Source organism: Coturnix japonica, chromosome 10, assembly GCF_054131305.1.
Source record: "Coturnix japonica strain WE chromosome 10, WE-NBRP24, whole genome shotgun sequence".
Classification (NCBI taxonomy): Eukaryota; Metazoa; Chordata; class Aves; order Galliformes; family Phasianidae; genus Coturnix; species Coturnix japonica.
This window is the reverse complement of record NC_140672.1, coordinates 9,933,195-10,001,732: the sequence shown is the minus strand read 5'-3', so window position 1 is coordinate 10,001,732 and position 68,538 is coordinate 9,933,195. Positions and strand designations below refer to the sequence as shown.

Here is a 68,538-nt window from a genome sequence, read left to right as displayed (position 1 = left end):
CGGATCTTCCACTGGTAAGCTCTCTCCAACGTGACACTGACTGCCACAAGGAAACAGCCACCTCTGGCCTCCTAAATAGGTCTCAGAGTCTTATTGCTCACAGGATGTGAGCTTGCAGCCAAAACAAGAGAAGGGTTCGGACAAAGGTCTCTCTCAGCGTCCGAACAGCAGCAGTCTGATGTAGCGATCTTTCAGCTCCCTGAACTCACGCAGCGCTATGGAGTGGGCGTCCGGGTCCTCCTCCAGGTGCTGGAAGAGGTTGAGCGGCTTGGCGGATCGGAAGGACTGCGGCAGGACAATCGTGCTGTGCACCGACTTGCTGCCAAGGAAGAAGTGGTTCAGGCATTTCTCATCCAGGCAGAAGCGCAGGTACCGCAGGAGATTCTCCATCCGATTCAGGAAATACTTCCTGCGCCACTTCTTCAAAGGGATGATGGCCAAAGTGTGGAGGACAAGAGTCTTGATGACATAGGTGGAAAAGCCCATGCCCACTAAGATGCTGGCAAGCAACGTCAGGCAGTGCAGGTGGGAGCTGTCCTGTCCGGTACTCCTGGCCGTGTGCTGGAAGAACTTCTTTTCTGCCACAGCGCAGCTCTGTGGCCATGTTGTGCTGGGTGTAAAGCCGGCGTCTGTGTTCTGGCTGGTCAGGTAGATGTCCGAGTATTCTTGCTGCACCCCGAACAGCAGCTCGACGAGGACTTTTTCCCCGCTGGAGGCTTCTGTCAGCTGGAGCTTGCAGGAGCGTCTGGAAGGCAGCACCTTCAGGCTGTAGGCGTGCGCGTGGTGGGTGGTCTTCCAGATTGCTGCCACCTGTGCGGTGAACCAGGTGACAGTTCTCTCCACATCCAGGTAGGAGTCAGTGCAGAGAGTCTGTAGCAGGCTGGGGTCCTGATTTTGGCTCAGCTCTTCCTCATGGTGGTGGAGGAAGCACAGCACATTCCCCAGCTGCTTCTCCCTTTGGCACATGCACTGAAGCTCCACGCGGACGCGGGAGTTCCTTGCCAGCCCGTGCCCTTCATCTCCCAGCTCCAGGAGGAAGGTGTGCCCGGGGGGAGGCTCTATGGGCACGAGCAGGCAGTACACATTGTCCCACTCCCGGGGACTCCAGCCTTCAAAGGCACTGCCCACCCCAATGGCGGGCTGCAGCACCGGGAAGAAGCTGTTGGACCAGATGAATCTGAAGGTCTGCACGAGCTGGTCCATCAGCTCCTCCACTATAGGGCACCTGGTGGCCCTTCCTTCCACCTTTTCCAGGGCACGCCTTGTGAGAAATTTTGTCAGTGCTGAATCTTTGAAGTCTTCTTCCTCGTCATCCTCCTCTTCTTCCTGTTCCTCCTTTTCCACCAATTCCACCTGCTCCTGCTGTTCTACCTGCTCCTGCTGTCCGCCCTGTTCCACCTGCTCCTCCTGCACCTGCTGTTCCTCCTGTTCCACCTGTTCCTCCTGCACCCGTTCCTGTTCCTCCTGCACCTGCTGTTCCTCCTGTTCCACCTGTTCCTCTTCCTCCTGCACCTGCTGTTCCACCTGTTCCTCCTGATGTTCCTCCTGTTCAACCTCTTCCACCTCTTCCTCTTCCTCTTGCTCCGCCCCCGATGCCTCCTCCTCGCCACTGGAGCTGTCATTTTCACTGCTGCTTTCATCATGCTGGCTCATTTGTATGGACTGCACCATGTTCCAAAGGAGCAACAGAATCAGCCCCACATTGAACCAGATCTTCCAGTAATCCAGCAGAGCAAAGAGCAGAGATGACATGTCCACCCAGCTCTGCTGCTCATTCCTCTGCTCAATCTCGTGCTGCGGAGGTATCATGTGCTTTTGCAGATCAACCTCGCGCCGCTGCACGTTCTCGAGCATGAGCACATCAGTATTGACACTGACACTTAGCGCCCGCACCAACAATGCGAGAACAAACACCAAAGCCATGATCTGCAAGAGATGGGAGAGAGGGGCTCAGTGGGGCTGGGAGGGAGCGGGGCCAGGAGCCGCATGGCCCTGTGCTCAGGTAGGAGCAGTGGGTACGAGGGAGCTGGGTGGCAGCAGGGACCGAGGCCAGTGCTGGCAGGGACAGTTCCAAGCACTGCCCGTGGTGCTCCCACAGGGGCCGGTGTTTGCACCACATCCCTCGTCCAGCCCGACCTTCCCCTGCTGCTGCACTCACCATTGGCCCAGGTCAAAAATGCAGCAGCGCTGCCTGCCTGTGGCCCTAAACCCATCCCCTGCGTTGTGATGCAATGCATTCCTGCTGATGTCACAAATGGGCTGCCCGACTCCACCCTTCTCAGCTGCCCAGGGTGGGCACATGGCCACTGAGCCACGGCACTGCCTCAATTTGGAGGCATATCTCTGGACAGAGCTCCTGGGGACGCTCTTTACTAAGCAGGTGGGAGCTGCCCGGGCCTTTCTTTAAAATAAAATGGGGTGGTATTTCCCATGGATGCTGTGCTCCTCATGTGCCACCCCACAGGTTATGTTCCAAACACACTGTCCCTGGAAAATCATTTGGACAGAAAAGGAAAATCAAAACTACTGCTCCTGAGGAAACATAAGAATTTGCAGCATACGCAGAAACTCATTTTAGTGCTGAAATGCCACAGAGGGAACAAAGCTGAAGATCAGTGCCGGTCATGTCAAAGTCTCAGCACCTGACATCACACAGCCCTTTGCTGATTGCTCCCTCAGCCACCGGTGGTCTGAACGTCCTCTGAGCAAAAGGCCAGATGGCTCGATCCAAGCAGCTCAAAGGGGCTCTAACAATGATGATTAGGATGCCCACATGTGCAGCAGCCTCTTCAGCTGCATGGGCTCTGGCTCCTTTGGGTGAGCTTATGCTGTAGAGAAAACAGCAGGAGCAACTGCTGTCTACCCCATGTTGCAAAATCACATGTGCACGAGGCAGGAATATTTCTCAAAGGCCAACAGAGAAAGGCTTGGCTGGGAGCCTGTGGGTGTTGAACCAAGGCAGCCCTGCAGGCACAAAGTGGTCTGGTAGGTAAGGAGACAGCCCTGTAGGACAGGAGCGTGATGGCAGCTGTCAGACCAGCTGTGCTTCACCTGCATACCTTGCTGCCTGCAGCACAAGGCTCCCAGCCATGGCTGTATTGACTTCTGGGAGGTAAGGCCAGAGTCACCTCCTGAAGCCAGGGGAGATCCCAGATCAACAGGGTTGGAAGTCATTTGAACCTCACGAGATCCCCTAGACCAAATCCCCTGCTACAGCAGGTTCCCTAGTGTAGGTTTCTCCACAGAAGATAATCGCTCTTCTTCTCTGTTTCCGGTAACAAGGATATCAATAAATATTATTAACCAACAGAAGCTGTGTAACCCAGTGAAACAGGACCTAATCTTTCCTGAATCCGAATTCAGCATTCAGATTTCTGTACTTCACCAGTCTCTGGGTGTCTGTTGTTTCCTGCATTTGGCGGAGCCTTGCAGCCGGAGCTCCAGGCTGGTGCCTTCCAGTGCCAAGCAGTGCAACTACAATGGGGGGCAAGTGGGAAGCCAGTCATCATGGTAACACTGGAGCACTTCTGACATCCTCCTCTCCAGATCCTCCTCTCAGGCATGTTAAACTTGACTCTGTGCTTATCTCAGGTCACTGTGCTTAGCGAAGGCCTTTACCAAAACAGTGTTGGAAATGTCAGTGAAGCAGCTCCTCAAACTGTTTGTATCCTGTTCCCCTTCTGCAATCTGGTCAGCCTCCACATGTGAGGCTTTGCTGCTGCTGCTCAGAGAATCACCAATGTGGGTTCCTCTGTAGGCAAACCAGTCAAAGCCCCTTGCATTATGCATCTATCCAGTGCACCCTCAATAATTTTGCACATGACAGCAAGTTGTTAGGAAGTGCTGATCTGCCTTAGGGTAAACAGGCCCCACAGAGAGACCAGGACAGGCTGATCAATAGGCTGGGGCCAATGGGATGAGGTTCAACAAGAGCAAGTGCTGGGGTCACCACCCCTGAGTGAAAAATCTTACATGCTTGGAAGAGGCAGAACACAGCAAAGACCCATTCCATCTTTATTCTTGCAATCTGAGCTGTATTTTTCCTTATTGAAGAATCCACCTTTGCTGGATTAGGACTTTTCCTGAAGTCATTCTCTGAACTGCATAAAGGATGAGCCAATGTCTAAATCCATACTGCTAGCGCAGGAAAAGCAGCAGTGCTAAATAAACACGGGAATATATTTCCACAGGCTGGAAATTCTGGGCAAAATCAGTGGATAGAAAACTAAAAAAGGTGAGACTAAAAAGGAAGGGAAATAAAAACATTCCATCCAAAAATGACATTTCACTGTCACCATTACTAGAGATATATTCTTGGGTGCTCTGCTTTATATATGAATCTTACTTTGATGTTAAAAGAATATCATAAAGGCAAGTATGAGACTCGGCTACCAACTAAGAGATTTCTTTGGCATTCGCCCACCAGGATCCGGCTCTGTCTGCATTCAGAGGCTGCAAGGCAGAGAACATGCAATGGTCCAGCCAGGGAAATCCCCCCGAGCACAGTGCCTCATGGACAGCCTCCCGTTCCACTCCTGCACGCTCCAGGCCCTGCAGGCACCCCCCAGAGTAAATGAATGAGCTCAGGAAGCCAGTGTGATGGTGGCAAGGCTGGGTGGTTGGTTAACAAGTGCAGGCAGAAACTGGCAGCACTGCCCACTGACTCTGTCAGTGTCTCTTTGCTAAGTCCTTTGTTGTCAGTTTCTCTCATCCGCTTGTGGATGGACTCCTGTTCTGGGATTAAGAGGTATGAAGCCAAGCGGCATGTTGCATTTCATTCTTAAGGAGCATTTGTTGGGGTGAAAGCAGCAGAAGCAGAGATCCAGGCACCCTCTGTGCAGCCAGAACTGAGCTCCAAACCTGTAGGGCCATCCCCAACCTTGGGACTCTGGAAGCACTCAGCTGGCCACTGTCTTCTCCCCTCCCCATCCACATTAATGACTCCAGCAAGAAGCTGCTCCTCCCTGATCTCGCTAAACATCAAGTCATGACTCGGGGAACAAAAGAACCACAAGGAACACTTCAAAACTTCGAACAAAAGATGAAAGCTCCAACAAGGTCAACCCAACCAGGTGTTGCTGTTTACCATGATGGCCTCATAATCCTCCAGATGAAAGGGGCCCTTTGCCACCCTTCAGGCAGTGAGACAGGGAGAGCAGCCGACATGATAAAAATGCTGTGATACATCCCTTTCATCAGCACTCCAAACAGTAAGTACGCAAAAATTATGGTTTGCATACAGCAATTTCTCTTTGCTTACACCATGCATTTCACTTAACTACAACCTATCCCACCGGGCAAACACATACAGAAATCCAGGAGCGCATTCACTGACTCCCATTTAAAGCTTGATTCAAACCAAAGAATGATCATTTAAAAGAGAGATGAAGGTTTCCAGCAAATGAAACTCACCATAGCAAATAAGGGGCCAAATACTGTCGTGAACACAACACAAAATCATGGGTGCTCTGATCTATTATTTTGGTGTTTCCTTGCTTGAAACCCTATAGGCAATCAGCACTGCATGGCAATGCTCCTATAACACAAAGCCTCTTCCTTTCATCTTTGCGGTGCCACCAGCGATGGAATTAGATGATCATTGTGGTACTGTTCAGCCCCAGCCATCCTATGAGTCTATGATGATGATTCTGTGATTCTCTAACTGCTCCTCAGTGATGCTGCAGCAATGCAGCATCCCAAAGATCAGCATGGAAAGGAGCAGTGAGAGCACAGCAAAAAACCTCCAGGTAACAGCAGGGACAGGAAATGCTGAATGGGACTCTCTCTTCTAAATGGTCCGAGACAATAGCTGTTAGAAGGCTTAGCACCAGGTCAGGTTTGATAGGAGGAACTGCAGCTCACTATCATATGAAATTTCTCCTCGTTCTGGTTGCAAATTGCTGGAAGGCAATTCATCTTATCTACCACCTGCTTTCAGCTATACCTTGGCAAGTCCCTGTCCATGTGGGATTGCTCTGTCCTTGCTACCTGCAGGCAGAACCCAGAGATATGTTCCATCTGCACAGGTAATAATCAGGTGGCAGGAGATGTGCAAGCCTCATCCACCTTTAGCACAAGGATTTACAAATCCTTCAGGAGCCCATGGACACAGAAGGGCAGAAAGTGCCATTTTTAACAGCAAACCTGTGCCAACCTCCCACTGATCACAGAGTTCTGTAGTATGTTGGGGTGCTAAGTTGTCTTTGCGAGGATTTATGAGTGCATACAGTAGTTCTGAGTAGATGGAGTGTTCTAGAATAGCTGAGTTAGGCCTGTAGGTTAAGAGTTAGTGGGCTGCGGGTTTAGGTAGGTGTGTGTATAGGTTCTCTTGCGTGCATTGGGTTTTGCGTAGCGGGTGTACGTGTCTGCGCAGGATTTAGGATGGCATATAAGGTGTGTGACAGAGCAATATATTGAGAGAAGACATGATGGCATCCATGTTTGTGTCTCTCTCCCCGGGACAGTTGAAGTCCTGGGATAAGTCAGGTTAATTGGCGAATACGTCAGTAGTACCTCTCAGATTACTTTCAAGAAGCTGAATTTTTTACCTAATCCTCTCTCTAAAGTGGATTTTTCATCTCTCTTATTTACTGATAAACTTCCAGGGCTAAGCATCTACAGCACAAAACAGACCTGTGTAGTTCATCACCACGCTATATTTTTGGTCCAACATGATGAAAAAATGGAGCAGACATTTAGAAAGATGACAAGAAGATCCAGAGCAGAGCAGTTATAGTCACTGATGATTATATCAAAATATTGTTGAAGGAATATTAAAACCCCTGCTTCAGGGTATAAAATAATATATACATTTTTGTCAAACAGGTGGACAGAGTAATATATGTTTGTCCACTGTGCTGCATTTATATACCCTTCTGAAAGGTCTATCATTTTTATATATGTAAAGGTATATTATTTCTATATAATACTGCTATCGATGGACATGAGATCTGGTCCTAATGAACTATACAGGCCTTTATGCACCATTTGTATTCGTAAAGCATCTACCAGGATACGACCCCAAACAGGACACCCAGGGCAACACCAGCAGTATTTGGTTAAGAGCACATGAAAAGAAGCATATTGCAACAATAATCAGACAGCGATTTATGTCACCCATCATACAATCATGAAATGGCCGGGGTTGCAAAGGTCCACAGTGCTCATCCAGTCCCAACCCCCTGCTGTGTGCAGGGTCACCAACCAGAAGCCCAGGCTGCCCAGAGCCACATCCAGCCTGGCCTTGAATGCCTGCAGGGATGGGGCATCCACAGCCTCCTTGGGCAACCCGTTCCAGTGCGTCACCAGCCTCTGAGTGAAAAACTTCCTCCTAAGATCCAACCTAAACTTTCCCTGTCTGAATTTAAAGCCATTCCCCCTTGTCCTATCACTGCCCACCCTCACAATGTCATGGTTTTGTACATTTTTCTATTGGTATTCCACATCATAACATCATATAGAGCACAGAGAACAACTACATGTCCCAGAGGGTCTCACAGTCAGAGAGGGAAACACATCACGGAAGTGATGCTGTCTCTCTCTCAAACTGCCTGGTAGCGAGTCTGGGTGTGCTTCCAAGCCGTGGCACCTTCAGTTTCAAAGTAGGCTTCTCGGTCTTCGGAAAACCTCTCTCTCTCTTTCCCTTTTATTTTACTTGGCTTATTAGCCTCAATTTCCATTAGATTGTAATTAGTAAAATAGTAAGTTTTCCTCCTTAGATCGTTGCCACTTCTCTGTTTGTTTCCTTGAGTCCAGCTCCCATCTCCCTACCCCTTTCTTATTTTCCCTTCCTATACGCTGGGAGCCAGGGGGAACAGGAGCCTACTGCCCCTCCCCGTCACAGACATAGATTGATCTAGATAACACCGTGACACAGCAATTCCTCCTCTGTATACGCTCCCTTGAAGTACTGCAAGGCCACAACGAGATCTCCCCAGAGCCTTCTCTAAGCTAAACAAGCCCAGTTCCCTCAACCATTTCTCACAGGAGAGCTGCTCCAGCACCCTGACCATCTTAGTGGCCTCTATATTCTTTCAATATACGTACACACGATGGCGAGATTGTGACACAACAGGATATATAGTTTATAAGAGTTTATTAAAAGTTGTTGTTGTTTAGGGAAATGGGGAAGGGAAGTCGGGTGATAGAAAAGAGATAGGAAATAAAAGCAAAGAGTCTTTGTAGAAAGCAAGAGAGAATTAGTCACCACTGGGTTTCCAGCATGACTCGTAGTTCAGATGTTGATCTTCAGTAGAGATGGTTGTCAGAGGGAGCAGGGAAGCATCTGTTTGCATCTTGCCTTCACAAGATACAATGGTTCCATCCCCAGATCTCCCATACCAAGATGGAGTCATTTGGTCACAGGCCGGATCTTCCACTGGTAAGCTCTCTCCAACGTGACACTGACTGCCACAAGGAAACAGCCACCTCTGGCCTCCTAAATAGGTCTCAGAGTCTTATTGCTCACAGGATGTGAGCTTGCAGCCAAAACAAGAGAAGGGTTCGGACAAAGGTCTCTCTCAGCGTCCGAACAGCAGCAGTCTGATGTAGCGATCTTTCAGCTCCCTGAACTCACGCAGCGCTATGGAGTGGGCGTCCGGGTCCTCCTCCAGGTGCTGGAAGAGGTTGAGCGGCTTGGCGGATCGGAAGGACTGCGGCAGGACAATCGTGCTGTGCACCGACTTGCTGCCAAGGAAGAAGTGGTTCAGGCATTTCTCATCCAGGCAGAAGCGCAGGTACCGCAGGAGATTCTCCATCCGATTCAGGAAATACTTCCTGCGCCACTTCTTCAAAGGGATGATGGCCAAAGTGTGGAGGACAAGAGTCTTGATGACATAGGTGGAAAAGCCCATGCCCACTAAGATGCTGGCAAGCAACGTCAGGCAGTGCAGGTGGGAGCTGTCCTGTCCGGTACTCCTGGCCGTGTGCTGGAAGAACTTCTTTTCTGCCACAGCGCAGCTCTGTGGCCATGTTGTGCTGGGTGTAAAGCCGGCGTCTGTGTTCTGGCTGGTCAGGTAGATGTCCGAGTATTCTTGCTGCACCCCGAACAGCAGCTCGACGAGGACTTTTTCCCCGCTGGAGGCTTCTGTCAGCTGGAGCTTGCAGGAGCGTCTGGAAGGCAGCACCTTCAGGCTGTAGGCGTGCGCGTGGTGGGTGGTCTTCCAGATTGCTGCCACCTGTGCGGTGAACCAGGTGACAGTTCTCTCCACATCCAGGTAGGAGTCAGTGCAGAGAGTCTGTAGCAGGCTGGGGTCCTGATTTTGGCTCAGCTCTTCCTCATGGTGGTGGAGGAAGCACAGCACATTCCCCAGCTGCTTCTCCCTTTGGCACATGCACTGAAGCTCCACGCGGACGCGGGAGTTCCTTGCCAGCCCGTGCCCTTCATCTCCCAGCTCCAGGAGGAAGGTGTGCCCGGGGGGAGGCTCTATGGGCACGAGCAGGCAGTACACATTGTCCCACTCCCGGGGACTCCAGCCTTCAAAGGCACTGCCCACCCCAATGGCGGGCTGCAGCACCGGGAAGAAGCTGTTGGACCAGATGAATCTGAAGGTCTGCACGAGCTGGTCCATCAGCTCCTCCACTATAGGGCACCTGGTGGCCCTTCCTTCCACCTTTTCCAGGGCACGCCTTGTGAGAAATTTTGTCAGTGCTGAATCTTTGAAGTCTTCTTCCTCGTCATCCTCCTCTTCTTCCTGTTCCTCCTTTTCCACCAATTCCACCTGCTCCTGCTGTTCTACCTGCTCCTGCTGTCCGCCCTGTTCCACCTGCTCCTCCTGCACCTGCTGTTCCTCCTGTTCCACCTGTTCCTCCTGCACCCGTTCCTGTTCCTCCTGCACCTGCTGTTCCTCCTGTTCCACCTGTTCCTCTTCCTCCTGCACCTGCTGTTCCACCTGTTCCTCCTGATGTTCCTCCTGTTCAACCTCTTCCACCTCTTCCTCTTCCTCTTGCTCCGCCCCCGATGCCTCCTCCTCGCCACTGGAGCTGTCATTTTCACTGCTGCTTTCATCATGCTGGCTCATTTGTATGGACTGCACCATGTTCCAAAGGAGCAACAGAATCAGCCCCACATTGAACCAGATCTTCCAGTAATCCAGCAGAGCAAAGAGCAGAGATGACATGTCCACCCAGCTCTGCTGCTCATTCCTCTGCTCAATCTCGTGCTGCGGAGGTATCATGTGCTTTTGCAGATCAACCTCGCGCCGCTGCACGTTCTCGAGCATGAGCACATCAGTATTGACACTGACACTTAGCGCCCGCACCAACAATGCGAGAACAAACACCAAAGCCATGATCTGCAAGAGATGGGAGAGAGGGGCTCAGTGGGGCTGGGAGGGAGCGGGGCCAGGAGCCGCATGGCCCTGTGCTCAGGTAGGAGCAGTGGGTACGAGGGAGCTGGGTGGCAGCAGGGACCGAGGCCAGTGCTGGCAGGGACAGTTCCAAGCACTGCCCGTGGTGCTCCCACAGGGGCCGGTGTTTGCACCACATCCCTCGTCCAGCCCGACCTTCCCCTGCTGCTGCACTCACCATTGGCCCAGGTCAAAAATGCAGCAGCGCTGCCTGCCTGTGGCCCTAAACCCATCCCCTGCGTTGTGATGCAATGCATTCCTGCTGATGTCACAAATGGGCTGCCCGACTCCACCCTTCTCAGCTGCCCAGGGTGGGCACATGGCCACTGAGCCACGGCACTGCCTCAATTTGGAGGCATATCTCTGGACAGAGCTCCTGGGGACGCTCTTTACTAAGCAGGTGGGAGCTGCCCGGGCCTTTCTTTAAAATAAAATGGGGTGGTATTTCCCATGGATGCTGTGCTCCTCATGTGCCACCCCACAGGTTATGTTCCAAACACACTGTCCCTGGAAAATCATTTGGACAGAAAAGGAAAATCAAAACTACTGCTCCTGAGGAAACATAAGAATTTGCAGCATATGCAGAAACTCATTTTAGTGCTGAAATGCCACAGAGGGAACAAAGCTGAAGATCAGTGCCGGTCATGTCAAAGTCTCAGCACCTAACATCACACAGCCCTTTGCTGATTGCTCCCTCAGCCACCGGTGGTCTGAACGTCCTCTGAGCAAAAGGCCAGATGGCTCGATCCAAGCAGCTCAAAGGGGCTCTAACAATGATGATTAGGATGCCCACATGTGCAGCAGCCTCTTCAGCTGCATGGGCTCTGGCTCCTTTGGGTGAGCTTATGCTGTAGAGAAAACAGCAGGAGCAACTGCTGTCTACCCCATGTTGCAAAATCACATGTGCACGAGGCAGGAATATTTCTCAAAGGCCAACAGAGAAAGGCTTGGCTGGGAGCCTGTGGGTGTTGAACCAAGGCAGCCCTGCAGGCACAGAGTGGTCTGGTAGGTAAGGAGACAGCCCTGTAGGACAGGAGCGTGATGGCAGCTGTCAGACCAGCTGTGCTTCACCTGCATACCTTGCTGCCTGCAGCACAAGGCTCCCAGCCATGGCTGTATTGACTTCTGGGAGGTAAGGCCAGAGTCACCTCCTGAAGCCAGGGGAGATCCCAGATCAACAGGGTTGGAAGTCATTTGAACCTCACGAGATCCCCTAGACCAAATCCCCTGCTACAGCAGGTTCCCTAGTGTAGGTTTCTCCACAGAAGATAATCGCTCTTCTTCTCTGTTTCCGGTAACAAGGATATCAATAAATATTATTAACCAACAGAAGCTGTGTAACCCAGTGAAACAGGACCTAATCTTTCCTGAATCCGAATTCAGCATTCAGATTTCTGTACTTCACCAGTCTCTGGGTGTCTGTTGTTTCCTGCATTTGGCGGAGCCTTGCAGCCGGAGCTCCAGGCTGGTGCCTTCCAGTGCCAAGCAGTGCAACTACAATGGGGGGCAAGTGGGAAGCCAGTCATCATGGTAACACTGGAGCACTTCTGACATCCTCCTCTCCAGATCCTCCTCTCAGGCATGTTAAACTTGACTCTGTGCTTATCTCAGGTCACTGTGCTTAGCGAAGGCCTTTACCAAAACAGTGTTGGAAATGTCAGTGAAGCAGCTCCTCAAACTGTTTGTATCCTGTTCCCCTTCTGCAATCTGGTCAGCCTCCACATGTGAGGCTTTGCTGCTGCTGCTCAGAGAATCACCAATGTGGGTTCCTCTGTAGGCAAACCAGTCAAAGCCCCTTGCATTATGCATCTATCCAGTGCACCCTCAATAATTTTGCACATGACAGCAAGTTGTTAGGAAGTGCTGATCTGCCTTAGGGTAAACAGGCCCCACAGAGAGACCAGGACAGGCTGATCAATAGGCTGGGGCCAATGGGATGAGGTTCAACAAGAGCAAGTGCTGGGGTCACCACCCCTGAGTGAAAAATCTTACATGCTTGGAAGAGGCAGAACACAGCAAAGACCCATTCCATCTTTATTCTTGCAATCTGAGCTGTATTTTTCCTTATTGAAGAATCCACCTTTGCTGGATTAGGACTTTTCCTGAAGTCATTCTCTGAACTGCATAAAGGATGAGCCAATGTCTAAATCCATACTGCTAGCGCAGGAAAAGCAGCAGTGCTAAATAAACACGGGAATATATTTCCACAGGCTGGAAATTCTGGGCAAAATCAGTGGATAGAAAACTAAAAAAGGTGAGACTAAAAAGGAAGGGAAATAAAAACATTCCATCCAAAAATGACATTTCACTGTCACCATTACTAGAGATATATTCTTGGGTGCTCTGCTTTATATATGAATCTTACTTTGATGTTAAAAGAATATCATAAAGGCAAGTATGAGACTCGGCTACCAACTAAGAGATTTCTTTGGCATTCGCCCACCAGGATCCGGCTCTGTCTGCATTCAGAGGCTGCAAGGCAGAGAACATGCAATGGTCCAGCCAGGGAAATCCCCCCGAGCACAGTGCCTCATGGACAGCCTCCCGTTCCACTCCTGCACGCTCCAGGCCCTGCAGGCACCCCCCAGAGTAAATGAATGAGCTCAGGAAGCCAGTGTGATGGTGGCAAGGCTGGGTGGTTGGTTACAAGTGCAGGCAGAAACTGGCAGCACTGCCCACTGACTCTGTCAGTGTCTCTTTGCTAAGTCCTTTGTTGTCAGTTTCTCTCATCCGCTTGTGGATGGACTCCTGTTCTGGGATTAAGAGGTATGAAGCCAAGCGGCATGTTGCATTTCATTCTTAAGGAGCATTTGTTGGGGTGAAAGCAGCAGAAGCAGAGATCCAGGCACCCTCTGTGCAGCCAGAACTGAGCTCCAAACCTGTAGGGCCATCCCCAACCTTGGGACTCTGGAAGCACTCAGCTGGCCACTGTCTTCTCCCCTCCCCATCCACATTAATGACTCCAGCAAGAAGCTGCTCCTCCCTGATCTCGCTAAACATCAAGTCATGACTCGGGGAACAAAAGAACCACAAGGAACACTTCAAAACTTCGAACAAAAGATGAAAGCTCCAACAAGGTCAACCCAACCAGGTGTTGCTGTTTACCATGATGGCCTCATAATCCTCCAGATGAAAGGGGCCCTTTGCCACCCTTCAGGCAGTGAGACAGGGAGAGCAGCCGACATGATAAAAATGCTGTGATACATCCCTTTCATCAGCACTCCAAACAGTAAGTACGCAAAAATTATGGTTTGCATACAGCAATTTCTCTTTGCTTACACCATGCATTTCACTTAACTACAACCTATCCCACCGGGCAAACACATACAGAAATCCAGGAGCGCATTCACTGACTCCCATTTAAAGCTTGATTCAAACCAAAGAATGATCATTTAAAAGAGAGATGAAGGTTTCCAGCAAATGAAACTCACCATAGCAAATAAGGGGCCAAATACTGTCGTGAACACAACACAAAATCATGGGTGCTCTGATCTATTATTTTGGTGTTTCCTTGCTTGAAACCCTATAGGCAATCAGCACTGCATGGCAATGCTCCTATAACACAAAGCCTCTTCCTTTCATCTTTGCGGTGCCACCAGCGATGGAATTAGATGATCATTGTGGTACTGTTCAGCCCCAGCCATCCTATGAGTCTATGATGATGATTCTGTGATTCTCTAACTGCTCCTCAGTGATGCTGCAGCAATGCAGCATCCCAAAGATCAGCATGGAAAGGAGCAGTGAGAGCACAGCAAAAAACCTCCAGGTAACAGCAGGGACAGGAAATGCTGAATGGGACTCTCTCTTCTAAATGGTCCGAGACAATAGCTGTTAGAAGGCTTAGCACCAGGTCAGGTTTGATAGGAGGAACTGCAGCTCACTATCATATGAAATTTCTCCTCGTTCTGGTTGCAAATTGCTGGAAGGCAATTCATCTTATCTACCACCTGCTTTCAGCTATACCTTGGCAAGTCCCTGTCCATGTGGGATTGCTCTGTCCTTGCTACCTGCAGGCAGAACCCAGAGATATGTTCCATCTGCACAGGTAATAATCAGGTGGCAGGAGATGTGCAAGCCTCATCCACCTTTAGCACAAGGATTTACAAATCCTTCAGGAGCCCATGGACACAGAAGGGCAGAAAGTGCCATTTTTAACAGCAAACCTGTGCCAACCTCCCACTGATCACAGAGTTCTGTAGTATGTTGGGGTGCTAAGTTGTCTTTGCGAGGATTTATGAGTGCATACAGTAGTTCTGAGTAGATGGAGTGTTCTAGAATAGCTGAGTTAGGCCTGTAGGTTAAGAGTTAGTGGGCTGCGGGTTTAGGTAGGTGTGTGTATAGGTTCTCTTGCGTGCATTGGGTTTTGCGTAGCGGGTGTACGTGTCTGCGCAGGATTTAGGATGGCATATAAGGTGTGTGACAGAGCAATATATTGAGAGAAGACATGATGGCATCCATGTTTGTGTCTCTCTCCCCGGGACAGTTGAAGTCCTGGGATAAGTCAGGTTAATTGGCGAATACGTCAGTAGTACCTCTCAGATTACTTTCAAGAAGCTGAATTTTTTACCTAATCCTCTCTCTAAAGTGGATTTTTCATCTCTCTTATTTACTGATAAACTTCCAGGGCTAAGCATCTACAGCACAAAACAGACCTGTGTAGTTCATCACCACGCTATATTTTTGGTCCAACATGATGAAAAAATGGAGCAGACATTTAGAAAGATGACAAGAAGATCCAGAGCAGAGCAGTTATAGTCACTGATGATTATATCAAAATATTGTTGAAGGAATATTAAAACCCCTGCTTCAGGGTATAAAATAATATATACATTTTTGTCAAACAGGTGGACAGAGTAATATATGTTTGTCCACTGTGCTGCATTTATATACCCTTCTGAAAGGTCTATCATTTTTATATATGTAAAGGTATATTATTTCTATATAATACTGCTATCGATGGACATGAGATCTGGTCCTAATGAACTATACAGGCCTTTATGCACCATTTGTATTCGTAAAGCATCTACCAGGATACGACCCCAAACAGGACACCCAGGGCAACACCAGCAGTATTTGGTTAAGAGCACATGAAAAGAAGCATATTGCAACAATAATCAGACAGCGATTTATGTCACCCATCATACAATCATGAAATGGCCGGGGTTGCAAAGGTCCACAGTGCTCATCCAGTCCCAACCCCCTGCTGTGTGCAGGGTCACCAACCAGAAGCCCAGGCTGCCCAGAGCCACATCCAGCCTGGCCTTGAATGCCTGCAGGGATGGGGCATCCACAGCCTCCTTGGGCAACCCGTTCCAGTGCGTCACCAGCCTCTGAGTGAAAAACTTCCTCCTAAGATCCAACCTAAACTTTCCCTGTCTGAATTTAAAGCCATTCCCCCTTGTCCTATCACTGCCCACCCTCACAATGTCATGGTTTTGTACATTTTTCTATTGGTATTCCACATCATAACATCATATAGAGCACAGAGAACAACTACATGTCCCAGAGGGTCTCACAGTCAGAGAGGGAAACACATCACGGAAGTGATGCTGTCTCTCTCTCAAACTGCCTGGTAGCGAGTCTGGGTGTGCTTCCAAGCCGTGGCACCTTCAGTTTCAAAGTAGGCTTCTCGGTCTTCGGAAAACCTCTCTCTCTCTTTCCCTTTTATTTTACTTGGCTTATTAGCCTCAATTTCCATTAGATTGTAATTAGTAAAATAGTAAGTTTTCCTCCTTAGATCGTTGCCACTTCTCTGTTTGTTTCCTTGAGTCCAGCTCCCATCTCCCTACCCCTTTCTTATTTTCCCTTCCTATACGCTGGGAGCCAGGGGGAACAGGAGCCTACTGCCCCTCCCCGTCACAGACATAGATTGATCTAGATAACACCGTGACACAGCAATTCCTCCTCTGTATACGCTCCCTTGAAGTACTGCAAGGCCACAACGAGATCTCCCCAGAGCCTTCTCTAAGCTAAACAAGCCCAGTTCCCTCAACCATTTCTCACAGGAGAGCTGCTCCAGCACCCTGACCATCTTAGTGGCCTCTATATTCTTTCAATATACGTACACACGACGGCGAGATTGTGACACAACAGGATATATAGTTTATAAGAGTTTATTAAAAGTTGTTGTTGTTTAGGGAAATGGGGAAGGGAAGTCGGGTGATAGAAAAGAGATAGGAAATAAAAGCAAAGAGTCTTTGTAGAAAGCAAGAGAGAATTAGTCACCACTGGGTTTCCAGCATGACTCGTAGTTCAGATGTTGATCTTCAGTAGAGATGGTCGTCAGAGGGAGCAGGGAAGCATCTGTTTGCATCTTGCCTTCACAAGATACAATGGTTCCATCCCCAGATCTCCCATACCAAGATGGAGTCATTTGGTCACAGGCCGGATCTTCCACTGGTAAGCTCTCTCCAACGTGACACTGACTGCCACAAGGAAACAGCCACCTCTGGCCTCCTAAATAGGTCTCAGAGTCTTATTGCTCACAGGATGTGAGCTTGCAGCCAAAACAAGAGAAGGGTTCGGACAAAGGTCTCTCTCAGCGTCCGAACAGCAGCAGTCTGATGTAGCGATCTTTCAGCTCCCTGAACTCACGCAGCGCTATGGAGTGGGCGTCCGGGTCCTCCTCCAGGTGCTGGAAGAGGTTGAGCGGCTTGGCGGATCGGAAGGACTGCGGCAGGACAATCGTGCTGTGCACCGACTTGCTGCCAAGGAAGAAGTGGTTCAGGCATTTCTCATCCAGGCAGAAGCGCAGGTACCGCAGGAGATTCTCCATCCGATTCAGGAAATACTTCCTGCGCCACTTCTTCAAAGGGATGATGGCCAAAGTGTGGAGGACAAGAGTCTTGATGACATAGGTGGAAAAGCCCATGCCCACTAAGATGCTGGCAAGCAACGTCAGGCAGTGCAGGTGGGAGCTGTCCTGTCCGGTACTCCTGGCCGTGTGCTGGAAGAACTTCTTTTCTGCCACAGCGCAGCTCTGTGGCCATGTTGTGCTGGGTGTAAAGCCGGCGTCTGTGTTCTGGCTGGTCAGGTAGATGTCCGAGTATTCTTGCTGCACCCCGAACAGCAGCTCGACGAGGACTTTTTCCCCGCTGGAGACTTCTGTCAGCTGGAGCTTGCAGGAGCGTCTGGAAGGCAGCACCTTCAGGCTGTAGGCGTGCGCGTGGTGGGTGGTCTTCCAGATTGCTGCCACCTGTGCGGTGAACCAGGTGACAGTTCTCTCCACATCCAGGTAGGAGTCAGTGCAGAGAGTCTGTAGCAGGCTGGGGTCCTGATTTTGGCTCAGCTCTTCCTCATGGTGGTGGAGGAAGCACAGCACATTCCCCAGCTGCTTCTCCCTTTGGCACATGCACTGAAGCTCCACGCGGACGCGGGAGTTCCTTGCCAGCCCGTGCCCTTCATCTCCCAGCTCCAGGAGGAAGGTGTGCCCGGGGGGAGGCTCTATGGGCACGAGCAGGCAGTACACATTGTCCCACTCCCGGGGACTCCAGCCTTCAAAGGCACTGCCCACCCCAATGGCGGGCTGCAGCACCGGGAAGAAGCTGTTGGACCAGATGAATCTGAAGGTCTGCACGAGCTGGTCCATCAGCTCCTCCACTATAGGGCACCTGGTGGCCCTTCCTTCCACCTTTTCCAGGGCACGCCTTGTGAGAAATTTTGTCAGTGCTGAATCTTTGAAGTCTTCTTCCTCGTCATCCTCCTCTTCTTCCTGTTCCTCCTTTTCCACCAATTCCACCTGCTCCTGCTGTTCTACCTGCTCCTGCTGTCCGCCCTGTTCCACCTGCTCCTCCTGCACCTGCTGTTCCTCCTGTTCCACCTGTTCCTCCTGCACCCGTTCCTGTTCCTCCTGCACCTGCTGTTCCTCCTGTTCCACCTGTTCCTCTTCCTCCTGCACCTGCTGTTCCACCTGTTCCTCCTGATGTTCCTCCTGTTCAACCTCTTCCACCTCTTCCTCTTCCTCTTGCTCCGCCCCCGATGCCTCCTCCTCGCCACTGGAGCTGTCATTTTCACTGCTGCTTTCATCATGCTGGCTCATTTGTATGGACTGCACCATGTTCCAAAGGAGCAACAGAATCAGCCCCACATTGAACCAGATCTTCCAGTAATCCAGCAGAGCAAAGAGCAGAGATGACATGTCCACCCAGCTCTGCTGCTCATTCCTCTGCTCAATCTCGTGCTGCGGAGGTATCATGTGCTTTTGCAGATCAACCTCGCGCCGCTGCACGTTCTCGAGCATGAGCACATCAGTATTGACACTGACACTTAGCGCCCGCACCAACAATGCGAGAACAAACACCAAAGCCATGATCTGCAAGAGATGGGAGAGAGGGGCTCAGTGGGGCTGGGAGGGAGCGGGGCCAGGAGCCGCATGGCCCTGTGCTCAGGTAGGAGCAGTGGGTACGAGGGAGCTGGGTGGCAGCAGGGACCGAGGCCAGTGCTGGCAGGGACAGTTCCAAGCACTGCCCGTGGTGCTCCCACAGGGGCCGGTGTTTGCACCACATCCCTCGTCCAGCCCGACCTTCCCCTGCTGCTGCACTCACCATTGGCCCAGGTCAAAAATGCAGCAGCGCTGCCTGCCTGTGGCCCTAAACCCATCCCCTGCGTTGTGATGCAATGCATTCCTGCTGATGTCACAAATGGGCTGCCTGACTCCACCCTTCTCAGCTGCCCAGGGTGGGCACATGGCCACTGAGCCACGGCACTGCCTCAATTTGGAGGCATATCTCTGGACAGAGCTCCTGGGGACGCTCTTTACTAAGCAGGTGGGAGCTGCCCGGGCCTTTCTTTAAAATAAAATGGGGTGGTATTTCCCATGGATGCTGTGCTCCTCATGTGCCACCCCACAGGTTATGTTCCAAACACACTGTCCCTGGAAAATCATTTGGACAGAAAAGGAAAATCAAAACTACTGCTCCTGAGGAAACATAAGAATTTGCAGCATATGCAGAAACTCATTTTAGTGCTGAAATGCCACAGAGGGAACAAAGCTGAAGATCAGTGCCGGTCATGTCAAAGTCTCAGCACCTGACATCACACAGCCCTTTGCTGATTGCTCCCTCAGCCACCGGTGGTCTGAACGTCCTCTGAGCAAAAGGCCAGATGGCTCGATCCAAGCAGCTCAAAGGGGCTCTAACAATGATGATTAGGATGCCCACATGTGCAGCAGCCTCTTCAGCTGCATGGGCTCTGGCTCCTTTGGGTGAGCTTATGCTGTAGAGAAAACAGCAGGAGCAACTGCTGTCTACCCCATGTTGCAAAATCACATGTGCACGAGGCAGGAATATTTCTCAAAGGCCAACAGAGAAAGGCTTGGCTGGGAGCCTGTGGGTGTTGAACCAAGGCAGCCCTGCAGGCACAGAGTGGTCTGGTAGGTAAGGAGACAGCCCTGTAGGACAGGAGCGTGATGGCAGCTGTCAGACCAGCTGTGCTTCACCTGCATACCTTGCTGCCTGCAGCACAAGGCTCCCAGCCATGGCTGTATTGACTTCTGGGAGGTAAGGCCAGAGTCACCTCCTGAAGCCAGGGGAGATCCCAGATCAACAGGGTTGGAAGTCATTTGAACCTCACGAGATCCCCTAGACCAAATCCCCTGCTACAGCAGGTTCCCTAGTGTAGGTTTCTCCACAGAAGATAATCGCTCTTCTTCTCTGTTTCCGGTAACAAGGATATCAATAAATATTATTAACCAACAGAAGCTGTGTAACCCAGTGAAACAGGACCTAATCTTTCCTGAATCCGAATTCAGCATTCAGATTTCTGTACTTCACCAGTCTCTGGGTGTCTGTTGTTTCCTGCATTTGGCGGAGCCTTGCAGCCGGAGCTCCAGGCTGGTGCCTTCCAGTGCCAAGCAGTGCAACTACAATGGGGGGCAAGTGGGAAGCCAGTCATCATGGTAACACTGGAGCACTTCTGACATCCTCCTCTCCAGATCCTCCTCTCAGGCATGTTAAACTTGACTCTGTGCTTATCTCAGGTCACTGTGCTTAGCGAAGGCCTTTACCAAAACAGTGTTGGAAATGTCAGTGAAGCAGCTCCTCAAACTGTTTGTATCCTGTTCCCCTTCTGCAATCTGGTCAGCCTCCACATGTGAGGCTTTGCTGCTGCTGCTCAGAGAATCACCAATGTGGGTTCCTCTGTAGGCAAACCAGTCAAAGCCCCTTGCATTATGCATCTATCCAGTGCACCCTCAATAATTTTGCACATGACAGCAAGTTGTTAGGAAGTGCTGATCTGCCTTAGGGTAAACAGGCCCCACAGAGAGACCAGGACAGGCTGATCAATAGGCTGGGGCCAATGGGATGAGGTTCAACAAGAGCAAGTGCTGGGGTCACCACCCCTGAGTGAAAAATCTTACATGCTTGGAAGAGGCAGAACACAGCAAAGACCCATTCCATCTTTATTCTTGCAATCTGAGCTGTATTTTTCCTTATTGAAGAATCCACCTTTGCTGGATTAGGACTTTTCCTGAAGTCATTCTCTGAACTGCATAAAGGATGAGCCAATGTCTAAATCCATACTGCTAGCGCAGGAAAAGCAGCAGTGCTAAATAAACACGGGAATATATTTCCACAGGCTGGAAATTCTGGGCAAAATCAGTGGATAGAAAACTAAAAAAGGTGAGACTAAAAAGGAAGGGAAATAAAAACATTCCATCCAAAAATGACATTTCACTGTCACCATTACTAGAGATATATTCTTGGGTGCTCTGCTTTATATATGAATCTTACTTTGATGTTAAAAGAATATCATAAAGGCAAGTATGAGACTCGGCTACCAACTAAGAGATTTCTTTGGCATTCGCCCACCAGGATCTGGCTCTGTCTGCATTCAGAGGCTGCAAGGCAGAGAACATGCAATGGTCCAGCCAGGGAAATCCCCCCGAGCACAGTGCCTCATGGACAGCCTCCCGTTCCACTCCTGCACGCTCCAGGCCCTGCAGGCACCCCCCAGAGTAAATGAATGAGCTCAGGAAGCCAGTGTGATGGTGGCAAGGCTGGGTGGTTGGTTACAAGTGCAGGCAGAAACTGGCAGCACTGCCCACTGACTCTGTCAGTGTCTCTTTGCTAAGTCCTTTGTTGTCAGTTTCTCTCATCCGCTTGTGGATGGACTCCTGTTCTGGGATTAAGAGGTATGAAGCCAAGCGGCATGTTGCATTTCATTCTTAAGGAGCATTTGTTGGGGTGAAAGCAGCAGAAGCAGAGATCCAGGCACCCTCTGTGCAGCCAGAACTGAGCTCCAAACCTGTAGGGCCATCCCCAACCTTGGGACTCTGGAAGCACTCAGCTGGCCACTGTCTTCTCCCCTCCCCATCCACATTAATGACTCCAGCAAGAAGCTGCTCCTCCCTGATCTCGCTAAACATCAAGTCATGACTCGGGGAACAAAAGAACCACAAGGAACACTTCAAAACTTCGAACAAAAGATGAAAGCTCCAACAAGGTCAACCCAACCAGGTGTTGCTGTTTACCATGATGGCCTCATAATCCTCCAGATGAAAGGGGCCCTTTGCCACCCTTCAGGCAGTGAGACAGGGAGAGCAGCCGACATGATAAAAATGCTGTGATACATCCCTTTCATCAGCACTCCAAACAGTAAGTACGCAAAAATTATGGTTTGCATACAGCAATTTCTCTTTGCTTACACCATGCATTTCACTTAACTACAACCTATCCCACCGGGCAAACACATACAGAAATCCAGGAGCGCATTCACTGACTCCCATTTAAAGCTTGATTCAAACCAAAGAATGATCATTTAAAAGAGAGATGAAGGTTTCCAGCAAATGAAACTCACCATAGCAAATAAGGGGCCAAATACTGTCGTGAACACAACACAAAATCATGGGTGCTCTGATCTATTATTTTGGTGTTTCCTTGCTTGAAACCCTATAGGCAATCAGCACTGCATGGCAATGCTCCTATAACACAAAGCCTCTTCCTTTCATCTTTGCGGTGCCACCAGCGATGGAATTAGATGATCATTGTGGTACTGTTCAGCCCCAGCCATCCTATGAGTCTATGATGATGATTCTGTGATTCTCTAACTGCTCCTCAGTGATGCTGCAGCAATGCAGCATCCCAAAGATCAGCATGGAAAGGAGCAGTGAGAGCACAGCAAAAAACCTCCAGGTAACAGCAGGGACAGGAAATGCTGAATGGGACTCTCTCTTCTAAATGGTCCGAGACAATAGCTGTTAGAAGGCTTAGCACCAGGTCAGGTTTGATAGGAGGAACTGCAGCTCACTATCATATGAAATTTCTCCTCGTTCTGGTTGCAAATTGCTGGAAGGCAATTCATCTTATCTACCACCTGCTTTCAGCTATACCTTGGCAAGTCCCTGTCCATGTGGGATTGCTCTGTCCTTGCTACCTGCAGGCAGAACCCAGAGATATGTTCCATCTGCACAGGTAATAATCAGGTGGCAGGAGATGTGCAAGCCTCATCCACCTTTAGCACAAGGATTTACAAATCCTTCAGGAGCCCATGGACACAGAAGGGCAGAAAGTGCCATTTTTAACAGCAAACCTGTGCCAACCTCCCACTGATCACAGAGTTCTGTAGTATGTTGGGGTGCTAAGTTGTCTTTGCGAGGATTTATGAGTGCATACAGTAGTTCTGAGTAGATGGAGTGTTCTAGAATAGCTGAGTTAGGCCTGTAGGTTAAGAGTTAGTGGGCTGCGGGTTTAGGTAGGTGTGTGTATAGGTTCTCTTGCGTGCATTGGGTTTTGCGTAGCGGGTGTACGTGTCTGCGCAGGATTTAGGATGGCATATAAGGTGTGTGACAGAGCAATATATTGAGAGAAGACATGATGGCATCCATGTTTGTGTCTCTCTCCCCGGGACAGTTGAAGTCCTGGGATAAGTCAGGTTAATTGGCGAATACGTCAGTAGTACCTCTCAGATTACTTTCAAGAAGCTGAATTTTTTACCTAATCCTCTCTCTAAAGTGGATTTTTCATCTCTCTTATTTACTGATAAACTTCCAGGGCTAAGCATCTACAGCACAAAACAGACCTGTGTAGTTCATCACCACGCTATATTTTTGGTCCAACATGATGAAAAAATGGAGCAGACATTTAGAAAGATGACAAGAAGATCCAGAGCAGAGCAGTTATAGTCACTGATGATTATATCAAAATATTGTTGAAGGAATATTAAAACCCCTGCTTCAGGGTATAAAATAATATATACATTTTTGTCAAACAGGTGGACAGAGTAATATATGTTTGTCCACTGTGCTGCATTTATATACCCTTCTGAAAGGTCTATCATTTTTATATATGTAAAGGTATATTATTTCTATATAATACTGCTATCGATGGACATGAGATCTGGTCCTAATGAACTATACAGGCCTTTATGCACCATTTGTATTCGTAAAGCATCTACCAGGATACGACCCCAAACAGGACACCCAGGGCAACACCAGCAGTATTTGGTTAAGAGCACATGAAAAGAAGCATATTGCAACAATAATCAGACAGCGATTTATGTCACCCATCATACAATCATGAAATGGCCGGGGTTGCAAAGGTCCACAGTGCTCATCCAGTCCCAACCCCCTGCTGTGTGCAGGGTCACCAACCAGAAGCCCAGGCTGCCCAGAGCCACATCCAGCCTGGCCTTGAATGCCTGCAGGGATGGGGCATCCACAGCCTCCTTGGGCAACCCGTTCCAGTGCGTCACCAGCCTCTGAGTGAAAAACTTCCTCCTAAGATCCAACCTAAACTTTCCCTGTCTGAATTTAAAGCCATTCCCCCTTGTCCTATCACTGCCCACCCTCACAATGTCATGGTTTTGTACATTTTTCTATTGGTATTCCACATCATAACATCATATAGAGCACAGAGAACAACTACATGTCCCAGAGGGTCTCACAGTCAGAGAGGGAAACACATCACGGAAGTGATGCTGTCTCTCTCTCAAACTGCCTGGTAGCGAGTCTGGGTGTGCTTCCAAGCCGTGGCACCTTCAGTTTCAAAGTAGGCTTCTCGGTCTTCGGAAAACCTCTCTCTCTCTTTCCCTTTTATTTTACTTGGCTTATTAGCCTCAATTTCCATTAGATTGTAATTAGTAAAATAGTAAGTTTTCCTCCTTAGATCGTTGCCACTTCTCTGTTTGTTTCCTTGAGTCCAGCTCCCATCTCCCTACCCCTTTCTTATTTTCCCTTCCTATACGCTGGGAGCCAGGGGGAACAGGAGCCTACTGCCCCTCCCCGTCACAGACATAGATTGATCTAGATAACACCGTGACACAGCAATTCCTCCTCTGTATACGCTCCCTTGAAGTACTGCAAGGCCACAACGAGATCTCCCCAGAGCCTTCTCTAAGCTAAACAAGCCCAGTTCCCTCAACCATTTCTCACAGGAGAGCTGCTCCAGCACCCTGACCATCTTAGTGGCCTCTATATTCTTTCAATATACGTACACACGATGGCGAGATTGTGACACAACAGGATATATAGTTTATAAGAGTTTATTAAAAGTTGTTGTTGTTTAGGGAAATGGGGAAGGGAAGTCGGGTGATAGAAAAGAGATAGGAAATAAAAGCAAAGAGTCTTTGTAGAAAGCAAGAGAGAATTAGTCACCACTGGGTTTCCAGCATGACTCGTAGTTCAGATGTTGATCTTCAGTAGAGATGGTTGTCAGAGGGAGCAGGGAAGCATCTGTTTGCATCTTGCCTTCACAAGATACAATGGTTCCATCCCCAGATCTCCCATACCAAGATGGAGTCATTTGGTCACAGGCCGGATCTTCCACTGGTAAGCTCTCTCCAACGTGACACTGACTGCCACAAGGAAACAGCCACCTCTGGCCTCCTAAATAGGTCTCAGAGTCTTATTGCTCACAGGATGTGAGCTTGCAGCCAAAACAAGAGAAGGGTTCGGACAAAGGTCTCTCTCAGCGTCCGAACAGCAGCAGTCTGATGTAGCGATCTTTCAGCTCCCTGAACTCACGCAGCGCTATGGAGTGGGCGTCCGGGTCCTCCTCCAGGTGCTGGAAGAGGTTGAGCGGCTTGGCGGATCGGAAGGACTGCGGCAGGACAATCGTGCTGTGCACCGACTTGCTGCCAAGGAAGAAGTGGTTCAGGCATTTCTCATCCAGGCAGAAGCGCAGGTACCGCAGGAGATTCTCCATCCGATTCAGGAAATACTTCCTGCGCCACTTCTTCAAAGGGATGATGGCCAAAGTGTGGAGGACAAGAGTCTTGATGACATAGGTGGAAAAGCCCATGCCCACTAAGATGCTGGCAAGCAACGTCAGGCAGTGCAGGTGGGAGCTGTCCTGTCCGGTACTCCTGGCCGTGTGCTGGAAGAACTTCTTTTCTGCCACAGCGCAGCTCTGTGGCCATGTTGTGCTGGGCGTAAAGCCGGCGTCTGTGTTCTGGCTGGTCAGGTAGATGTCCGAGTATTCTTGCTGCACCCCGAACAGCAGCTCGACGAGGACTTTTTCCCCGCTGGAGGCTTCTGTCAGCTGGAGCTTGCAGGAGCGTCTGGAAGGCAGCACCTTCAGGCTGTAGGCGTGCGCGTGGTGGGTGGTCTTCCAGATTGCTGCCACCTGTGCGGTGAACCAGGTGACAGTTCTCTCCACATCCAGGTAGGAGTCAGTGCAGAGAGTCTGTAGCAGGCTGGGGTCCTGATTTTGGCTCAGCTCTTCCTCATGGTGGTGGAGGAAGCACAGCACATTCCCCAGCTGCTTCTCCCTTTGGCACATGCACTGAAGCTCCACGCGGACGCGGGAGTTCCTTGCCAGCCCGTGCCCTTCATCTCCCAGCTCCAGGAGGAAGGTGTGCCCGGGGGGAGGCTCTATGGGCACGAGCAGGCAGTACACATTGTCCCACTCCCGGGGACTCCAGCCTTCAAAGGCACTGCCCACCCCAATGGCGGGCTGCAGCACCGGGAAGAAGCTGTTGGACCAGATGAATCTGAAGGTCTGCACGAGCTGGTCCATCAGCTCCTCCACTATAGGGCACCTGGTGGCCCTTCCTTCCACCTTTTCCAGGGCACGCCTTGTGAGAAATTTTGTCAGTGCTGAATCTTTGAAGTCTTCTTCCTCGTCATCCTCCTCTTCTTCCTGTTCCTCCTTTTCCACCAATTCCACCTGCTCCTGCTGTTCTACCTGCTCCTGCTGTCCGCCCTGTTCCACCTGCTCCTCCTGCACCTGCTGTTCCTCCTGTTCCACCTGTTCCTCCTGCACCCGTTCCTGTTCCTCCTGCACCTGCTGTTCCTCCTGTTCCACCTGTTCCTCTTCCTCCTGCACCTGCTGTTCCACCTGTTCCTCCTGATGTTCCTCCTGTTCAACCTCTTCCACCTCTTCCTCTTCCTCTTGCTCCGCCCCCGATGCCTCCTCCTCGCCACTGGAGCTGTCATTTTCACTGCTGCTTTCATCATGCTGGCTCATTTGTATGGACTGCACCATGTTCCAAAGGAGCAACAGAATCAGCCCCACATTGAACCAGATCTTCCAGTAATCCAGCAGAGCAAAGAGCAGAGATGACATGTCCACCCAGCTCTGCTGCTCATTCCTCTGCTCAATCTCGTGCTGCGGAGGTATCATGTGCTTTTGCAGATCAACCTCGCGCCGCTGCACGTTCTCGAGCATGAGCACATCAGTATTGACACTGACACTTAGCGCCCGCACCAACAATGCGAGAACAAACACCAAAGCCATGATCTGCAAGAGATGGGAGAGAGGGGCTCAGTGGGGCTGGGAGGGAGCGGGGCCAGGAGCCGCATGGCCCTGTGCTCAGGTAGGAGCAGTGGGTACGAGGGAGCTGGGTGGCAGCAGGGACCGAGGCCAGTGCTGGCAGGGACAGTTCCAAGCACTGCCCGTGGTGCTCCCACAGGGGCCGGTGTTTGCACCACATCCCTCGTCCAGCCCGACCTTCCCCTGCTGCTGCACTCACCATTGGCCCAGGTCAAAAATGCAGCAGCGCTGCCTGCCTGTGGCCCTAAACCCATCCCCTGCGTTGTGATGCAATGCATTCCTGCTGATGTCACAAATGGGCTGCCCGACTCCACCCTTCTCAGCTGCCCAGGGTGGGCACATGGCCACTGAGCCACGGCACTGCCTCAATTTGGAGGCATATCTCTGGACAGAGCTCCTGGGGACGCTCTTTACTAAGCAGGTGGGAGCTGCCCGGGCCTTTCTTTAAAATAAAATGGGGTGGTATTTCCCATGGATGCTGTGCTCCTCATGTGCCACCCCACAGGTTATGTTCCAAACACACTGTCCCTGGAAAATCATTTGGACAGAAAAGGAAAATCAAAACTACTGCTCCTGAGGAAACATAAGAATTTGCAGCATATGCAGAAACTCATTTTAGTGCTGAAATGCCACAGAGGGAACAAAGCTGAAGATCAGTGCCGGTCATGTCAAAGTCTCAGCACCTGACATCACACAGCCCTTTGCTGATTGCTCCCTCAGCCACCGGTGGTCTGAACGTCCTCTGAGCAAAAGGCCAGATGGCTCGATCCAAGCAGCTCAAAGGGGCTCTAACAATGATGATTAGGATGCCCACATGTGCAGCAGCCTCTTCAGCTGCATGGGCTCTGGCTCCTTTGGGTGAGCTTATGCTGTAGAGAAAACAGCAGGAGCAACTGCTGTCTACCCCATGTTGCAAAATCACATGTGCACGAGGCAGGAATATTTCTCAAAGGCCAACAGAGAAAGGCTTGGCTGGGAGCCTGTGGGTGTTGAACCAAGGCAGCCCTGCAGGCACAGAGTGGTCTGGTAGGTAAGGAGACAGCCCTGTAGGACAGGAGCGTGATGGCAGCTGTCAGACCAGCTGTGCTTCACCTGCATACCTTGCTGCCTGCAGCACAAGGCTCCCAGCCATGGCTGTATTGACTTCTGGGAGGTAAGGCCAGAGTCACCTCCTGAAGCCAGGGGAGATCCCAGATCAACAGGGTTGGAAGTCATTTGAACCTCACGAGATCCCCTAGACCAAATCCCCTGCTACAGCAGGTTCCCTAGTGTAGGTTTCTCCACAGAAGATAATCGCTCTTCTTCTCTGTTTCCGGTAACAAGGATATCAATAAATATTATTAACCAACAGAAGCTGTGTAACCCAGTGAAACAGGACCTAATCTTTCCTGAATCCGAATTCAGCATTCAGATTTCTGTACTTCACCAGTCTCTGGGTGTCTGTTGTTTCCTGCATTTGGCGGAGCCTTGCAGCCGGAGCTCCAGGCTGGTGCCTTCCAGTGCCAAGCAGTGCAACTACAATGGGGGGCAAGTGGGAAGCCAGTCATCATGGTAACACTGGAGCACTTCTGACATCCTCCTCTCCAGATCCTCCTCTCAGGCATGTTAAACTTGACTCTGTGCTTATCTCAGGTCACTGTGCTTAGCGAAGGCCTTTACCAAAACAGTGTTGGAAATGTCAGTGAAGCAGCTCCTCAAACTGTTTGTATCCTGTTCCCCTTCTGCAATCTGGTCAGCCTCCACATGTGAGGCTTTGCTGCTGCTGCTCAGAGAATCACCAATGTGGGTTCCTCTGTAGGCAAACCAGTCAAAGCCCCTTGCATTATGCATCTATCCAGTGCACCCTCAATAATTTTGCACATGACAGCAAGTTGTTAGGAAGTGCTGATCTGCCTTAGGGTAAACAGGCCCCACAGAGAGACCAGGACAGGCTGATCAATAGGCTGGGGCCAATGGGATGAGGTTCAACAAGAGCAAGTGCTGGGGTCACCACCCCTGAGTGAAAAATCTTACATGCTTGGAAGAGGCAGAACACAGCAAAGACCCATTCCATCTTTATTCTTGCAATCTGAGCTGTATTTTTCCTTATTGAAGAATCCACCTTTGCTGGATTAGGACTTTTCCTGAAGTCATTCTCTGAACTGCATAAAGGATGAGCCAATGTCTAAATCCATACTGCTAGCGCAGGAAAAGCAGCAGTGCTAAATAAACACGGGAATATATTTCCACAGGCTGGAAATTCTGGGCAAAATCAGTGGATAGAAAACTAAAAAAGGTGAGACTAAAAAGGAAGGGAAATAAAAACATTCCATCCAAAAATGACATTTCACTGTCACCATTACTAGAGATATATTCTTGGGTGCTCTGCTTTATATATGAATCTTACTTTGATGTTAAAAGAATATCATAAAGGCAAGTATGAGACTCGGCTACCAACTAAGAGATTTCTTTGGCATTCGCCCACCAGGATCCGGCTCTGTCTGCATTCAGAGGCTGCAAGGCAGAGAACATGCAATGGTCCAGCCAGGGAAATCCCCCCGAGCACAGTGCCTCATGGACAGCCTCCCGTTCCACTCCTGCACGCTCCAGGCCCTGCAGGCACCCCCCAGAGTAAATGAATGAGCTCAGGAAGCCAGTGTGATGGTGGCAAGGCTGGGTGGTTGGTTACAAGTGCAGGCAGAAACTGGCAGCACTGCCCACTGACTCTGTCAGTGTCTCTTTGCTAAGTCCTTTGTTGTCAGTTTCTCTCATCCGCTTGTGGATGGACTCCTGTTCTGGGATTAAGAGGTATGAAGCCAAGCGGCATGTTGCATTTCATTCTTAAGGAGCATTTGTTGGGGTGAAAGCAGCAGAAGCAGAGATCCAGGCACCCTCTGTGCAGCCAGAACTGAGCTCCAAACCTGTAGGGCCATCCCCAACCTTGGGACTCTGGAAGCACTCAGCTGGCCACTGTCTTCTCCCCTCCCCATCCACATTAATGACTCCAGCAAGAAGCTGCTCCTCCCTGATCTCGCTAAACATCAAGTCATGACTCGGGGAACAAAAGAACCACAAGGAACACTTCAAAACTTCGAACAAAAGATGAAAGCTCCAACAAGGTCAACCCAACCAGGTGTTGCTGTTTACCATGATGGCCTCATAATCCTCCAGATGAAAGGGGCCCTTTGCCACCCTTCAGGCAGTGAGACAGGGAGAGCAGCCGACATGATAAAAATGCTGTGATACATCCCTTTCATCAGCACTCCAAACAGTAAGTACGCAAAAATTATGGTTTGCATACAGCAATTTCTCTTTGCTTACACCATGCATTTCACTTAACTACAACCTATCCCACCGGGCAAACACATACAGAAATCCAGGAGCGCATTCACTGACTCCCATTTAAAGCTTGATTCAAACCAAAGAATGATCATTTAAAAGAGAGATGAAGGTTTCCAGCAAATGAAACTCACCATAGCAAATAAGGGGCCAAATACTGTCGTGAACACAACACAAAATCATGGGTGCTCTGATCTATTATTTTGGTGTTTCCTTGCTTGAAACCCTATAGGCAATCAGCACTGCATGGCAATGCTCCTATAACACAAAGCCTCTTCCTTTCATCTTTGCGGTGCCACCAGCGATGGAATTAGATGATCATTGTGGTACTGTTCAGCCCCAGCCATCCTATGAGTCTATGATGATGATTCTGTGATTCTCTAACTGCTCCTCAGTGATGCTGCAGCAATGCAGCATCCCAAAGATCAGCATGGAAAGGAGCAGTGAGAGCACAGCAAAAAACCTCCAGGTAACAGCAGGGACAGGAAATGCTGAATGGGACTCTCTCTTCTAAATGGTCCGAGACAATAGCTGTTAGAAGGCTTAGCACCAGGTCAGGTTTGATAGGAGGAACTGCAGCTCACTATCATATGAAATTTCTCCTCGTTCTGGTTGCAAATTGCTGGAAGGCAATTCATCTTATCTACCACCTGCTTTCAGCTATACCTTGGCAAGTCCCTGTCCATGTGGGATTGCTCTGTCCTTGCTACCTGCAGGCAGAACCCAGAGATATGTTCCATCTGCACAGGTAATAATCAGGTGGCAGGAGATGTGCAAGCCTCATCCACCTTTAGCACAAGGATTTACAAATCCTTCAGGAGCCCATGGACACAGAAGGGCAGAAAGTGCCATTTTTAACAGCAAACCTGTGCCAGCCTCCCACTGATCACAGAGTTCTGTAGTATGTTGGGGTGCTAAGTTGTCTTTGCGAGGATTTATGAGTGCATACAGTAGTTCTGAGTAGATGGAGTGTTCTAGAATAGCTGAGTTAGGCCTGTAGGTTAAGAGTTAGTGGGCTGCGGGTTTAGGTAGGTGTGTGTATAGGTTCTCTTGCGTGCATTGGGTTTTGCGTAGCGGGTGTACGTGTCTGCGCAGGATTTAGGATGGCATATAAGGTGTGTGACAGAGCAATATATTGAGAGAAGACATGATGGCATCCATGTTTGTGTCTCTCTCCCCGGGACAGTTGAAGTCCTGGGATAAGTCAGGTTAATTGGCGAATACGTCAGTAGTACCTCTCAGATTACTTTCAAGAAGCTGAATTTTTTACCTAATCCTCTCTCTAAAGTGGATTTTTCATCTCTCTTATTTACTGATAAACTTCCAGGGCTAAGCATCTACAGCACAAAACAGACCTGTGTAGTTCATCACCACGCTATATTTTTGGTCCAACATGATGAAAAAATGGAGCAGACATTTAGAAAGATGACAAGAAGATCCAGAGCAGAGCAGTTATAGTCACTGATGATTATATCAAAATATTGTTGAAGGAATATTAAAACCCCTGCTTCAGGGTATAAAATAATATATACATTTTTGTCAAACAGGTGGACAGAGTAATATATGTTTGTCCACTGTGCTGCATTTATATACCCTTCTGAAAGGTCTATCATTTTTATATATGTAAAGGTATATTATTTCTATATAATACTGCTATCGATGGACATGAGATCTGGTCCTAATGAACTATACAGGCCTTTATGCACCATTTGTATTCGTAAAGCATCTACCAGGATACGACCCCAAACAGGACACCCAGGGCAACACCAGCAGTATTTGGTTAAGAGCACATGAAAAGAAGCATATTGCAACAATAATCAGACAGCGATTTATGTCACCCATCATACAATCATGAAATGGCCGGGGTTGCAAAGGTCCACAGTGCTCATCCAGTCCCAACCCCCTGCTGTGTGCAGGGTCACCAACCAGAAGCCCAGGCTGCCCAGAGCCACATCCAGCCTGGCCTTGAATGCCTGCAGGGATGGGGCATCCACAGCCTCCTTGGGCAACCCGTTCCAGTGCGTCACCAGCCTCTGAGTGAAAAACTTCCTCCTAAGATCCAACCTAAACTTTCCCTGTCTGAATTTAAAGCCATTCCCCCTTGTCCTATCACTGCCCACCCTCACAATGTCATGGTTTTGTACATTTTTCTATTGGTATTCCACATCATAACATCATATAGAGCACAGAGAACAACTACATGTCCCAGAGGGTCTCACAGTCAGAGAGGGAAACACATCACGGAAGTGATGCTGTCTCTCTCTCAAACTGCCTGGTAGCGAGTCTGGGTGTGCTTCCAAGCCGTGGCACCTTCAGTTTCAAAGTAGGCTTCTCGGTCTTCGGAAAACCTCTCTCTCTCTTTCCCTTTTATTTTACTTGGCTTATTAGCCTCAATTTCCATTAGATTGTAATTAGTAAAATAGTAAGTTTTCCTCCTTAGATCGTTGCCACTTCTCTGTTTGTTTCCTTGAGTCCAGCTCCCATCTCCCTACCCCTTTCTTATTTTCCCTTCCTATACGCTGGGAGCCAGGGGGAACAGGAGCCTACTGCCCCTCCCCGTCACAGACATAGATTGATCTAGATAACACCGTGACACAGCAATTCCTCCTCTGTATACGCTCCCTTGAAGTACTGCAAGGCCACAACGAGATCTCCCCAGAGCCTTCTCTAAGCTAAACAAGCCCAGTTCCCTCAACCATTTCTCACAGGAGAGCTGCTCCAGCACCCTGACCATCTTAGTGGCCTCTATATTCTTTCAATATACGTACACACGACGGCGAGATTGTGACACAACAGGATATATAGTTTATAAGAGTTTATTAAAAGTTGTTGTTGTTTAGGGAAATGGGGAAGGGAAGTCGGGTGATAGAAAAGAGATAGGAAATAAAAGCAAAGAGTCTTTGTAGAAAGCAAGAGAGAATTAGTCACCACTGGGTTTCCAGCATGACTCGTAGTTCAGATGTTGATCTTCAGTAGAGATGGTCGTCAGAGGGAGCAGGGAAGCATCTGTTTGCATCTTGCCTTCACAAGATACAATGGTTCCATCCCCAGATCTCCCATACCAAGATGGAGTCATTTGGTCACAGGCCGGATCTTCCACTGGTAAGCTCTCTCCAACGTGACACTGACTGCCACAAGGAAACAGCCACCTCTGGCCTCCTAAATAGGTCTCAGAGTCTTATTGCTCACAGGATGTGAGCTTGCAGCCAAAACAAGAGAAGGGTTCGGACAAAGGTCTCTCTCAGCGTCCGAACAGCAGCAGTCTGATGTAGCGATCTTTCAGCTCCCTGAACTCACGCAGCGCTATGGAGTGGGCGTCCGGGTCCTCCTCCAGGTGCTGGAAGAGGTTGAGCGGCTTGGCGGATCGGAAGGACTGCGGCAGGACAATCGTGCTGTGCACCGACTTGCTGCCAAGGAAGAAGTGGTTCAGGCATTTCTCATCCAGGCAGAAGCGCAGGTACCGCAGGAGATTCTCCATCCGATTCAGGAAATACTTCCTGCGCCACTTCTTCAAAGGGATGATGGCCAAAGTGTGGAGGACAAGAGTCTTGATGACATAGGTGGAAAAGCCCATGCCCACTAAGATGCTGGCAAGCAACGTCAGGCAGTGCAGGTGGGAGCTGTCCTGTCCGGTACTCCTGGCCGTGTGCTGGAAGAACTTCTTTTCTGCCACAGCGCAGCTCTGTGGCCATGTTGTGCTGGGTGTAAAGCCGGCGTCTGTGTTCTGGCTGGTCAGGTAGATGTCCGAGTATTCTTGCTGCACCCCGAACAGCAGCTCGACGAGGACTTTTTCCCCGCTGGAGACTTCTGTCAGCTGGAGCTTGCAGGAGCGTCTGGAAGGCAGCACCTTCAGGCTGTAGGCGTGCGCGTGGTGGGTGGTCTTCCAGATTGCTGCCACCTGTGCGGTGAACCAGGTGACAGTTCTCTCCACATCCAGGTAGGAGTCAGTGCAGAGAGTCTGTAGCAGGCTGGGGTCCTGATTTTGGCTCAGCTCTTCCTCATGGTGGTGGAGGAAGCACAGCACATTCCCCAGCTGCTTCTCCCTTTGGCACATGCACTGAAGCTCCACGCGGACGCGGGAGTTCCTTGCCAGCCCGTGCCCTTCATCTCCCAGCTCCAGGAGGAAGGTGTGCCCGGGGGGAGGCTCTATGGGCACGAGCAGGCAGTACACATTGTCCCACTCCCGGGGACTCCAGCCTTCAAAGGCACTGCCCACCCCAATGGCGGGCTGCAGCACCGGGAAGAAGCTGTTGGACCAGATGAATCTGAAGGTCTGCACGAGCTGGTCCATCAGCTCCTCCACTATAGGGCACCTGGTGGCCCTTCCTTCCACCTTTTCCAGGGCACGCCTTGTGAGAAATTTTGTCAGTGCTGAATCTTTGAAGTCTTCTTCCTCGTCATCCTCCTCTTCTTCCTGTTCCTCCTTTTCCACCAATTCCACCTGCTCCTGCTGTTCTACCTGCTCCTGCTGTCCGCCCTGTTCCACCTGCTCCTCCTGCACCTGCTGTTCCTCCTGTTCCACCTGTTCCTCCTGCACCCGTTCCTGTTCCTCCTGCACCTGCTGTTCCTCCTGTTCCACCTGTTCCTCTTCCTCCTGCACCTGCTGTTCCACCTGTTCCTCCTGATGTTCCTCCTGTTCAACCTCTTCCACCTCTTCCTCTTCCTCTTGCTCCGCCCCCGATGCCTCCTCCTCGCCACTGGAGCTGTCATTTTCACTGCTGCTTTCATCATGCTGGCTCATTTGTATGGACTGCACCATGTTCCAAAGGAGCAACAGAATCAGCCCCACATTGAACCAGATCTTCCAGTAATCCAGCAGAGCAAAGAGCAGAGATGACATGTCCACCCAGCTCTGCTGCTCATTCCTCTGCTCAATCTCGTGCTGCGGAGGTATCATGTGCTTTTGCAGATCAACCTCGCGCCGCTGCACGTTCTCGAGCATGAGCACATCAGTATTGACACTGACACTTAGCGCCCGCACCAACAATGCGAGAACAAACACCAAAGCCATGATCTGCAAGAGATGGGAGAGAGGGGCTCAGTGGGGCTGGGAGGGAGCGGGGCCAGGAGCCGCATGGCCCTGTGCTCAGGTAGGAGCAGTGGGTACGAGGGAGCTGGGTGGCAGCAGGGACCGAGGCCAGTGCTGGCAGGGACAGTTCCAAGCACTGCCCGTGGTGCTCCCACAGGGGCCGGTGTTTGCACCACATCCCTCGTCCAGCCCGACCTTCCCCTGCTGCTGCACTCACCATTGGCCCAGGTCAAAAATGCAGCAGCGCTGCCTGCCTGTGGCCCTAAACCCATCCCCTGCGTTGTGATGCAATGCATTCCTGCTGATGTCACAAATGGGCTGCCCGACTCCACCCTTCTCAGCTGCCCAGGGTGGGCACATGGCCACTGAGCCACGGCACTGCCTCAATTTGGAGGCATATCTCTGGACAGAGCTCCTGGGGACGCTCTTTACTAAGCAGGTGGGAGCTGCCCGGGCCTTTCTTTAAAATAAAATGGGGTGGTATTTCCCATGGATGCTGTGCTCCTCATGTGCCACCCCACAGGTTATGTTCCAAACACACGGTCCCTGGAAAATCATTTGGACAGAAAAGGAAAATCAAAACTACTGCTCCTGAGGAAACATAAGAATTTGCAGCATATGCAGAAACTCATTTTAGTGCTGAAATGCCACAGAGGGAACAAAGCTGAAGATCAGTGCCGGTCATGTCAAAGTCTCAGCACCTGACATCACACAGCCCTTTGCTGATTGCTCCCTCAGCCACCGGTGGTCTGAACGTCCTCTGAGCAAAAGGCCAGATGGCTCGATCCAAGCAGCTCAAAGGGGCTCTAACAATGATGATTAGGATGCCCACATGTGCAGCAGCCTCTTCAGCTGCATGGGCTCTGGCTCCTTTGGGTGAGCTTATGCTGTAGAGAAAACAGCAGGAGCAACTGCTGTCTACCCCATGTTGCAAAATCACATGTGCACGAGGCAGGAATATTTCTCAAAGGCCAACAGAGAAAGGCTTGGCTGGGAGCCTGTGGGTGTTGAACCAAGGCAGCCCTGCAGGCACAGAGTGGTCTGGTAGGTAAGGAGACAGCCCTGTAGGACAGGAGCGTGATGGCAGCTGTCAGACCAGCTGTGCTTCACCTGCATACCTTGCTGCCTGCAGCACAAGGCTCCCAGCCATGGCTGTATTGACTTCTGGGAGGTAAGGCCAGAGTCACCTCCTGAAGCCAGGGGAGATCCCAGATCAACAGGGTTGGAAGTCATTTGAACCTCACGAGATCCCCTAGACCAAATCCCCTGCTACAGCAGGTTCCCTAGTGTAGGTTTCTCCACAGAAGATAATCGCTCTTCTTCTCTGTTTCCGGTAACAAGGATATCAATAAATATTATTAACCAACAGAAGCTGTGTAACCCAGTGAAACAGGACCTAATCTTTCCTGAATCCGAATTCAGCATTCAGATTTCTGTACTTCACCAGTCTCTGGGTGTCTGTTGTTTCCTGCATTTGGCGGAGCCTTGCAGCCGGAGCTCCAGGCTGGTGCCTTCCAGTGCCAAGCAGTGCAACTACAATGGGGGGCAAGTGGGAAGCCAGTCATCATGGTAACACTGGAGCACTTCTGACATCCTCCTCTCCAGATCCTCCTCTCAGGCATGTTAAACTTGACTCTGTGCTTATCTCAGGTCACTGTGCTTAGCGAAGGCCTTTACCAAAACAGTGTTGGAAATGTCAGTGAAGCAGCTCCTCAAACTGTTTGTATCCTGTTCCCCTTCTGCAATCTGGTCAGCCTCCACATGTGAGGCTTTGCTGCTGCTGCTCAGAGAATCACCAATGTGGGTTCCTCTGTAGGCAAACCAGTCAAAGCCCCTTGCATTATGCATCTATCCAGTGCACCCTCAATAATTTTGCACATGACAGCAAGTTGTTAGGAAGTGCTGATCTGCCTTAGGGTAAACAGGCCCCACAGAGAGACCAGGACAGGCTGATCAATAGGCTGGGGCCAATGGGATGAGGTTCAACAAGAGCAAGTGCTGGGGTCACCACCCCTGAGTGAAAAATCTTACATGCTTGGAAGAGGCAGAACACAGCAAAGACCCATTCCATCTTTATTCTTGCAATCTGAGCTGTATTTTTCCTTATTGAAGAATCCACCTTTGCTGGATTAGGACTTTTCCTGAAGTCATTCTCTGAACTGCATAAAGGATGAGCCAATGTCTAAATCCATACTGCTAGCGCAGGAAAAGCAGCAGTGCTAAATAAACACGGGAATATATTTCCACAGGCTGGAAATTCTGGGCAAAATCAGTGGATAGAAAACTAAAAAAGGTGAGACTAAAAAGGAAGGGAAATAAAAACATTCCATCCAAAAATGACATTTCACTGTCACCATTACTAGAGATATATTCTTGGGTGCTCTGCTTTATATATGAATCTTACTTTGATGTTAAAAGAATATCATAAAGGCAAGTATGAGACTCGGCTACCAACTAAGAGATTTCTTTGGCATTCGCCCACCAGGATCTGGCTCTGTCTGCATTCAGAGGCTGCAAGGCAGAGAACATGCAATGGTCCAGCCAGGGAAATCCCCCCGAGCACAGTGCCTCATGGACAGCCTCCCGTTCCACTCCTGCACGCTCCAGGCCCTGCAGGCACCCCCCAGAGTAAATGAATGAGCTCAGGAAGCCAGTGTGATGGTGGCAAGGCTGGGTGGTTGGTTACAAGTGCAGGCAGAAACTGGCAGCACTGCCCACTGACTCTGTCAGTGTCTCTTTGCTAAGTCCTTTGTTGTCAGTTTCTCTCATCCGCTTGTGGATGGACTCCTGTTCTGGGATTAAGAGGTATGAAGCCAAGCGGCATGTTGCATTTCATTCTTAAGGAGCATTTGTTGGGGTGAAAGCAGCAGAAGCAGAGATCCAGGCACCCTCTGTGCAGCCAGAACTGAGCTCCAAACCTGTAGGGCCATCCCCAACCTTGGGACTCTGGAAGCACTCAGCTGGCCACTGTCTTCTCCCCTCCCCATCCACATTAATGACTCCAGCAAGAAGCTGCTCCTCCCTGATCTCGCTAAACATCAAGTCATGACTCGGGGAACAAAAGAACCACAAGGAACACTTCAAAACTTCGAACAAAAGATGAAAGCTCCAACAAGGTCAACCCAACCAGGTGTTGCTGTTTACCATGATGGCCTCATAATCCTCCAGATGAAAGGGGCCCTTTGCCACCCTTCAGGCAGTGAGACAGGGAGAGCAGCCGACATGATAAAAATGCTGTGATACATCCCTTTCATCAGCACTCCAAACAGTAAGTACGCAAAAATTATGGTTTGCATACAGCAATTTCTCTTTGCTTACACCATGCATTTCACTTAACTACAACCTATCCCACCGGGCAAACACATACAGAAATCCAGGAGCGCATTCACTGACTCCCATTTAAAGCTTGATTCAAACCAAAGAATGATCATTTAAAAGAGAGATGAAGGTTTCCAGCAAATGAAACTCACCATAGCAAATAAGGGGCCAAATACTGTCGTGAACACAACACAAAATCATGGGTGCTCTGATCTATTATTTTGGTGTTTCCTTGCTTGAAACCCTATAGGCAATCAGCACTGCATGGCAATGCTCCTATAACACAAAGCCTCTTCCTTTCATCTTTGCGGTGCCACCAGCGATGGAATTAGATGATCATTGTGGTACTGTTCAGCCCCAGCCATCCTATGAGTCTATGATGATGATTCTGTGATTCTCTAACTGCTCCTCAGTGATGCTGCAGCAATGCAGCATCCCAAAGATCAGCATGGAAAGGAGCAGTGAGAGCACAGCAAAAAACCTCCAGGTAACAGCAGGGACAGGAAATGCTGAATGGGACTCTCTCTTCTAAATGGTCCGAGACAATAGCTGTTAGAAGGCTTAGCACCAGGTCAGGTTTGATAGGAGGAACTGCAGCTCACTATCATATGAAATTTCTCCTCGTTCTGGTTGCAAATTGCTGGAAGGCAATTCATCTTATCTACCACCTGCTTTCAGCTATACCTTGGCAAGTCCCTGTCCATGTGGGATTGCTCTGTCCTTGCTACCTGCAGGCAGAACCCAGAGATATGTTCCATCTGCACAGGTAATAATCAGGTGGCAGGAGATGTGCAAGCCTCATCCACCTTTAGCACAAGGATTTACAAATCCTTCAGGAGCCCATGGACACAGAAGGGCAGAAAGTGCCATTTTTAACAGCAAACCTGTGCCAACCTCCCACTGATCACAGAGTTCTGTAGTATGTTGGGGTGCTAAGTTGTCTTTGCGAGGATTTATGAGTGCATACAGTAGTTCTGAGTAGATGGAGTGTTCTAGAATAGCTGAGTTAGGCCTGTAGGTTAAGAGTTAGTGGGCTGCGGGTTTAGGTAGGTGTGTGTATAGGTTCTCTTGCGTGCATTGGGTTTTGCGTAGCGGGTGTACGTGTCTGCGCAGGATTTAGGATGGCATATAAGGTGTGTGACAGAGCAATATATTGAGAGAAGACATGATGGCATCCATGTTTGTGTCTCTCTCCCCGGGACAGTTGAAGTCCTGGGATAAGTCAGGTTAATTGGCGAATACGTCAGTAGTACCTCTCAGATTACTTTCAAGAAGCTGAATTTTTTACCTAATCCTCTCTCTAAAGTGGATTTTTCATCTCTCTTATTTACTGATAAACTTCCAGGGCTAAGCATCTACAGCACAAAACAGACCTGTGTAGTTCATCACCACGCTATATTTTTGGTCCAACATGATGAAAAAATGGAGCAGACATTTAGAAAGATGACAAGAAGATCCAGAGCAGAGCAGTTATAGTCACTGATGATTATATCAAAATATTGTTGAAGGAATATTAAAACCCCTGCTTCAGGGTATAAAATAATATATACATTTTTGTCAAACAGGTGGACAGAGTAATATATGTTTGTCCACTGTGCTGCATTTATATACCCTTCTGAAAGGTCTATCATTTTTATATATGTAAAGGTATATTATTTCTATATAATACTGCTATCGATGGACATGAGATCTGGTCCTAATGAACTATACAGGCCTTTATGCACCATTTGTATTCGTAAAGCATCTACCAGGATACGACCCCAAACAGGACACCCAGGGCAACACCAGCAGTATTTGGTTAAGAGCACATGAAAAGAAGCATATTGCAACAATAATCAGACAGCGATTTATGTCACCCATCATACAATCATGAAATGGCCGGGGTTGCAAAGGTCCACAGTGCTCATCCAGTCCCAACCCCCTGCTGTGTGCAGGGTCACCAACCAGAAGCCCAGGCTGCCCAGAGCCACATCCAGCCTGGCCTTGAATGCCTGCAGGGATGGGGCATCCACAGCCTCCTTGGGCAACCCGTTCCAGTGCGTCACCAGCCTCTGAGTGAAAAACTTCCTCCTAAGATCCAACCTAAACTTTCCCTGTCTGAATTTAAAGCCATTCCCCCTTGTCCTATCACTGCCCACCCTCACAATGTCATGGTTTTGTACATTTTTCTATTGGTATTCCACATCATAACATCATATAGAGCACAGAGAACAACTACATGTCCCAGAGGGTCTCACAGTCAGAGAGGGAAACACATCACGGAAGTGATGCTGTCTCTCTCTCAAACTGCCTGGTAGCGAGTCTGGGTGTGCTTCCAAGCCGTGGCACCTTCAGTTTCAAAGTAGGCTTCTCGGTCTTCGGAAAACCTCTCTCTCTCTTTCCCTTTTATTTTACTTGGCTTATTAGCCTCAATTTCCATTAGATTGTAATTAGTAAAATAGTAAGTTTTCCTCCTTAGATCGTTGCCACTTCTCTGTTTGTTTCCTTGAGTCCAGCTCCCATCTCCCTACCCCTTTCTTATTTTCCCTTCCTATACGCTGGGAGCCAGGGGGAACAGGAGCCTACTGCCCCTCCCCGTCACAGACATAGATTGATCTAGATAACACCGTGACACAGCAATTCCTCCTCTGTATACGCTCCCTTGAAGTACTGCAAGGCCACAACGAGATCTCCCCAGAGCCTTCTCTAAGCTAAACAAGCCCAGTTCCCTCAACCATTTCTCACAGGAGAGCTGCTCCAGCACCCTGACCATCTTAGTGGCCTCTATATTCTTTCAATATACGTACACACGACGGCGAGATTGTGACACAACAGGATATATAGTTTATAAGAGTTTATTAAAAGTTGTTGTTGTTTAGGGAAATGGGGAAGGGAAGTCGGGTGATAGAAAAGAGATAGGAAATAAAAGCAAAGAGTCTTTGTAGAAAGCAAGAGAGAATTAGTCACCACTGGGTTTCCAGCATGACTCGTAGTTCAGATGTTGATCTTCAGTAGAGATGGTTGTCAGAGGGAGCAGGGAAGCATCTGTTTGCATCTTGCCTTCACAAGATACAATGGTTCCATCCCCAGATCTCCCATACCAAGATGGAGTCATTTGGTCACAGGCCGGATCTTCCACTGGTAAGCTCTCTCCAACGTGACACTGACTGCCACAAGGAAACAGCCACCTCTGGCCTCCTAAATAGGTCTCAGAGTCTTATTGCTCACAGGATGTGAGCTTGCAGCCAAAACAAGAGAAGGGTTCGGACAAAGGTCTCTCTCAGCGTCCGAACAGCAGCAGTCTGATGTAGCGATCTTTCAGCTCCCTGAACTCACGCAGCGCTATGGAGTGGGCGTCCGGGTCCTCCTCCAGGTGCTGGAAGAGGTTGAGCGGCTTGGCGGATCGGAAGGACTGCGGCAGGACAATCGTGCTGTGCACCGACTTGCTGCCAAGGAAGAAGTGGTTCAGGCATTTCTCATCCAGGCAGAAGCGCAGGTACCGCAGGAGATTCTCCATCCGATTCAGGAAATACTTCCTGCGCCACTTCTTCAAAGGGATGATGGCCAAAGTGTGGAGGACAAGAGTCTTGATGACATAGGTGGAAAAGCCCATGCCCACTAAGATGCTGGCAAGCAACGTCAGGCAGTGCAGGTGGGAGCTGTCCTGTCCGGTACTCCTGGCCGTGTGCTGGAAGAACTTCTTTTCTGCCACAGCGCAGCTCTGTGGCCATGTTGTGCTGGGTGTAAAGCCGGCGTCTGTGTTCTGGCTGGTCAGGTAGATGTCCGAGTATTCTTGCTGCACCCCGAACAGCAGCTCGACGAGGACTTTTTCCCCGCTGGAGGCTTCTGTCAGCTGGAGCTTGCAGGAGCGTCTGGAAGGCAGCACCTTCAGGCTGTAGGCGTGCGCGTGGTGGGTGGTCTTCCAGATTGCTGCCACCTGTGCGGTGAACCAGGTGACAGTTCTCTCCACATCCAGGTAGGAGTCAGTGCAGAGAGTCTGTAGCAGGCTGGGGTCCTGATTTTGGCTCAGCTCTTCCTCATGGTGGTGGAGGAAGCACAGCACATTCCCCAGCTGCTTCTCCCTTTGGCACATGCACTGAAGCTCCACGCGGACGCGGGAGTTCCTTGCCAGCCCGTGCCCTTCATCTCCCAGCTCCAGGAGGAAGGTGTGCCCGGGGGGAGGCTCTATGGGCACGAGCAGGCAGTACACATTGTCCCACTCCCGGGGACTCCAGCCTTCAAAGGCACTGCCCACCCCAATGGCGGGCTGCAGCACCGGGAAGAAGCTGTTGGACCAGATGAATCTGAAGGTCTGCACGAGCTGGTCCATCAGCTCCTCCACTATAGGGCACCTGGTGGCCCTTCCTTCCACCTTTTCCAGGGCACGCCTTGTGAGAAATTTTGTCAGTGCTGAATCTTTGAAGTCTTCTTCCTCGTCATCCTCCTCTTCTTCCTGTTCCTCCTTTTCCACCAATTCCACCTGCTCCTGCTGTTCTACCTGCTCCTGCTGTCCGCCCTGTTCCACCTGCTCCTCCTGCACCTGCTGTTCCTCCTGTTCCACCTGTTCCTCCTGCACCCGTTCCTGTTCCTCCTGCACCTGCTGTTCCTCCTGTTCCACCTGTTCCTCTTCCTCCTGCACCTGCTGTTCCACCTGTTCCTCCTGATGTTCCTCCTGTTCAACCTCTTCCACCTCTTCCTCTTCCTCTTGCTCCGCCCCCGATGCCTCCTCCTCGCCACTGGAGCTGTCATTTTCACTGCTGCTTTCATCATGCTGGCTCATTTGTATGGACTGCACCATGTTCCAAAGGAGCAACAGAATCAGCCCCACATTGAACCAGATCTTCCAGTAATCCAGCAGAGCAAAGAGCAGAGATGACATGTCCACCCAGCTCTGCTGCTCATTCCTCTGCTCAATCTCGTGCTGCGGAGGTATCATGTGCTTTTGCAGATCAACCTCGCGCCGCTGCACGTTCTCGAGCATGAGCACATCAGTATTGACACTGACACTTAGCGCCCGCACCAACAATGCGAGAACAAACACCAAAGCCATGATCTGCAAGAGATGGGAGAGAGGGGCTCAGTGGGGCTGGGAGGGAGCGGGGCCAGGAGCCGCATGGCCCTGTGCTCAGGTAGGAGCAGTGGGTACGAGGGAGCTGGGTGGCAGCAGGGACCGAGGCCAGTGCTGGCAGGGACAGTTCCAAGCACTGCCCGTGGTGCTCCCACAGGGGCCGGTGTTTGCACCACATCCCTCGTCCAGCCCGACCTTCCCCTGCTGCTGCACTCACCATTGGCCCAGGTCAAAAATGCAGCAGCGCTGCCTGCCTGTGGCCCTAAACCCATCCCCTGCGTTGTGATGCAATGCATTCCTGCTGATGTCACAAATGGGCTGCCCGACTCCACCCTTCTCAGCTGCCCAGGGTGGGCACATGGCCACTGAGCCACGGCACTGCCTCAATTTGGAGGCATATCTCTGGACAGAGCTCCTGGGGACGCTCTTTACTAAGCAGGTGGGAGCTGCCCGGGCCTTTCTTTAAAATAAAATGGGGTGGTATTTCCCATGGATGCTGTGCTCCTCATGTGCCACCCCACAGGTTATGTTCCAAACACACTGTCCCTGGAAAATCATTTGGACAGAAAAGGAAAATCAAAACTACTGCTCCTGAGGAAACATAAGAATTTGCAGCATACGCAGAAACTCATTTTAGTGCTGAAATGCCACAGAGGGAACAAAGCTGAAGATCAGTGCCGGTCATGTCAAAGTCTCAGCACCTGACATCACACAGCCCTTTGCTGATTGCTCCCTCAGCCACCGGTGGTCTGAACGTCCTCTGAGCAAAAGGCCAGATGGCTCGATCCAAGCAGCTCAAAGGGGCTCTAACAATGATGATTAGGATGCCCACATGTGCAGCAGCCTCTTCAGCTGCATGGGCTCTGGCTCCTTTGGGTGAGCTTATGCTGTAGAGAAAACAGCAGGAGCAACTGCTGTCTACCCCATGTTGCAAAATCACATGTGCACGAGGCAGGAATATTTCTCAAAGGCCAACAGAGAAAGGCTTGGCTGGGAGCCTGTGGGTGTTGAACCAAGGCAGCCCTGCAGGCACAAAGTGGTCTGGTAGGTAAGGAGACAGCCCTGTAGGACAGGAGCGTGATGGCAGCTGTCAGACCAGCTGTGCTTCACCTGCATACCTTGCTGCCTGCAGCACAAGGCTCCCAGCCATGGCTGTATTGACTTCTGGGAGGTAAGGCCAGAGTCACCTCCTGAAGCCAGGGGAGATCCCAGATCAACAGGGTTGGAAGTCATTTGAACCTCACGAGATCCCCTAGACCAAATCCCCTGCTACAGCAGGTTCCCTAGTGTAGGTTTCTCCACAGAAGATAATCGCTCTTCTTCTCTGTTTCCGGTAACAAGGATATCAATAAATATTATTAACCAACAGAAGCTGTGTAACCCAGTGAAACAGGACCTAATCTTTCCTGAATCCGAATTCAGCATTCAGATTTCTGTACTTCACCAGTCTCTGGGTGTCTGTTGTTTCCTGCATTTGGCGGAGCCTTGCAGCCGGAGCTCCAGGCTGGTGCCTTCCAGTGCCAAGCAGTGCAACTACAATGGGGGGCAAGTGGGAAGCCAGTCATCATGGTAACACTGGAGCACTTCTGACATCCTCCTCTCCAGATCCTCCTCTCAGGCATGTTAAACTTGACTCTGTGCTTATCTCAGGTCACTGTGCTTAGCGAAGGCCTTTACCAAAACAGTGTTGGAAATGTCAGTGAAGCAGCTCCTCAAACTGTTTGTATCCTGTTCCCCTTCTGCAATCTGGTCAGCCTCCACATGTGAGGCTTTGCTGCTGCTGCTCAGAGAATCACCAATGTGGGTTCCTCTGTAGGCAAACCAGTCAAAGCCCCTTGCATTATGCATCTATCCAGTGCACCCTCAATAATTTTGCACATGACAGCAAGTTGTTAGGAAGTGCTGATCTGCCTTAGGGTAAACAGGCCCCACAGAGAGACCAGGACAGGCTGATCAATAGGCTGGGGCCAATGGGATGAGGTTCAACAAGAGCAAGTGCTGGGGTCACCACCCCTGAGTGAAAAATCTTACATGCTTGGAAGAGGCAGAACACAGCAAAGACCCATTCCATCTTTATTCTTGCAATCTGAGCTGTATTTTTCCTTATTGAAGAATCCACCTTTGCTGGATTAGGACTTTTCCTGAAGTCATTCTCTGAACTGCATAAAGGATGAGCCAATGTCTAAATCCATACTGCTAGCGCAGGAAAAGCAGCAGTGCTAAATAAACACGGGAATATATTTCCACAGGCTGGAAATTCTGGGCAAAATCAGTGGATAGAAAACTAAAAAAGGTGAGACTAAAAAGGAAGGGAAATAAAAACATTCCATCCAAAAATGACATTTCACTGTCACCATTACTAGAGATATATTCTTGGGTGCTCTGCTTTATATATGAATCTTACTTTGATGTTAAAAGAATATCATAAAGGCAAGTATGAGACTCGGCTACCAACTAAGAGATTTCTTTGGCATTCGCCCACCAGGATCCGGCTCTGTCTGCATTCAGAGGCTGCAAGGCAGAGAACATGCAATGGTCCAGCCAGGGAAATCCCCCCGAGCACAGTGCCTCATGGACAGCCTCCCGTTCCACTCCTGCACGCTCCAGGCCCTGCAGGCACCCCCCAGAGTAAATGAATGAGCTCAGGAAGCCAGTGTGATGGTGGCAAGGCTGGGTGGTTGGTTAACAAGTGCAGGCAGAAACTGGCAGCACTGCCCACTGACTCTGTCAGTGTCTCTTTGCTAAGTCCTTTGTTGTCAGTTTCTCTCATCCGCTTGTGGATGGACTCCTGTTCTGGGATTAAGAGGTATGAAGCCAAGCGGCATGTTGCATTTCATTCTTAAGGAGCATTTGTTGGGGTGAAAGCAGCAGAAGCAGAGATCCAGGCACCCTCTGTGCAGCCAGAACTGAGCTCCAAACCTGTAGGGCCATCCCCAACCTTGGGACTCTGGAAGCACTCAGCTGGCCACTGTCTTCTCCCCTCCCCATCCACATTAATGACTCCAGCAAGAAGCTGCTCCTCCCTGATCTCGCTAAACATCAAGTCATGACTCGGGGAACAAAAGAACCACAAGGAACACTTCAAAACTTCGAACAAAAGATGAAAGCTCCAACAAGGTCAACCCAACCAGGTGTTGCTGTTTACCATGATGGCCTCATAATCCTCCAGATGAAAGGGGCCCTTTGCCACCCTTCAGGCAGTGAGACAGGGAGAGCAGCCGACATGATAAAAATGCTGTGATACATCCCTTTCATCAGCACTCCAAACAGTAAGTACGCAAAAATTATGGTTTGCATACAGCAATTTCTCTTTGCTTACACCATGCATTTCACTTAACTACAACCTATCCCACCGGGCAAACACATACAGAAATCCAGGAGCGCATTCACTGACTCCCATTTAAAGCTTGATTCAAACCAAAGAATGATCATTTAAAAGAGAGATGAAGGTTTCCAGCAAATGAAACTCACCATAGCAAATAAGGGGCCAAATACTGTCGTGAACACAACACAAAATCATGGGTGCTCTGATCTATTATTTTGGTGTTTCCTTGCTTGAAACCCTATAGGCAATCAGCACTGCATGGCAATGCTCCTATAACACAAAGCCTCTTCCTTTCATCTTTGCGGTGCCACCAGCGATGGAATTAGATGATCATTGTGGTACTGTTCAGCCCCAGCCATCCTATGAGTCTATGATGATGATTCTGTGATTCTCTAACTGCTCCTCAGTGATGCTGCAGCAATGCAGCATCCCAAAGATCAGCATGGAAAGGAGCAGTGAGAGCACAGCAAAAAACCTCCAGGTAACAGCAGGGACAGGAAATGCTGAATGGGACTCTCTCTTCTAAATGGTCCGAGACAATAGCTGTTAGAAGGCTTAGCACCAGGTCAGGTTTGATAGGAGGAACTGCAGCTCACTATCATATGAAATTTCTCCTCGTTCTGGTTGCAAATTGCTGGAAGGCAATTCATCTTATCTACCACCTGCTTTCAGCTATACCTTGGCAAGTCCCTGTCCATGTGGGATTGCTCTGTCCTTGCTACCTGCAGGCAGAACCCAGAGATATGTTCCATCTGCACAGGTAATAATCAGGTGGCAGGAGATGTGCAAGCCTCATCCACCTTTAGCACAAGGATTTACAAATCCTTCAGGAGCCCATGGACACAGAAGGGCAGAAAGTGCCATTTTTAACAGCAAACCTGTGCCAACCTCCCACTGATCACAGAGTTCTGTAGTATGTTGGGGTGCTAAGTTGTCTTTGCGAGGATTTATGAGTGCATACAGTAGTTCTGAGTAGATGGAGTGTTCTAGAATAGCTGAGTTAGGCCTGTAGGTTAAGAGTTAGTGGGCTGCGGGTTTAGGTAGGTGTGTGTATAGGTTCTCTTGCGTGCATTGGGTTTTGCGTAGCGGGTGTACGTGTCTGCGCAGGATTTAGGATGGCATATAAGGTGTGTGACAGAGCAATATATTGAGAGAAGACATGATGGCATCCATGTTTGTGTCTCTCTCCCCGGGACAGTTGAAGTCCTGGGATAAGTCAGGTTAATTGGCGAATACGTCAGTAGTACCTCTCAGATTACTTTCAAGAAGCTGAATTTTTTACCTAATCCTCTCTCTAAAGTGGATTTTTCATCTCTCTTATTTACTGATAAACTTCCAGGGCTAAGCATCTACAGCACAAAACAGACCTGTGTAGTTCATCACCACGCTATATTTTTGGTCCAACATGATGAAAAAATGGAGCAGACATTTAGAAAGATGACAAGAAGATCCAGAGCAGAGCAGTTATAGTCACTGATGATTATATCAAAATATTGTTGAAGGAATATTAAAACCCCTGCTTCAGGGTATAAAATAATATATACATTTTTGTCAAACAGGTGGACAGAGTAATATATGTTTGTCCACTGTGCTGCATTTATATACCCTTCTGAAAGGTCTATCATTTTTATATATGTAAAGGTATATTATTTCTATATAATACTGCTATCGATGGACATGAGATCTGGTCCTAATGAACTATACAGGCCTTTATGCACCATTTGTATTCGTAAAGCATCTACCAGGATACGACCCCAAACAGGACACCCAGGGCAACACCAGCAGTATTTGGTTAAGAGCACATGAAAAGAAGCATATTGCAACAATAATCAGACAGCGATTTATGTCACCCATCATACAATCATGAAATGGCCGGGGTTGCAAAGGTCCACAGTGCTCATCCAGTCCCAACCCCCTGCTGTGTGCAGGGTCACCAACCAGAAGCCCAGGCTGCCCAGAGCCACATCCAGCCTGGCCTTGAATGCCTGCAGGGATGGGGCATCCACAGCCTCCTTGGGCAACCCGTTCCAGTGCGTCACCAGCCTCTGAGTGAAAAACTTCCTCCTAAGATCCAACCTAAACTTTCCCTGTCTGAATTTAAAGCCATTCCCCCTTGTCCTATCACTGCCCACCCTCACAATGTCATGGTTTTGTACATTTTTCTATTGGTATTCCACATCATAACATCATATAGAGCACAGAGAACAACTACATGTCCCAGAGGGTCTCACAGTCAGAGAGGGAAACACATCACGGAAGTGATGCTGTCTCTCTCTCAAACTGCCTGGTAGCGAGTCTGGGTGTGCTTCCAAGCCGTGGCACCTTCAGTTTCAAAGTAGGCTTCTCGGTCTTCGGAAAACCTCTCTCTCTCTTTCCCTTTTATTTTACTTGGCTTATTAGCCTCAATTTCCATTAGATTGTAATTAGTAAAATAGTAAGTTTTCCTCCTTAGATCGTTGCCACTTCTCTGTTTGTTTCCTTGAGTCCAGCTCCCATCTCCCTACCCCTTTCTTATTTTCCCTTCCTATACGCTGGGAGCCAGGGGGAACAGGAGCCTACTGCCCCTCCCCGTCACAGACATAGATTGATCTAGATAACACCGTGACACAGCAATTCCTCCTCTGTATACGCTCCCTTGAAGTACTGCAAGGCCACAACGAGATCTCCCCAGAGCCTTCTCTAAGCTAAACAAGCCCAGTTCCCTCAACCATTTCTCACAGGAGAGCTGCTCCAGCACCCTGACCATCTTAGTGGCCTCTATATTCTTTCAATATACGTACACACGATGGCGAGATTGTGACACAACAGGATATATAGTTTATAAGAGTTTATTAAAAGTTGTTGTTGTTTAGGGAAATGGGGAAGGGAAGTCGGGTGATAGAAAAGAGATAGGAAATAAAAGCAAAGAGTCTTTGTAGAAAGCAAGAGAGAATTAGTCACCACTGGGTTTCCAGCATGACTCGTAGTTCAGATGTTGATCTTCAGTAGAGATGGTTGTCAGAGGGAGCAGGGAAGCATCTGTTTGCATCTTGCCTTCACAAGATACAATGGTTCCATCCCCAGATCTCCCATACCAAGATGGAGTCATTTGGTCACAGGCCGGATCTTCCACTGGTAAGCTCTCTCCAACGTGACACTGACTGCCACAAGGAAACAGCCACCTCTGGCCTCCTAAATAGGTCTCAGAGTCTTATTGCTCACAGGATGTGAGCTTGCAGCCAAAACAAGAGAAGGGTTCGGACAAAGGTCTCTCTCAGCGTCCGAACAGCAGCAGTCTGATGTAGCGATCTTTCAGCTCCCTGAACTCACGCAGCGCTATGGAGTGGGCGTCCGGGTCCTCCTCCAGGTGCTGGAAGAGGTTGAGCGGCTTGGCGGATCGGAAGGACTGCGGCAGGACAATCGTGCTGTGCACCGACTTGCTGCCAAGGAAGAAGTGGTTCAGGCATTTCTCATCCAGGCAGAAGCGCAGGTACCGCAGGAGATTCTCCATCCGATTCAGGAAATACTTCCTGCGCCACTTCTTCAAAGGGATGATGGCCAAAGTGTGGAGGACAAGAGTCTTGATGACATAGGTGGAAAAGCCCATGCCCACTAAGATGCTGGCAAGCAACGTCAGGCAGTGCAGGTGGGAGCTGTCCTGTCCGGTACTCCTGGCCGTGTGCTGGAAGAACTTCTTTTCTGCCACAGCGCAGCTCTGTGGCCATGTTGTGCTGGGTGTAAAGCCGGCGTCTGTGTTCTGGCTGGTCAGGTAGATGTCCGAGTATTCTTGCTGCACCCCGAACAGCAGCTCGACGAGGACTTTTTCCCCGCTGGAGGCTTCTGTCAGCTGGAGCTTGCAGGAGCGTCTGGAAGGCAGCACCTTCAGGCTGTAGGCGTGCGCGTGGTGGGTGGTCTTCCAGATTGCTGCCACCTGTGCGGTGAACCAGGTGACAGTTCTCTCCACATCCAGGTAGGAGTCAGTGCAGAGAGTCTGTAGCAGGCTGGGGTCCTGATTTTGGCTCAGCTCTTCCTCATGGTGGTGGAGGAAGCACAGCACATTCCCCAGCTGCTTCTCCCTTTGGCACATGCACTGAAGCTCCACGCGGACGCGGGAGTTCCTTGCCAGCCCGTGCCCTTCATCTCCCAGCTCCAGGAGGAAGGTGTGCCCGGGGGGAGGCTCTATGGGCACGAGCAGGCAGTACACATTGTCCCACTCCCGGGGACTCCAGCCTTCAAAGGCACTGCCCACCCCAATGGCGGGCTGCAGCACCGGGAAGAAGCTGTTGGACCAGATGAATCTGAAGGTCTGCACGAGCTGGTCCATCAGCTCCTCCACTATAGGGCACCTGGTGGCCCTTCCTTCCACCTTTTCCAGGGCACGCCTTGTGAGAAATTTTGTCAGTGCTGAATCTTTGAAGTCTTCTTCCTCGTCATCCTCCTCTTCTTCCTGTTCCTCCTTTTCCACCAATTCCACCTGCTCCTGCTGTTCTACCTGCTCCTGCTGTCCGCCCTGTTCCACCTGCTCCTCCTGCACCTGCTGTTCCTCCTGTTCCACCTGTTCCTCCTGCACCCGTTCCTGTTCCTCCTGCACCTGCTGTTCCTCCTGTTCCACCTGTTCCTCTTCCTCCTGCACCTGCTGTTCCACCTGTTCCTCCTGATGTTCCTCCTGTTCAACCTCTTCCACCTCTTCCTCTTCCTCTTGCTCCGCCCCCGATGCCTCCTCCTCGCCACTGGAGCTGTCATTTTCACTGCTGCTTTCATCATGCTGGCTCATTTGTATGGACTGCACCATGTTCCAAAGGAGCAACAGAATCAGCCCCACATTGAACCAGATCTTCCAGTAATCCAGCAGAGCAAAGAGCAGAGATGACATGTCCACCCAGCTCTGCTGCTCATTCCTCTGCTCAATCTCGTGCTGCGGAGGTATCATGTGCTTTTGCAGATCAACCTCGCGCCGCTGTACGTTCTCGAGCATGAGCACATCAGTATTGACACTGACACTTAGCGCCCGCACCAACAATGCGAGAACAAACACCAAAGCCATGATCTGCAAGAGATGGGAGAGAGGGGCTCAGTGGGGCTGGGAGGGAGCGGGGCCAGGAGCCGCATGGCCCTGTGCTCAGGTAGGAGCAGTGGGTACGAGGGAGCTGGGTGGCAGCAGGGACCGAGGCCAGTGCTGGCAGGGACAGTTCCAAGCACTGCCCGTGGTGCTCCCACAGGGGCCGGTGTTTGCACCACATCCCTCGTCCAGCCCGACCTTCCCCTGCTGCTGCACTCACCATTGGCCCAGGTCAAAAATGCAGCAGCGCTGCCTGCCTGTGGCCCTAAACCCATCCCCTGCGTTGTGATGCAATGCATTCCTGCTGATGTCACAAATGGGCTGCCCGACTCCACCCTTCTCAGCTGCCCAGGGTGGGCACATGGCCACTGAGCCACGGCACTGCCTCAATTTGGAGGCATATCTCTGGACAGAGCTCCTGGGGACGCTCTTTACTAAGCAGGTGGGAGCTGCCCGGGCCTTTCTTTAAAATAAAATGGGGTGGTATTTCCCATGGATGCTGTGCTCCTCATGTGCCACCCCACAGGTTATGTTCCAAACACACTGTCCCTGGAAAATCATTTGGACAGAAAAGGAAAATCAAAACTACTGCTCCTGAGGAAACATAAGAATTTGCAGCATATGCAGAAACTCATTTTAGTGCTGAAATGCCACAGAGGGAACAAAGCTGAAGATCAGTGCCGGTCATGTCAAAGTCTCAGCACCTGACATCACACAGCCCTTTGCTGATTGCTCCCTCAGCCACCGGTGGTCTGAACGTCCTCTGAGCAAAAGGCCAGATGGCTCGATCCAAGCAGCTCAAAGGGGCTCTAACAATGATGATTAGGATGCCCACATGTGCAGCAGCCTCTTCAGCTGCATGGGCTCTGGCTCCTTTGGGTGAGCTTATGCTGTAGAGAAAACAGCAGGAGCAACTGCTGTCTACCCCATGTTGCAAAATCACATGTGCACGAGGCAGGAATATTTCTCAAAGGCCAACAGAGAAAGGCTTGGCTGGGAGCCTGTGGGTGTTGAACCAAGGCAGCCCTGCAGGCACAGAGTGGTCTGGTAGGTAAGGAGACAGCCCTGTAGGACAGGAGCGTGATGGCAGCTGTCAGACCAGCTGTGCTTCACCTGCATACCTTGCTGCCTGCAGCACAAGGCTCCCAGCCATGGCTGTATTGACTTCTGGGAGGTAAGGCCAGAGTCACCTCCTGAAGCCAGGGGAGATCCCAGATCAACAGGGTTGGAAGTCATTTGAACCTCACGAGATCCCCTAGACCAAATCCCCTGCTACAGCAGGTTCCCTAGTGTAGGTTTCTCCACAGAAGATAATCGCTCTTCTTCTCTGTTTCCAGTAACAAGGATATCAATAAATATTATTAACCAACAGAAGCTGTGTAACCCAGTGAAACAGGACCTAATCTTTCCTGAATCCGAATTCAGCATTCAGATTTCTGTACTTCACCAGTCTCTGGGTGTCTGTTGTTTCCTGCATTTGGCGGAGCCTTGCAGCCGGAGCTCCAGGCTGGTGCCTTCCAGTGCCAAGCAGTGCAACTACAATGGGGGGCAAGTGGGAAGCCAGTCATCATGGTAACACTGGAGCACTTCTGACATCCTCCTCTCCAGATCCTCCTCTCAGGCATGTTAAACTTGACTCTGTGCTTATCTCAGGTCACTGTGCTTAGCGAAGGCCTTTACCAAAACAGTGTTGGAAATGTCAGTGAAGCAGCTCCTCAAACTGTTTGTATCCTGTTCCCCTTCTGCAATCTGGTCAGCCTCCACATGTGAGGCTTTGCTGCTGCTGCTCAGAGAATCACCAATGTGGGTTCCTCTGTAGGCAAACCAGTCAAAGCCCCTTGCATTATGCATCTATCCAGTGCACCCTCAATAATTTTGCACATGACAATAAACTTCCAATCTCTACTTTTTGCATTTCAGGTAAACAACTAAACTGAATACTCATTAACAACCAAGAAATAAATCCGGACAAGCACTTGAACTGCACACTCACAGGTGAGCACTCACCACAGTGTGAATGCAGACTGTGTGCACAACTGAGACAAATGTAGTTTGCAGCCCTGGAAGGAGGATGCTCTCCACTGGTTCCCATCATTTATTGCTCAATTTCCCTCAAGTGAGACAACGGAGACAAAATCAGCTCTGTATGCAGAAACCAGGAGCTGTCTATTAATGTGCTTGATTTTCACTAACCTGAAAATCATGCTTATCTTGTTCAAGTTTTTATGCAGGTCTTACTTCATATTTTTGAAAGAAATCTTTCTATGAAGTCACAAAAAACCTGTGATTTTTTGTCAGAAGTACTTTTCTAAACAAAACAGTGATGACGTATTTCCAGTTCTTCTCCAGTCAGTTCACACATGGCCTAGTGCATCCCCTCCAGTGGTGCACTCCCCATGTGAGACAGAAATGCGATGAGAAATGTCATTAAGTGTCATTGTGTTGTTATAAACTGTGAGGTCTGGAGGCTGCCACGTGGAAGCACCTCTGATTGGGAGTGAGACACTGAAGGAAGCTCTCATTTTGAAGGGCTTTTATCCAGTTACAGTGGGCTCATAGTTTCTCTGATGATGAAAATATAATTGAGGAAGGTGCTCCTGTCAGCAAGACTGATGCTAAAGTGCTCCCAAGCTTGGAAAGTGTTTTATTGTTTTTCTGTTGTTATTGTAGCTTTAAAAGACAAGAACGGGAGAGATGGCCAGCAATTCTTTTTGTTGAGTTTGAACTTGTTCTTGGTTGTGGCTGAGGCTCCTTCTTAACAGTTCGGGTTTAGTTCTAACAATGAAACTTTTAAATAATAGACATTTTTCAAACCATTCACAGTGCAGGCTGAGTTCAACTCCCTGGGAAGCCATCTGTGCAAAATCATGTGTGAAGGAATACTAAAAGTAAGTTTGCTTTTTCAGGCAGAATGTACTGCATAAAGCAGTCTTTAAAGCAGCCCATGCCTATGAGATCACACAAGTCATCTCAGCCTCATGCAGAAAGCACACAGTGAGGGCACGGGGCAGTCTGACCTCTACGCCTTTGGAAATTGAAAGGATTCACTGAACTTCTCCTCCAGAGAAAAGAGAGCTGTTGTTCCTTTTAAAGACCTATTTTATTTCTGAACCACAACACATCAGACCACGACCCAGCATCTGCCTTAAGATATCAAAAGTAGTTTTGATTTCAGGTGAAATCAAATTTCACCTGAAATTTCAGGTTTTCCTTTTCTCATTCTAAGTGTGTAAATGCAGCACTGGCTGCTGACTGCCCGTGCTATGCTAACTTGTTTCAGAGATAATAGAGGTTTCTTCCATGAACACTGAATCTTATTTGCTGACTATTTCCAGTGGAGCACTCAGGAATATTTCTTTTAGTTTTCTTAAAAAGATAATCAAGAATATACAGATGTGCTCACAGTCTAAGTTGAGTTTGTCTCTATACTGACATCTTAATGCCCTTTTTTCCTGAAATCATGTTTCTTTTGACACCTGTCTGAGAACTGATCAGGGATGAGGGGAAGTCAGAGTTGCACCATGGTGATGCCACAGTTTTCCCTCACATTAACGCTGCACGGGAGAGTTGGTGGAGACAACTGCGGGGTGCTGAGCTGGGAGGAGGAGGAGGGGGAAACGGCACCTGCTGAGCCTTCTGTGCGCTGGCTGTGCTGTGCTGGGGCTGCATGGACTGCAGGCACTGGCTGCTGCCTGCCTGCACGGGCTGCTGGGGGAGCATGGAGCTGAGCCCAGGCAGTGCCCCATCAGAGCAGCCAGCCCATCCCTGTGGGATCGGATGAACCTTTACTGCTTTGCAGTCTCTATGGGCTGAAAACAATCCTGATATAAATAATTTATATGAGAATGTTGTGGAGACAGATTTTCAGTTGTTTTCATTCATTCTCAAAACATGAAATGGTAAATGAGATAGATTTGCTCATCTACACAACACTGCTCTCCTTCACTCTCAAGCCCAGACCAGAGAGGCAGGATGACCTTCTAAGAATCACTGTGGCCCCCCAGGACCAGCAGAGGGAATCCCTCCCAGTGCTGCCTTCTTTTATCACAACCAGAGCAATGTAATCACCGAGGTCTGCTCCTCAATCTGCATGTGGTGCTCATCTCAGTCAAAGAATGTCTGTGGAAGGTTGGCTTTGATTTTTTGTGTGGATTGCATCAATGACAGGTTGGACTCCAGACTCAGTGGGATCATTTTTCATTGTGCTCCTTCCTCTGCAAATCTTCCAAAAATGTTGGTTTCTGCTGAGCTAGAGGAAGGAAGGAGTTCAGGCCTCCTTTACTTTGAACTAATTCTGAATTATTCTTCCATGAAAGTGGGTGATGAAATAAAACCTTCAGTATATGCAAAAACAAAACAAACAAAGCAACAAATGCTTTACTGTCTTTGCATCCTCTAGTTGTATATAGCTGCATCTTGAGAAAGATGAAAGGAACCCAGTGCCTGAATACCACAGTAAACACAGCAAACATTCCCTTCAGTTTGAAAATAAATTCCAAACTCATGGGAGCGGAGCATTTTTCTCAGCACGTTCCTAATTTATCGAGAGCACTAAAATCAATAAAACTATTTCTCTTCAACTTGGAAGCAGACCCAGAGCTCATGAGCATTTGTCTAATTTTAAATAAAAAAGCAAGATCACTTTTCACGTGCTTAGTTTACCCAGAAAATACTGTGTTAGCTCAATTCAATACATCTTTAGGACACCGAAGCAGTCTTCAATGTGTCTGTTTTCTAGTGGAGAAAAATGGAAATTCTTTGATCAAGAAAAAAGACCAAAGTTGCAAAAACTGACCAATAAAACCATTCCAACGTAAATCACATCATTGGATGCACTGGTAACATACATGTAAAAATCTGGGAAAGCACCATGTGAGGATCACTTTTAGGTAACATTTGTGTAATTCATAGGATGAGTTTTGCATGTATCAGCTTTCTATAAGTATTCAGTTAATTCAGGTATTCATGAGGCTTCCTAATGAAGCATGGAATTTTAAGTTAACATTGCAGGGTATTTTGAGACAGGATATTCAGAACTGAAAATCTCAAATATTTGTATCTGGGAATGGGTCCTGAAAGTCCTATATAGATTGAAACAAAAACAAATTGAAGACTGGTACATGTTTCTTTCATAAAGACACATAGTGAAATCATAGAAATAGGACTCCTCTATTCCAGACAAGACTGATTCTGTAATGGCAGAAGTTATTCAAGCCAGAGAAATATCAAGAAGAAGAATGCTAGCAGCATTTAACCAGCAGTATATAACCAGAAATCCGAGAGCAAGGAATATGGAAGTAAAGATGTGCAATATAAAGGTCTCCATCAGACTAACTCATTTAAAAATCTCACATTATTATACTTGATCTACATTCATAGAAATAGAAGGTGTCTTAGGACACATTGTTCCTGTAAGTTTTTTGTGTATCATCTTTGCATCATTCTGAGAAGTCTGTTCCCAGGCCTGCCTGCTTATTTGCTTTGCTCGTTCTTCACTCTGGAATAGATGTAACCCTAATTGAAGTCTTGGGTCACCCTCTCCTAAACCTGAAGCAAATGAAGAATAGAAATATTTATTTTCTTTCAAGGTGTTGGTTCTTATACAGCATTTTGAACTCAGCGTCACAAAGAAACACAAGTATTTCATCAGGCAGTTGTTTTTTAGAACTGCCCTTGGCCTACACTGTCTGCGGTCAAGTGAGCTTCACATTCATCATTCACAGCACACAGTCATTGGTTTTCCTGGTACTTTGCAAGTGCATGGGGAGACACTGTTCCTGATCTGAGTTCGCAGCCTAATGAAAGACAAAATAACAGAGACACTTGTGGCATTCAGAGTACAGGATTGAATTATGGGAGAATAACACACATCACATTCAAAAGTGTTTTCCTGGCAATGTCTGTTCAGAGGAGAATGTGAAAATTTGCTTTCACTGAATCTGAGAAGAAGAGGAAATACCATAATATATTTTCTGCAGATGAAAATGATTTTACAGTGGTTTGCAGATTTTGTGTAATTAATCTGGAAATGGGTTTAGAGTTACAGTATGTCCAGTCTGGCAAATTATGGGGCTCAGCCCTCACATGAGCCAGAATTCTTGCCTCCCCAGTGCTATAGGCTCTGTTTAGGGTTCCCACTTTGTTGTGAGAAGACCTACTGAAATTTTTGTCTCTGATCTCATTCATAAGAAGCTTCTGACAGTGGGGTAGAACTGCCTGCACAGGCTAACCATGGTGTTGCCTTATTTGGCAAGGCTACAGGCAACAGATGAGTTCAAAAGAATTCAGGCAGGCAAACTCTTTGATCCCAAACCTTTCCCTCACAACAAGGGAACCCCTCATGCCAATGGGAGACCTGCTGTGCCTATCAGAGACATTTCACTGCCTTCATCTTCACATGGAGTCAATAGAAGCCAAAACTGGAGCACAGGACTTCACCACCTCTTGTAAAAGTCTCATTTTGTTATGACCCTCAGTAAATTTCTCATCTACTTCCCTCCCTTCCGTCTACTCGGCCACATCTGTATGTACCCTCTATGATCTTGGTTTGCTTTCACTGCTCCTCTGCCATTCCCCCTTTGCTCCTCACATTTGTCTGGTTCATTATTTTGCATCAAAATTACATGCATTAATCCCTCTTATTCTAAATATAATCCTATAACTGATCCTATTTGCCTTTCCTATCATAATTCATACTTCCACCAGCTGGAAAATTACTTTACAAGCAATACAGACTGACTTTCATCTGTTTTATACCAATGACCAAACACTTGCAAACTTTGTCCCAGCTGTTTCCAGTTAGTTTGATTCCCCAAAAACACAGCACAGTGGAGAGTGATGGATTCCTCTCACAAAAGCCCACTGAATAATCAGCTCATCAGCATAAGGAATGAATGGGCAATTGATTCCCTGCCAGCCCATCTCTTCCATGTATTTCTCAACTAATAATCAAGCTTGGCATTGTTTATGCCATCAGCTATTTACATCTCCCTATTTCCGTACTCACCTCTGCACTCTGTCATTGCCTGAATGTGTTTAGATCCAGCTACTGCCTTGAATTTTCATCTTACAACTGTCTACCTGAGCAAGTTAATTCCCATTTGCCCTATGGTCTCTGCTCAACTTTTACACTTCGATTTTTTATAATGCCTACACTAACCAAGTCCTAAATGTACTGTTAGTAACTCCATTAGCCACAGAAACTGCTCATATGAAAATCTCTGAAAAACTCCCCTTGGAATCCACACTTAATCTCCTATCCATCTTCTGTTATATCGACTGTGAATCTAAAAGCCAAATAAGTAAATTAACTTCTGTTTTTCAAAAATAAAAAACAAAGCAACAACAAAGAATTAACATAGGATCCACTGTCTGAAATTTGGGTGGTGCTTTCTATTTCTGATTTCAGCTAGATCTGTTATTCCAAAATGAATCTGATGAAACTGACAGTTATGAGGGAAAAGTTGGGCTCATATGTCTGTTTCCCAAGTCAGAAGGAAAATAATTCTGCTTTAGAAGAAGAATTAACAGGTGCCTCCCATCATTTGCTTATTGAAGCACTTACTAAATCTCAGCAGTATCTGACAGTATAAATGGTTACTCCAGTGTGCTAACAGGAGACCAGGGGCTATTTCCTTTGTCCCTTCCAGTTTCAACATCCATCTGCTCCTCGTGCCTACAAGATCCCCTGGCACTGGGCAAAGCCCATTGCAGTTAAAGTGTGCCAGGTGCTTTGGGCAGGACCTGAGGAAACTGGGAATTCCTGTGTTTTGGAAGAAGTACAAGAGAATGACCAGCAAGGTTTTTTGGTGGACTTGGGCCTGACAGCAAGGGATTCCATCTGTACAAGCTTCAGTCCGTGACAGCCTGGTAGGTCACATTAGATTCACAGAACAAGAAATTCAACACATACATGTCTGACATTTTCAGTAGGATGAAGGGCTAACATCTTTTTTATAACTAAAGATACAAACTGTTTCTGAAACTGTCTACTGCTACTGCTTGTGGACAGTCACTGCAATTTTCACTTTAAAACAGTTGTTGTGAGTAACTTCCTTGCTGAGCCAGATGGCACAATACTTGCATCATTTCATTCAACAATGCGGTGATTTATTCATTCATTTTTTAAGCTATCAAGCCCAGGAAAAAAATACCTCAGTGCTTTAGCTCCTGTGTTTTTGTTTCACTGCTCTATATGCAAACCTATGGAGCAATATGATGTGAGTTGCTCTCAGGCCACTGATTCCTTCCAGCTCCATATGTGTTGTGCCAAGAATGTTAAAACTGCTGAAAAGTGTATGTTATGGTAGTAAGGGGCACTGGATAAATGTTTCTCTTCTCACACTCATTAATTAGGCTAATATTGTATCTAAAGAAATCATATGTAGTATTTAAAGAAACAACAAAAGAAAACTATAAAACTGATTTTGGCATGAAAGGATGCACATCCTGAGACCATTCTTAACAAAGTGCAGTTTGTAGCACACTGCAGGACTGAAGATGCAGCAGACCCTCATAGGCAAAGCTATGTGTAATGGTCACTGCTGGAAGGGCAGCAGGAGAAAAGGAAGATGAAGACATTACTGGACAAGAACAGGCTGTTACTTGGTGAGACACAAGGAAGTTGCATTGAGTGGAAGTGGTAGTGGGTGTGTGTGTCAGTACAAAATCATACAGCCCATCTTGTGCCAGACACCAGCGCTGCTAAGTGCAGCATCTGAGTGCTTTCTACTTCAGTGTTTATAAAACCAAATAATGTGATCTACCAAGGAATAGCAGAGAACTTACAGCCACAGGCCTTCTGTGGAAGGCTGGAAATTTGCTTTTGACCATCTGCAGAGGCTTCTGGGCTTTAGGGAGGTGCAGACAAGGTAATCAAAGGACAGAAAGACAAAGCTTGGCTTTGGGCACATACCCAAACTTTCACAATATTCCTGGGTAAATTAAAGGGAAAATACACTCCTAAGGTAAGGGCTTGTGAACTGTTCTGCACCCAAAATTACTTTCTCAGAGAGGAGTCCAACCCTGCAAACATAGTGCAGAATTAAAATGCTTAAACAACCATTACAGCAGAGATGTGAATATGCTCCTGTAATTATATAGCTGTTTGTTCATTAAAGGAGAAATTTAATGCAATTAAAATATTTACAATCCTGCACACTAAAATCCAAAACAAAATTAGTTTGTACCAGAGATGCAGGCTGTGTTGCCTCCCCTCCAAACTGGCCTTTAGATACCAGAGCTTACAATGCAGAACTTTCCATCTTCAGATGATGTAATCCAGAGTTAAGAACTGAGCTGGTGACTGAAGGGTCCCTAATAATCTTTAAGATATCAGATTCATGCCAGGCATGCCGTGTAAAGTTCTTGGGATCAGAAACCAAAGGAGAAAGGACCCTGGGACAGCCACACAGAAGGGTCACTGGAGCTGCACTGCTTGCTGTGTCTGTGTTCTTTCAGACTGGCACATGGCTATGTGGGATGGGAAGACATGCTGCTCAAACTCTTGCCCTTTTGCGCGCTCCCTGAGGGCTGGATCTCTGAGATTAAACATTTGCACTTCTCTCTTCAAATGAAAACGTAACAGAACAGCCCAAAGGCCATCCCTACCAAGAGTGCAAAGTGCAGACACAGAGAGGCACAGAACCACAGCAGACAGATGTGAATGCAAGCTGCGAGCAGCACATTTCAGATCCAGCTGCAAGGAGAATAGAGAAGCACTGCAAGAGCACGCTCCTCTCCCATACAGATAGCTCACTGCTATATTGGACCTGAATTTACATGCCATTTCACTGCACCTCAGCCTTCTCCTTGCCTGTTGTTACCAGCTTGCCTGTGTCACTCACTACTGTGGGGGGAGGGGGGAGGTGGGGGAGAGAGGGGAGGCGGGGGGGGGGGGGGTGGTACACCCTTGCGGACTTTCCTTTTCTTATTGAGGTACCTGTAGAAGACTTTCTTGTTCTTCTCATCAAGTTTAGTTCAAGCTGGGCCTTGGCTTTCCTGACTACATCCCTACACAAGCATCCTCATACTCCTCCTACAGGACCTGTCCCAGTTTTTACTGCCTGTGCATTTTCTTCTTGTTCTCCAGTTTGACAAGCAGGTCCCAGTACAGCTATGCTGGTCTCTTACCTTCCTTTCCTGACTTGCTATACTTGGGGATGGAGAGGTCTTGTGCTCTGAGGAAAGCATCTGTAAAGCTTTCTCTCATTCTTCAGCCATCAGAAATCATCCAGTGAGTGCAAGTAATGAGGATGACATGGTGCATGTAGAAAATGTAATTGGCAAAGCTGAGGGGACAGAGAAATGTGAATGAACCTTCAGTACTTTCCAGCAAGAGTGGCTTGGTATAAGATCTGCTCTTCGCCAAAGAATGCAGGGCAAGCTGAGGAAAAGCTGGAACGACAGCTTGGACAGTTATAGTATTTAACTTTATTCTAACGCTCATTACTCATGGAAAACTTAAATGAATAGCACACTGAAGGCTGCACTTGACTTAGATGAAGTGGATGTAACTAAAGCATCTCAGCTACATCGTTCAGACTGAATGTATGGTAACAGGAAATCAATTAATCTCCACCAATATTTGTTCTTTTTAGTGTGAAACTGCTTTAATGAACTCATTGTGAGTGGTCAGTCACCACTCACTCTGGAAGAGCCTCACACATTTGATAAATCACCGTACTTTTAAAATTCATGTTGGAAAAGTGACAAATGTTGAAGATGAATTGCTTGGCATATGTGATCAGCTAATGAAATATCTTCCTCATCCCTATTATTTAATTCATTTTCTGCTGTTTTTCCCAATTAGGCAGTAGTCTTCTGCCTTTGGCTCTGAGTCCAGAAGCAAGCCTGCCATTATCACTTGTCAACATTTAATTTGTATGCAAAAAACTGCTTTAGTGGAGGTGGCAGTCACCTAATTTTTACCTGGTACTTTCTGTAGTCATTAAAGTGTTTGAAATGAATAAAAGCCACCAGCAGCCCAGGGTAGGTCCTTCACTGCAAACAACATGGGATAAGGGAGCCCATTGCTTGATGGAGCAGCTACAAAGGTGTGTAAGGGAGTCCCTGTCAGCTGCATGAGGCACACCTACACTGCTCCAGGCAGAAGTCAGTGTATAGAAGGGAGAACTGAAATGCATGGAGTCTCTAATAAGATAATAATTAAAAAGAAAAAAACAACCAAGCAACCAAACAAAAGAAAGAAAACCACTGAAAAACTGAAAAACACCACAATCTTGGGCCCACGTCACTGTCTGAAGCTTCATACCAGCTGGAACATTTGCAGCCAGATAGGCAAAGGGAAGCTCCGTGATTGCACTTGTTTTCTTTGGTGTCAGTTTTCTCATTTCCTCACGCTGCTGAATTTTGTGACTGCACACAGGCAGGTTTTGGTACATAAGGAGAAGGTAAGTGTAGCTTCTGCTTGTTGCAACACAGCCCACGATAGAACAGATGTGAAAGAGATTAGAAGGGGGAAGAGTGGGTGAGCTTGTGCTCCTGCCTTGCAAACAGAAGGTGCCAGCAAAGCCCCACTGCTCTGCTGGGCAGCAGGGCTGCCAGATGTACCCACACCAGTGGTTGTCTGGCTGACACACCCCAGGGTTGGTAGGAGGGTCATCGGTAATGTAGAGAGCAGAGAAGAGGGGATTACTTTGGAGCAGATGTTTACACCTTTCCATCTTACCTCTTCTCATTGCTTTCATTTGCATCACCTGCAGGAGCTGCCTCATCCCCACTGGAGCCAGTTTCACCACTGGGGATGATTATAGGGCTCTTATCAAGTACATGCAAACCACTTCTCCAAAGCAGGCATAGAGAGTGCTGATGACACCCTGATGAGAGACAAGGAGTATGGGTCATGACTATTGTCTGTGGGCAGCTCTGGCTGCACCTTCCTGAAGAAGGAGCAGAGGTTACCCACAAGTACTAACTGGAGGCGAGAGCTACAACAGATAAAACCTGGAATGCCTCACCTGGTAATCAGGTGGCTTTTCTAAGAAGGAGGTCAGGTGTTGCATGATTATGGTGATGGATGTAAGAGTGCTGCACAGCACCCCAGCTCAGGGAGCAGCAGCATGGCAGAAGCTCATTTACGTCCTCTCAGTCATAAAGCTTTGTTGTTGTTGTTATTGTTGTTGGTGGTGGTGGTTTATTTCCCCCTCAGAAAAAATGTAGTAATCCAAGCTTGCCTTGACAAAGTCCTTCAGCCTTATCTTCCACACGTTATCACTGTTTGGAGGTCTGTGCTGGGAGAACAATGTCCTGAACTACTTAGCAGCAGGGAGGCACCCACTGGCTCTCACCTGGCCTGCCCCAGAGGAGGACTTGTTTCCTGGTGTTTCTCATTTAGAGCCAAGGGAAGAGATCTGAGTCCCTCAGGCAAGAGATGGCTATAAGAGATGGGAGGCACTGCAGCAAGACAGGACAAAGTGCACTAAGCTTCCCAACAGAGAACTTAGTGGTGGCAGAAGTCACCAGTGTAGGAGAACTTTAAGGAAAAGTCAGTGCCCTGTTTTCCAGCAGTGGCTGTTCTGAGGACATCCCCACGTGTTTTTTCCTCTCTTCATGCAAGTGACAGGAAAGGAAATAGGTAGTCAAACACCTTATGAAGATAGCCTAAGATTGGGAGAAAAAGATGATTAATATATATATACATATATATAATAAATGTTAATTAAAATATTAATAAGGAAAGACTTCAGTCATTCATGTATAAATGAAAAGATAGTACTGTGGGCATGACATGGGAGCAAAGCAGAGCTCTGACCCCCAGCATGTACCTCACACTCATCCTTCTCTGAGCACACAGCAGCAATCTTTGCAATTTGTGTGGCCATAATTATATTCTCAGTATCTCTCCTTAAGCTGTCTTTGACAAGTCATTTATATTTTGCCTGCTTCCATGAGCTTTTATAGAAAAAAATGTTGGCAGGCAGCTCTCTGCTATCCTGCCTGTCTCTTGTCTGTCTGATGACTGATTTCCAGTGGGAGTCAGTTTTGATACTTGAAAGGATCCAGACTGTTATTACTGCACATGTGAGTGGTGCGATGGAGGTGTCTGACAAACGCAGACGGGTATTTGAGTGAAGGGTTCAAAGGCTGAGGGAAACCACTGTCCAGTGCCTTGTGTCTCTGCATCAGACAGATAATGGAGCAAAGGCAGCACCAGAGGAGCACAATCAAGTGAAGGGAAAACAGCACAAACTGAATATTTCAAACAAGCCAGCAGAAATAGTAAATTCTCTGAGGACTGAAAAATACAACACACGATGGGACAAAAAGAACTGATCCTGATGTATGTATCTAGGCAAAAACCTCTCCAACGGGGAAAGAGTGTGCCCCTGATCTGCACTAGTATCAAGACTTTGGGCAGACAAAATTGGGTGGATACTACAGAAAAGGGAAAAAAATCACACCTGGTCCAATAAACAGTCTGAAGCCAATGTGAGGGCTGTTGGCAGCTTGATGTGTGCTCAGACTGGGCTTAAGATGAAGTTTGTAGGTGGGTAAACAGAACCACCCTCAGCTGAGGACCAGGCACTGGTGAGAGTTTAGAGATGAGCTCTGCCAGGACAAACACCATGCATGGAGCCGGGCAGTGTCAGCTGGTTACAGGGCATGCCCACGTTGCACTGCTCAGGGCCCAGTTCCAGCTCAGAGCATCGTGAGCAACATGTGCAGATCTTGCACAGGACAGCTGTTTTTTCTGGAAAACACACAAAGGTTACGCAGTTTGCACCCTCAGCCGTGGCCCCCCCGTATCTCATTGCTTATGTCAAGCACACAGCTGGGCTGATACAGCACTCACATTATTGCTCACAAACTGCTGAGGGGAAGGCACGTCAGATGTGAGGCAGTGCTGTGCCCTCAGCAGCCAACAGCTGTGAGCCATGAAGGAACTCACCTCTTGTAGCCAGGTGGGCAAACACATTTCAGGGAGCCGGGGGAAGGATAACAGCCATGTCTTGAGGCACTGAATGCACAGGGAAATGCCACTCATATGTGCAAGGAGTCATCATCACAGTGAGGCACTGTGCTTCCTCACCACAAAACCAGTCCTGAAGCCTGACTCTGCTGTGACAGTGGTGGTGCATGGTGTGATCCTGGCATTGAGTGGGCAGAGCAGTGAGTGGGGATGGCACTGTGCAGGAGCGACCCAAGGAGCTGTGCCCTACAGCAGAGCTGTGCAGGCAGTGCTCTGCAGGTTGGGGAGAGGTCTGTCTTGGCCTTTTTGTCATCAGTCCCAAGCAGGTACTTCCTTTGCTGGGCTTGTTACAGCAGGTGAATTATTTCTGGGGGTAACTACTCATTGTCATGTTCTAGTACATCTTGTCAATTGACTTAATTGATTTATCAACTAACTTAGTTGATTCAGGTGAGGGTTGGCCTCTTCTCCCACATAACTAGCAATAGGACAAGAGGGGCTGGCCTCAAGTTGCACCAGGGCAGGTTCAGGTTGGATGTCAGGAAAAAAATATTCTCTGAATGAGTGGCACTGGAATAGACTGCCACGGTGATGGAGTTACCTTTCCTGGAGGCAACATGTAGTGCATCACTAAGGGACATAGTTCGGTGGGGAAATATTGGTGGTGGATGGATGTTTGGGCTGGATGATCTTGGAGGTCTTTTCCAGCCTTGGTGGTTCCATGATTCTATGATTTTAACTTTTTAATTTTTTTTTTCTCACAGTTGGATTTGTTTACCAGTTTTATCAGTGCAAGCTGTTTCCAGGGTGCTCATGGATCACACATGCAGCCATCCCACCCAATCCTCCCAAACTGTCCCAAATCCACCCTGCTCCAGAACCATAAAGCAGAACAGGATTCCCTTAAACTGTTCCATGTTTTGATCTGCAGAAGTCTTTCGGGCTGCTCATAACATCTTTCCACTGTTCTTCGAACAAAGAGAAGAAAATTTTCCTAAGATCAGGAAGTCCATAAGAGTTAAACAGCCTTGCAGAAGAGACACATCATCCCATCCTAACACAGAGACAAATGCTGTCAGAGCCTTCATTAGCACTCTGCTTTGTTTTTCACTAATCAAGTCAGTGTGAACGATGCTGCTCATGATTGTGCTTGATTGTATTAGTGTTACAGATTGAACAGTCCATTTTTTAATCTGCAGAAAGCAGCAGCATTATTGCTGAACTATATTTAGAGATTTTATAGATAGCATGCTCTGTTCTCTTACTGCTTCCTTGTAATAGGATATTACATGTAGAGCCCCAGGGAAAAGGAAATGTGCCCTACACAGGTGGCTGCGAGGTAATTTTGCATGATGAGCATGTACATTTCTGAGTCATCAGTCATTTCACATCTTCCTGTCTGACCAAAGACCATGATGGTTCCATACAAAAACACTGTCACCTCGGATGTTGGTACAGATCCTGCACAGTGGTGGGGGTTGAGGCAGAGCCTGGCAGATGCTAAAGCCCAGAACCCTCTTCTGGAGATTGGTAAAGCCAGGTCAATAACGCAAAGGAGAAGGGAAATTTTATGATTTCTGGTGTAACTTCTAATAGTTTTATTAAACTGCGGGCAGTTTCAATGTCAGAAGGACAGAAGATTCTATATGCTCTCAACTCCTACATCCCCCACAAAGGTGATGAGAAGATTCTCTTAGTCCCACCTTTGTCAGGTGTCAGCAAGAAATAAGGTCAGTAACTGTGAAGAGAATAACCCTACTCTCATTTTAAAACTACTGTTATTTCTAATGGTACTTTCAGTTTGGTATTTTTGGATTCCTAAAATAAAATTAGGTAAGGTTGATAAGGAATGCACTCATAGGCTGCACAATCGCTGATAGAGGAAAAGATAATGCTCACCTCCATCACACTCTGACTTCAGTGCTGCTAAATAAAACCCAGAGGTGACACTATAGTTTTAAACCTCATAGACAAAATCACATTTTGTAAATCACATCCGCCTTGCCTGCACTTATACTATATCTAAATTAATGGAGACATTTTCTGCTCCAGCAGTAAAAAGTAATTTATACATCAGGCCTGAAGTTATAATTGCAGGCAAAAAATACGTGAGCACGGGAAGCAGATTTCTATGTAGCTTTAATCACCAGCCACGGTCCTTCGAGGCCACAGAGGCTTGAAGGTGATGGTGCAGCACCATTGCAGCCATAGCAGGATTTATGGGCAGCTCCACATGGTTTCCGAGAGTGGGGAGCAGAGCCCTGGCAGCCCCCTGGGGCACAACTGGAGCATCGGGGCCCCCACCCCATTCTGGCCCAGAGCTCTGGCCAGGGCTGCAGTGTCCCATGGGGAGGGCCTGGAGTGGAGGCACTTCTTTGTGGGAGGGATGGCTCTGACATCTCTCCTTCACTGATGGCCCTTTGGGGGGCTGCCAGGACAAGAACCCCACTGACATGGCTCTGTGGGACCCCCTGCACT

The 68,538-nt window shown here is 48.6% G+C and overlaps 7 protein-coding genes and 1 long non-coding RNA gene across 8 annotated transcripts; 1 reads left to right on the top strand and 7 right to left on the bottom strand.

Annotated features, from left to right (window-relative positions):
• Nucleotides 1-5: 5 nt before the first annotated feature.
• On the bottom strand, nt 6-1,923 carry LOC146759281 (inositol 1,4,5-trisphosphate receptor-interacting protein-like 1). Its single transcript, XM_085510277.1, has 2 exons — nt 1,354-1,923; nt 6-1,317 (listed from the first exon to the last, which is right to left on the bottom strand). The coding sequence occupies exons 1-2, from the start codon at nt 1,921-1,923 to the stop codon at nt 154-156; spliced, it is 1,734 nt and encodes a 577-aa protein (XP_085366403.1). The 3' UTR covers nt 6-153.
• A 6,251-nt stretch (nt 1,924-8,174) lies between these two features.
• Nucleotides 8,175-10,289, bottom strand: LOC146759280 (inositol 1,4,5-trisphosphate receptor-interacting protein-like 1). The gene is made up of 2 exons (XM_085510276.1): nt 9,720-10,289; nt 8,175-9,683 (listed from the first exon to the last, which is right to left on the bottom strand). The coding sequence occupies exons 1-2, from the start codon at nt 10,287-10,289 to the stop codon at nt 8,520-8,522; spliced, it is 1,734 nt and encodes a 577-aa protein (XP_085366402.1). The 3' UTR covers nt 8,175-8,519.
• Nucleotides 10,290-16,736: 6,447 nt separating this feature from the next.
• Nucleotides 16,737-18,654, bottom strand: LOC146759279 (inositol 1,4,5-trisphosphate receptor-interacting protein-like 1). The gene is made up of 2 exons (XM_085510275.1): nt 18,085-18,654; nt 16,737-18,048 (listed from the first exon to the last, which is right to left on the bottom strand). Exons 1-2 carry the CDS (start codon nt 18,652-18,654, stop codon nt 16,885-16,887), a joined length of 1,734 nt encoding a protein of 577 aa, XP_085366401.1. The 3' UTR covers nt 16,737-16,884.
• Nucleotides 18,655-24,904: 6,250 nt separating this feature from the next.
• LOC146759278 (inositol 1,4,5-trisphosphate receptor-interacting protein-like 1) lies at nt 24,905-27,019 on the bottom strand. Its single transcript, XM_085510274.1, has 2 exons — nt 26,450-27,019; nt 24,905-26,413 (listed from the first exon to the last, which is right to left on the bottom strand). Exons 1-2 carry the CDS (start codon nt 27,017-27,019, stop codon nt 25,250-25,252), a joined length of 1,734 nt encoding a protein of 577 aa, XP_085366400.1. The 3' UTR covers nt 24,905-25,249.
• A 6,447-nt stretch (nt 27,020-33,466) lies between these two features.
• Nucleotides 33,467-35,384, bottom strand: LOC146759277 (inositol 1,4,5-trisphosphate receptor-interacting protein-like 1). The gene is made up of 2 exons (XM_085510272.1): nt 34,815-35,384; nt 33,467-34,778 (listed from the first exon to the last, which is right to left on the bottom strand). The coding sequence occupies exons 1-2, from the start codon at nt 35,382-35,384 to the stop codon at nt 33,615-33,617; spliced, it is 1,734 nt and encodes a 577-aa protein (XP_085366398.1). The 3' UTR covers nt 33,467-33,614.
• A 6,250-nt stretch (nt 35,385-41,634) lies between these two features.
• Nucleotides 41,635-43,749, bottom strand: LOC146759276 (inositol 1,4,5-trisphosphate receptor-interacting protein-like 1). The gene is made up of 2 exons (XM_085510271.1): nt 43,180-43,749; nt 41,635-43,143 (listed from the first exon to the last, which is right to left on the bottom strand). The coding sequence occupies exons 1-2, from the start codon at nt 43,747-43,749 to the stop codon at nt 41,980-41,982; spliced, it is 1,734 nt and encodes a 577-aa protein (XP_085366397.1). The 3' UTR covers nt 41,635-41,979.
• Nucleotides 43,750-50,000: 6,251 nt separating this feature from the next.
• Nucleotides 50,001-52,115, bottom strand: LOC146759275 (inositol 1,4,5-trisphosphate receptor-interacting protein-like 1). Its single transcript, XM_085510270.1, has 2 exons — nt 51,546-52,115; nt 50,001-51,509 (listed from the first exon to the last, which is right to left on the bottom strand). The coding sequence occupies exons 1-2, from the start codon at nt 52,113-52,115 to the stop codon at nt 50,346-50,348; spliced, it is 1,734 nt and encodes a 577-aa protein (XP_085366396.1). The 3' UTR covers nt 50,001-50,345.
• A 391-nt stretch (nt 52,116-52,506) lies between these two features.
• LOC146759274 (uncharacterized) lies at nt 52,507-55,269 on the top strand. Its single transcript, XR_014932284.1, has 3 exons — nt 52,507-52,572; nt 54,051-54,125; nt 55,037-55,269. It is a non-coding gene; the product is annotated as an uncharacterized LOC146759274 (long non-coding RNA).
• The last annotated feature ends 13,269 nt before the right edge of the window (nt 55,270-68,538 follow it).

Excerpts from the sequence above, each read along its gene's own strand:
- LOC146759281 (XM_085510277.1), bottom strand. The coding sequence starts at position 1,923 with ATGGCTTTGGTGTTTGTTCTCGCATTGTTGGTGCGGGCGCTAAGTGTC. Across the intron at positions 1,318-1,353 it reads AGGTAGAACAGCAGGAGCAG|GAGGATGACGAGGAAGAAGA; the intron begins GTGGAATTGGTG and ends CAGGAAGAAGAG.
- LOC146759280 (XM_085510276.1), bottom strand. The coding sequence starts at position 10,289 with ATGGCTTTGGTGTTTGTTCTCGCATTGTTGGTGCGGGCGCTAAGTGTC. Across the intron at positions 9,684-9,719 it reads AGGTAGAACAGCAGGAGCAG|GAGGATGACGAGGAAGAAGA; the intron begins GTGGAATTGGTG and ends CAGGAAGAAGAG.
- LOC146759279 (XM_085510275.1), bottom strand. The coding sequence starts at position 18,654 with ATGGCTTTGGTGTTTGTTCTCGCATTGTTGGTGCGGGCGCTAAGTGTC. Across the intron at positions 18,049-18,084 it reads AGGTAGAACAGCAGGAGCAG|GAGGATGACGAGGAAGAAGA; the intron begins GTGGAATTGGTG and ends CAGGAAGAAGAG.
- LOC146759278 (XM_085510274.1), bottom strand. The coding sequence starts at position 27,019 with ATGGCTTTGGTGTTTGTTCTCGCATTGTTGGTGCGGGCGCTAAGTGTC. Across the intron at positions 26,414-26,449 it reads AGGTAGAACAGCAGGAGCAG|GAGGATGACGAGGAAGAAGA; the intron begins GTGGAATTGGTG and ends CAGGAAGAAGAG.
- LOC146759277 (XM_085510272.1), bottom strand. The coding sequence starts at position 35,384 with ATGGCTTTGGTGTTTGTTCTCGCATTGTTGGTGCGGGCGCTAAGTGTC. Across the intron at positions 34,779-34,814 it reads AGGTAGAACAGCAGGAGCAG|GAGGATGACGAGGAAGAAGA; the intron begins GTGGAATTGGTG and ends CAGGAAGAAGAG.
- LOC146759276 (XM_085510271.1), bottom strand. The coding sequence starts at position 43,749 with ATGGCTTTGGTGTTTGTTCTCGCATTGTTGGTGCGGGCGCTAAGTGTC. Across the intron at positions 43,144-43,179 it reads AGGTAGAACAGCAGGAGCAG|GAGGATGACGAGGAAGAAGA; the intron begins GTGGAATTGGTG and ends CAGGAAGAAGAG.
- LOC146759275 (XM_085510270.1), bottom strand. The coding sequence starts at position 52,115 with ATGGCTTTGGTGTTTGTTCTCGCATTGTTGGTGCGGGCGCTAAGTGTC. Across the intron at positions 51,510-51,545 it reads AGGTAGAACAGCAGGAGCAG|GAGGATGACGAGGAAGAAGA; the intron begins GTGGAATTGGTG and ends CAGGAAGAAGAG.